This window comes from Bos grunniens, chromosome 18 (assembly GCF_055505025.1).
Source record: "Bos grunniens cultivar Pamir isolate PY7600 chromosome 18, Bosgru_T2T1.0, whole genome shotgun sequence".
Lineage (NCBI taxonomy): Eukaryota > Metazoa > Chordata > Mammalia > Artiodactyla > Bovidae > Bos > Bos grunniens.
The window spans coordinates 60,082,304-60,142,741 of NC_141182.1; the positions used below are offsets into that span (position 1 = coordinate 60,082,304).

The following is a 60,438-nucleotide window of genomic DNA, read 5'->3' on the forward strand; positions in this document are numbered from 1 at the left end:
ATGCTTTTATACCTTCAATAAAATCATTACTCAGCCATTAAAAATGAAATTCCATTAGTTGCAACAAAATGGATAGTCCTGTAAGTAAAAGGTCATTGAAGGGAGTCACTGAAGGGAATCCAAGCAGGTGCCCTTTCCCATGATCTAAGTCCTGAGAACTGTATGCAGCTCTGCTTGTTCCTGTTTTCGAGGAACTGATAAGGAACAGAGTCTCTGAGAAATGGCACACAAAGGAAGAAAATGCAAGACATTGGATCCCTTAAAGTTGAACGTCCCCTGACAATTTCCTCTTTTTTATTTTTTCATAATTGGGGGTGACTGTAGATACTTTTGTGAAAAAGGCCCGGACCAATTGAGTTTGTTTAGTTTGAACAATATTAGTTGAAAGGCATCAGTATAATACAAATATAATCACAAGAATAATTATCAGTGTTATAGCTCCAGATCCATTACTATGTGTAATGCTTTGAAACCATCCTCGAGGGTCTAGCCCAGATAATTGATCAGCTAGCTGGTCAGCTAAGGTTTCCAAATTGTTGGAAGAGAGTAGACTCTTAAAGAAGGTTCCAAAGGTTTCCCTTTGTAATAATTGTACATTTACGGAAGCGTTATCACATATGTTTTACAAGTGAAATTTTATTTGTTCCCAATAGTAGGCACCATAGTTGAGCCGAACAGGGGTAATACAAAATTGAGTAGAATTCCAGTCACATTTTAGCATAACTTGTTTTTGTAAATCTATTAATTGATATCTGACCCATTGGATGGCTGTTTTTATTTCCTGTATTTCATCTTGAACTTCTTCATTTACCTGAGCCTGAGTGGTCCACATAGTATGAGCATCTTTGGTCCAATTTTGAATAAAGTTGTGTGTTTGAACTGAGGTTTGTAAAGCAATGCCTGCAACAGTGGCAGTAGTGCAAATGGCTATTAATCCCAAAATGCCAAGAATTAACCATCCAATGAATCATTTAGATCATTAAAGTAATTGAGTACGTAGCAGCGAGGCAAGTCCTGCCATGGAACCCTCTTCCCAGTGTCGTTAAAGATCTACTGGCAACCATAGATTACGTCGAGATTGAAGAATCAAAAGGGATTCGTTTTTCAAAGAAACAGAGGAAATAAGACAAGTATACAACTTAAAGTCTTATTAAACTGCAAGTTCCCTATAGCTATAAAAAAAGGAAGGGGAACACAAGCTTGTATGAAATATGAATGATTATAATACAAGGAATAGTTATGTTTTATGACTATTATTATAGTGTTTTCTATTATGTTTTATATTATCATTATATGTTTGATGTTTTATAATAGGCTGGACTATGTATGGAAGGGCTTCCTGATCCTACTGACCATGATAAGTCATGTCCTAGTTTTACATTATTTTCCGCCCTCCCTGTTGCTAATTCACACACACTGTTGAATTTCGTAATTCAGGCTGTGTATTTCTAGGAAACACGGATGTGAATGAATCATATCTAATAAGTTGGCCCCTTTATCACACTGATTCCTTCCCAGAGACCATCATGAAACGCATGTAGCAAATGCGTTTGATCAATGTATTACCAAAGTCAAGCTCTTAGAGCTCACCACACTACCGGGGTCCAGCCCCGGCAGGATCCAGAGATACCCTCAGGAGGAACGGCATCAGCGAAAGAGGAAAGGTAAAGGGGAGAAAAAGAGGCTTGATCTTCCTTGGTTTCCACAGAAAGCCAATAATGTCCGTGACACCGGACTTGCTCTGTTCACAGAGACCACAGGCACCCTCTCGGTGGGGTGAAGACACAGGGCGTCCCCTCCCCTGAAGACGCTAGGCGCCTTCCCGATTGAGTCTTAGATGCCCGGCCAGATCAGTGAGCTCAGAGGGCCCCTGTACTGCAAAGAGTCATCCTTAAAAAGAGAGAGAGAGAGAGAGATAAAGAAAAAAAAGAATGACATGGGGATGCTGGGAGCCAGCAAGGGAGATCCCACCCATGAGAAGGTCATGTGGAAGAGACCTGACGAACAAGGTAGATCAGGACTCGAGGGACCCCCTGGACCTGCTCGAGCATCTACCCCAAAACCAGAATCTGTCTGTCTTACTATTTTGTGCCTTTCACCAACTCTTCTGACATCAACAGGGGGCTATCCCCAACCACCTTTCTCTGGAAAAAGTCAACATAGGGCTTTAGTTAATAAGTCTCCTAGGCATGATAGGAGTGTTTCAATTCAAACCCCTCTGATGGCTTTCTAGCTTGCCTGACAGGTTTATCCAGACTCTTGCAGCTACACATGTGATTGTTCACAGCCTCCCAACCGTGAGAGACACGGGAAACCAAAATATTCTAAAAGTCCTAATGGGCATAGAGCTCTTAAAGGGGTGAAAAATTATTAGAATAGTACTGTACTGGGGTAGTGGAGAGTGAAAAAGTTGGCTTAAAGCTCAACATAAAGAAAACAAAGATCATGGCATCCAGTCCCACCACTTCATGGGAAATAGATGGGGAAACAGTGGAAACAGTGTCAGACGTTATTTTTCTGGGCTCCAGAATCACTACAGATGGTGACTGCAGCCATGAAATTAAAAGACGCTTACTCCTTGGAAGGAAAGTTATGACCAACCTAGATAGCATATTCAAAAGCAGAGACATTACTTTGCCAACAAAGATTCATCTAGTCAAGGCTATGGTTTTTCCTGTGGTCATGTATGGATGTGAGAGTTGGACTGTGAAGAAGGCTGAGTGCCGAAGAATTGATGCTTTTGAACTGTGGTGTTGGAGAAGACTCTTGAGAGTCCCTTGGACTGCAAGGAGATCCAACCAGTCCATTCTGAAGGAGATCAGCCCTGGGATTTCTTTGGAAGGAATGATGCTAAGGCTGAAACTCCAGTACTTTGGCCACCTCATGCGAAGAGTTGACTCATTGGCAAAGACTCTGATGCTGGGAGGGATTGGGGGCAGGAGAAGAAGGGGACGACAGAGGATGAGATGGCTGGATGCCATTACTGACTCGATTGACGTGAGTCTCAGTGAACTCCGGGAGTTGGTGATGGACAGGGAGGCCTGGCATGCTGCGATTCATGGGGTCGCAAAGAGTCAGACACGACTGAGTGACTGATCTGATCTGATCTGATCTGTACTGGGGCCAGCCCCGGTAGGATCCAGGGATTCCCTCAGGAGGACGGCGTCAGTGATAAGGACAGTAAAACAGGAGAAAAAGAGGCTTGATCTACCTTGGTTCACACAGAAAGCCAATAAAGTTCCTGACACCGAACTTTCTTTGTTCACGGAGGCCGTAGGTGCCCTCTTGGTGGGGTGAGGATGCAGGACTCCATCTCCCCGGTGAAGATGCAGGGCACCTTCCCATTCTGGTCTTAGAAGCCCAGGCAAAAAAGGGAACTCAGAGAGTCCCTGTGCCCTAAGGATTCATCCTGAAAGAAGAACAGAGAGAGAAAAGGAGAGAAAAGGAAAAAAAGAATGGCATGGGGAGACCAAGCTCTGATGAAGCCAGGTCCCTACCTTTATTTTCAAAAGGAGCTTTAATACCCTAAGTTGTACATAGAGGATAGTAGGGGGTGAAGAGTCATGCAAAGTCACCAGTCCTTGACCCTTATCGAGACCAGGCTTTCTTTCTGCAAACTTATCATATACAAAGGCTTTTGGTGATTTTCATCATCTTCTGGCCAGGAGGCCTGTTAACATTTTATGACCCTTTGTTCTGATAAAGGTTAGTTAGCCAGAAAACTTATTTTCTCTAAAAGTGATTTGTATAAAGTTTGGCGCCACTCTCCAAAAGCACTAGATAAAGTTGCATTCCCATAGGGCAAAGGTGCAGTGGGCTGTAGCAAGGAAAGAATTTATTACCTCAAGGGTCTACAGTTGTTAACACCAAGGCCACTACTTATTTTTTCTATATATCAACTATATTAATTAAGATACTCCCAGGGACATAGTGGGCAAGGTATATGGAAACTTGGCAGGAAGCATTGGCTCAACAATGAATATCCTTTACCAGCTCTATTCTAATATTCTTAACTCCTCAAAAGGCTCTATACTATTTGAATATATTAAGCTCCCTGTGCCTCTCCCGGTTGGCAGGCTGTAAACAATCATAGGCATAGCTGTAGGAGTCCGGTTAAACCTGTCAGGCAAGTTAGAAAGCCATCTGACGGTTTGGATTGAAACACTCCTATTGTGATCAGGAGGCTTATTAACTAGAGCTCTAAGTTGATTTCCTTCAGAGAAAGGTGGTCAGGGATAGCCTCCCATTAATGTCAGAGGAGTTGGTGAAAGTGTAAAATAGTAAAACAGACAGATTCTGGTTTTGGGGTAGATGCTCAAGGAGGTCCAGGGGGTCCTTCAAGTCCTGATTTGCCTTGCCCATCAGGCCTCTCCCACGTGACATTGTCATGGGTAGGCTCTCCCATGCTGGCTCCCGGCAGTACTGGTAAAGGGCTTCATTGCTGTGCCAATGCTTGCTGCCAGCTGCCCATATCCCTTATCCATTGTGCACCTGGGAGTGCAGTAGTTAACATAGATGGAGTGTAAGAAAAACAAGTAGTAGCCTTGGAATTAACCACATCAGACCTTTGAGTGAATTGGTTCTTTCATTGTTGTAACTCACTGCACCTTTGCTCTGTGAGAATGTAACTCTGTTTAGCACTTTCTGAGGCTGACATAGATTAGAAATATAAAGAAAAAACACTTCAAGGGAAAATAAGTTTTCTGGTTGAGCAGCCTTTATCAAAAAAGGGTCATAAAATGTCCACAGGCCTCCAAGGCCAGAAGATAATGTACACAACATTGTTTATGGGAAAGGTATGCAGAAAAAAATCCTGGTTTCGATAAAGACAAAACAGATGTAATGTTTGGGCTGACTCTGCACGACTTTGCATCTTTCATTTCCCTCTAGGTACAAGTCAAGGTATAAAAGTTCCTTTTGAAAATTAAGTTATGGGCCTCACTCACCAAAGCTTGGTCTCCCCGTGTCATTCTTTCTTTCTTTCCTTTTCTTTCTTTCTCTCTCTCTCTTCTGCTTTCAGGATGACTCCTTGGGGCACAGGGGCTCTCTGAGTTCACTTTTTTGCCTGGGCTTCTAAGACCCGATTGGGAAGGCGCCCGGCGTCTTGACCGGAGAGAGGACATCGTGCATCCTCACCCCACCGAGAGGGTGCCTGCGGCCTCCATGAACAGAGCAAGTTCGGTGTGGGGAGCTTTATTGGCTTTCTGTGTAAACCAAGAAGATCAAGCCGCTTTCTCTCCCCTTTTACTTTCCTTATCACCAACGCTGTCATCCTGAGGGATTCCCTGGATCCTGCGGGGGCTGGACCCCAGCACGGGGAGACCAAGCTTTAGTGAGCAAGGCCCGTATCTTTATTTTTAAAAGGAGCTTTTATACCCCCAATTGTACACAGAGGAGAATTGAAGACACAGAATCATGCAGGGTCAGCAGCCCTTGACCGTTATCGAGACCAGGCTTTCTTTCTGCAAACTTATCGTATACAAAGGCTTTAGGTGATTTACATCATCATCTGGCCAGGAGGCCTGTTAACATTTTTCTTCTGATAGAGGTTAGTCAACCAGAAAACTTATTTTCTCTAGAAAAAAGGTGATTTTTCTAAGGTTTGGCACTACTCCCCGAAAGCACTAGATAAAGTTGCATCTCTATAGGGCAAAGGTGCATTGGGGTATAACAAGGAAATAATTTACTAACTCAAGGGTCTACAGTGGTTAACATCAAGGCTACTACTTATTTTTCTATATGCCAACTATATTAATTAACATACTCCCAGGGACACAGTGGGTAAGGGATATGGAAACTTGGCAGCAAGCAGTGGCTTAACAATGAACTCCTTCACCAGTTCTATTCTAATAATTTTTAACTCCCCGAAAAGCTCTATATTGTTACAATGTCTTAAGCTTTCCGTGCCTTTCGTGGTTGGGAGGCTGTAAACAATCACATACGTAGTTGTAAGAGTCCAGATAAACCTGTCAGGCAAGTTAGAAAGCCATCCAAGGGGTTTGGATAGAAACACTCCTATTGTGCCCAGGAGATTAATAACTAGAGCTCTAAGTTGATTTCTTTCAGAGAAAGGTGGTTGGGGATAGCCCCCCGTTAATATCAGAGGAGTTGGTGAGAGTCATAAAATAGCAGGTCCAGGGGGTCCCTCGAGTCTTGATCCGCCTTTGCCTGTCAGGTCTTCTCTGCATGACCTTTGTCATGGGTGGGATCTCCCATGGTGGCTCCCAGCATCTCCCTCTTTTTTATTTCTTAAGACAGCCAGATGCGAATCAGTCGCGAGCTTCTGAGTGCTCTGTCAGAGAGTTCTAACAATACAAGCAAGAATAATTACAAGAAGCAGAATTAGAGTGGCCACAGCAGCATAGCTGAAAATAGTAGACAGAATGGTCTTTCCTGAAATAAAGTTAGAGAATGTACGGAAAAAGTCACTTGGTACTCCTGCGGCAGTAAAATCTAATCGGGACTGTTTCACGGTCTTTATCTGATTATGAAGTTTCCCTAAATCTAAACTAGTGCTGGAGCTATTCCAGACACCTGAAATATGATTTTTAATCTTTTCCCAGTTATAATCTGTCTCGTTTACTTTCAGGGGCATTACACATATCCACTGGTAGTTGGCATGACAGGACAGTACCAACTTCACTTTTAATGCCTGTAATTCAGTCCCAATATGTATTATTGCTTCTACTAGGGCGTCTACCCTCATTTCTAGTTTCCTGTCTATAACTTATTGTGTGCCAATGTTAAAGAAACATTTTTGGACATAGCATCAACATATTGAGCAGTATGTACTTGTTGAGTCAATGATATTGCTGCCACAGTAACAGAGGTAATTGCAGTTATCAAAGCTGATATCCCCAAGATAAGTAAGCCCACAAACCGTGGTGATCGCATTAAATCTTGTGGTTGTTGTAGCACAGCAAGACCTTAGTTATCATACCAATGGGTGGTTACAGTCACAGGCACCATAAGATAGGGTGGACGTTGCACACCATAAAGGAGCAAACATTATATTGAGGGTTGAAACAAGATGAGAGCATACATTGTTCACAAGACACCACATTAGGTCCATCTGAAAAATTCATTTATATATTAAGTCTTTTGGAGTCAGTAGAGAAGAGAAAAACATAAGGAGAGGGTAGAGAAGCTAAAATAGAGTCAGATCAGATCAGTCACTCAGTCGTGTCCGACTCTTTGCAACCCCAACAATCACAGCACGCCAGGCATCCCTGTCCATCGCCAACTCCGGAGTTCACTGAGACTCATGTCCATCGAGTCAGTGATGCCATCCAGCCATCTCATCCTCTGTCGTCCCCTTCTCCCCTTGCCCGCATCCCTGCCAGCATCAGAGTCTTTTCCAATGAGTCAACTCTTCGCATGAAGTGCCCAAAGTACTGGCATTTCAGCTTTAGCATCATTCCTTCCAAAGAAATCCCAGGGCTGATCTCTTTTAGAATGGACTGGTTGGACCTCCTTGCAGTCCAAGGGACTCTCAAGAGTCTTCTCCAACACCACAGTTCAAAAGCATCAATTCTTCGGCGCTCAGCATTCTTCACAGTCCAACTCTCACATCCATACATGACCACTGGAAAAACCATAGCCTTGACTAGACGAACCTTTGTTGGCAAAGTAAGGTCTCTGCTTTTGAATATGCTATCTAGGTTGGTCGTAACTTTCCTTCCAAGAAGTAAGCGTCTTTTAATTTCATGGCTGCAGTCACCATTTGCAGTGATTTTGGAGCCCCCAAAAATAAAGTCTGACACTGTTTCCACTGTTTCCCCATCTATTTCCCAAGAAGTGATGGGACCAGATGCCATGATCTTCGTTTTCTGAATGTTGAGCTTTAAGTCAACTTTTGCACTCTCCACTTTCACTTTCCTCAAGAGGCTTTTTAGTTCCTCTTTACTTTCTGCCATAAGGGTGGTGTCATCTGCATATCTGAGGTTATTGATATTTCTCCCAGCAATCTTGATTACAGCTTGTGCTTTTTCCAGCCCAGCGTTTCTCATGATGTACTCTGCATATAAGTTAAATAAGCAGAGTGACAATATACAGCCTTGACGTACTCCTTTCCCTATTTGGAACCAGTCGGTTGTTCCATGTCCACTTCTAACTGTTGCTTCCTGACCTGCATACAAATTTCTCAAGAGGCAGATCAGGTGGTCTGGTATTCCCATCTCTTTCAGAACTTTCCACAGTTTATTGTGATCCACACAGTCAAAGGCTTTGGCATAGTCAATAAAGCAGAAATAGATGTTTTTCTGGAACTCTCTTGCTTTTCCCATGATCCAGCGGATGTTGGCAATTTGATCTCTGGTTCCTCTGCCTTTTCTAAAATCAGCTTGAACATCAGGAAGTTCACGGTTCACATATTGCTGAAGCCTGGCTTGGAGAATTTTGAGCATTACTTTACTAGCGTGTGAGATGAGTGCAATTGTGTGGTAGTTTGAGCATTCTTTGGCATTGCCTTTCTTTGGGATTGGAATGAAAACTGACCTTTTCCAGTCCTGTGGCCACTGCTGAGTTTTCCAAATGTGATGGCATATTGAGTGCAGCACTTTCACAGCATCATATTTCAGGATTTGGAATAGCTCAACTGGAAATCAATCACCTCCACTAGCTTTGTTCGTAGTGATGCTTTCTAAGGCCCACTTGACTTCACATTCCAGGATGTCTGGCTGTAGGTCAGTGATCACACCATCGTGATTATCTGCGTCGTGAAGATCTTTTTTGTACAGTTCTTCGGTGTATTCTTGCCATCTCTTCTTAATATCTTTTGCTTCTGTTAGGTCCATACTATTTCTGTCCTTTATCGAGCCCATCTTTGCATGAAATATTCATTTGGTATCTCTGATTTTCTTGAAGAGATCTCTAGTCTTTCCCATTCTGTTGCTTTCCTCTTTCTTTGCATTGATCGCTGAAGAAGGCTTTCTTATCTCTTCTTGCTATTCTTTGGAACTCTGCATTCAGATGTTTATATCTTTCCTTTTCTCCTTTGCTTTTGACTTCTCTTCTTTTCACAGCTATTTGTAAGGCATCCTCAGACAGCCATTTTACTTTTTTGCATTACTTTTCCATGGAGATGGTCTTGATCCCTGTCTCCTCTACAGTGTCAGGAACCACATTCCATAGTTCATCAGGCACTCTATCTATCAGATCTAGGCCCTTAAATCTATTTCTCACTTCCACTGTATAATCATAAGGGATTTGATTTAGGTCACACCTGAATGGTCTAGTGGTTTTCCCTACTTTCTTCAATTTAAGTCTGAATTTGGCAATAAGGAGTTCATGGTCTGAGCCACAGTCAGCTCCTGGTCTTGTTTTTGCTGACTCTATAGAGCTTCTCCATCTTTGGCTGCAAAGAATATAATCAATCTGATTTCAGTGTTGACTATCTGAAATCATGTATAGAGTCTTCTCTTGTGTTGTAGGAAGAGGGTGTTTGTTATGACCAGTGCATTTTCTTGGCAAAACTCTATTAGTCTTTGCCCTGCTTCATTCCGTATTCCAAGGCCAATGTTGCCTGTTACTTCAGGTGTTTCTTGACTTTCTACTTTTGCATTCCAGTCCCCTATAATGAAAAGGACATCTTTTTTGGGTGTTAGTTCTAAAAGGTCTTGTAGGTCTTCATAGAACCATTCAACTTCAGTTTCTTCAGCATTACTGGTTGGGGCATAGACTTGGATTACTGTGATATTGAATGGTTTGCCTTGGAAACAAACAGAGATCATTCTGTCGTTTTTGAGATTCCATCCAAGTAGTGCATTTCAGACTCTTTTGTTGACCATGATGGCTACTCCATTTCTTCTGAAGGATCCTGCCCACAGTAGTAGATATAATGGTCATCTGAGTTAAATTCACCCATTCCAGTCCATTTCAGTTCGCTGATTCCTAGAATGTCGACATTCACTCTTGCCATCTCTTGTTTGACCACTTCCAATTTGCCTTGATTCATGGACCTGACATTGCAGGTTCCTATGCAATATTGCTCTTTACAGCATTGGACCTTGCTTCTATCACCAGTCACATCCACAGCTGGGTATTCTTTTTGCTTTGGCTCCATCCCTTCATTCTTTCTGGAGTTATTTCTCCACTGATCTCCAGTAGCATATTGGGCACTTACTGACCTGGCGAGTTTCTCTTTCAGTATCCTATCATTTTGCCTTTTCATACTGTTCATGGGGTTCTCAAGGCAAGAATACTGAACTGGTTTGCCATTCCCTTCTCCAGTGGACCACATTCTGTCAGACCTCTCCACCATGACCCGCCCATTTTGGGTTGCCCCATGGGCATGGCTTAGTTTCATTGAGTTAGACAAGGCTGTGATCCTAGTGTGATTAGATTGACTAGTTTTCTGTGAGTATGGTTTCAGTGTGTCTGCCCTCTGATGCCCTCTTGCAACACCTACCATCCTACTCGGGTTTCTCTTACCTTGTGGTATCTCTTCAGGGCTGCTCCAGCAAAGCGCAGCCAATGCTCATGCATCCTCTACTCTTAAAAAAAAAGTAAGTAGAATTATTATTCTGGCCAGGTTAAAGTAATAGGGGCAGTAGCGGCAAGAGCTCTCCAAATTTCTGGTTGCCAATAAGTTTTGCCCTTAGCCGTATAGGAAAACATAGGAGGAGGAAGTTGATTATGATGCCATCTACTGGTGGCTAATGGCCAAGGAACTGAATATTCTTTCCAATTGTCCAATCTGCTGGTAAACTCATCATTGGATATTGGGTCCTGACCTGGATTTGGGTTGCTCCAGTCCTGAATTGTATAATTTCCGCCTCCCAGGATTCTGTAATCAATTCTCGAATTATAAGTACAAGATTTCCAAATCGGATACCCTAAGGACCATCTATGGTGTTCCATATGACATTTGAGGGAACAACATTATCACAATTTGGATATTCTGGTGGAGCTTTGAGGAACAAGGTTTTATGGGGGTCAAGGACCCTGGGCATACGAGTTTGTAATATCCAACTGACCGATCCCTTTTAAATGCAAATTTTAAGTTTGGGGAATCTGTCAGAATTGCTTTTTTAGAGGCTCCAATACATCCTTCTTTGGTAGGAGTAATAAAGCTTCCTGTATGACCAAAGTGGAAGTTAAAGCTAACAGGAACATCGTCTGTCAATGCCCTAAAGGTATAATTGAAATTAATAGGGTATTGATCCTTTGTATAGGAAGCATATGATCTTCCCAAAAGGCGAGGCTGATTTGTGTAGACCCGTAGAGGGTCACTGTTTCAAGTAACTACTTGGAAGGTCGGAAGATCTGGGAAATATGCCCAACAATTTTCTGGCCTCCATTATATACTTGGATACCCCAATCCAGTACGTTGCTGTCGAGGAGTTGGGCAAATTGGTTCAATTATTCCTGTCTGTTGTTTGCCTAATCCTTTTGATGGATCATAGCCCATATGGAGCATTTGGGAGATCACTTTATCATCGGGGCTGTAAAGTAGCACTCCCATTTGAGACAAAACATCTCTTCCCCACAGGGTAAAAGGAAGTGAGGGAACTATATAAGGTTGAAAAGTTCCATGGGTGTCTTCAATCTGCCAATCTAACATTTTTGCACTCTTACTACTGTGGGGGCTCTCCCTAATCCCACCAACTCGTTTTCAGTAGTATGTGTTGGCCAGGAGCTGGGCCAGTCCTTTCCTGCAATACAAGAAACATCTGCTCCTGTGTCTCACAGTCCCACAATAGACCTGCCACTAACCAAGATAGTTTTCATAGGGCGTTTCTGAGTAATTTCTGTCACCCAGAAAAACATATCACTGGACCCAAATCCTTTCTCTTGCCTCTCACTTTGAGTAGCAGTGTGCCCTATGGCAGTGTGATAAGGCAAAAGTAAAAGTTGAGCTATTCTTTGTCCTTGATGAATCTGTGTAGTTTTAGTTGGGGGTGAAATCATTATCTGAATCTCTCCTGTATAATCTGAATCGATCACTCCAGGGATAATTGTTAAGTCCTTGCATGGCTGAGGAGCTTCTGCCTACTATAATTCCTACCAAGCTTGTCAGTAATGGGCCTTTAACCCTTGTAGGGATTTTTATAGTAGGACTATCTGGTGTTAATATTGTTGAGGTGGTAGAAGTGAGGTCTAGTCCTGCGCTGCCTGGGGTTGCTCTGATGAGCTCTGTGATGGGACGAAGGGTTTGAATGGGTATAGTGTTGTTGCCCCAATCGTTGTCGGGGCCTGAGGCTGGCCCCTCTACCGGTTTCCTGACTGCTGGTCAGGAACTAGCAAGGTTCTGTTTTTATGGAACTTTGATCTGCAGTCCTTGCCCAGTGATATCCCTTCTGACAACAAGGGCAAGGAACCTTAGGGAGATTAGGAGTCACAGCCGTGGAGGCAGGATTTGACAGAGAAGAATCAGCTGTTTTTTGGGGGGCAAGCGTGCATAAAGTGCCCCTCCCGGCCACAAGAAAAGCAGGCTTTGGACAAGCCAGCATTCCAGCCTTGATTACTGGAATAATTCTTTGATGGGTTATTCTGGCCTGTAAAAAAGGATTGAACTGTCTGTTGATAAGAATCTCCTTTTATGGCTACAGCTATGGCAACACCCTGCATCATTGCTAGTCCTACATCTACACATTGCCTGATGTAATCTCCTATTTCCCCAGATTTTTTTATAGGACGTAGGATGGCCTGGCAGGTAGAATTAGCATTTTCAAATGCCAGTTGTTTTACCAATATATTAGCTGCCTCATTACTAGAAATTACTCTGTGAACTCCCTCCATAAGTCGTGACATAAAGTCCTCATATGGCTCTTCTGGTTTTTGTTTAACGTTTGAAAAGGAAGAGGTTGATTCTTTTCCTTGAGGCAATAATCGCCAGGCCCCAATGGCGAAGGCTGTTACCTGTTCTAAAGCCCTTTTGTCTAAACCCATCTGATCTCCAAGTGTTCCAAATTCACCAATTCCTACCAACATTTCCTTTACAATATGTCTTGGGCCATATCTGCCATTAGCATCAGCCTGCTTTTGGGCAAGATCTTCGTATTCAGTTCTCCAGAGTATATATTGCCCTCCAGATAGACAAGCCTTAGCAATTGTTTTCCAGTCATGAGGTGTCATCCATCTGGCCATCAAGGCTTCTAACAATGTTAAAGTATTCGGGGCTGTAGCCCCATATAAGGCACAAGCCTGTTTAAGTTCTTTAATTAGTTTCATTGGAAGGGGTTCCCAGGAGGAGACCTCTCCCCCATCCCATTCCTCAAACATTACGGGAAAACAAGCCTCAAGGTGGGGATCAAATTCATCCTCGGGGCCAGAAAGGACCCTCCTCCAGGGAACTCCTAGTGGAGGCCCCTTACCCCCATAACGGGGGGGAGGCATGGGGGGACGGGAGCCTCCCATGTTTCTCCTCTCCTGTTCCGGAGATCCTTTAACTGTCTAATGTTTAAACCTTATAGATGGTCTGATTGGGGATGTTTCTCTTAAGCTCTTAGGAGCATCCTTAGCTAAAAGGGGCCAATCCTCATCAGAATGGTATTGAGCTGCTGTTTCCTCTAAATCTTCCTCATCTTAAGGGAAAGCTGATCTTTCTTTTCATCCCTATTTTCAGTATGATGATCGGTGTCCATGGCAGCTAACGTGGCCCTTAATTGTTGATAGCTAAGTATACCCTCTTCATCTTTACTTTCCTCTTTAACATGTACCTTTTCAGATTCGTGAGCTGGATCTAAAGCATCTCTAATAATATTCCATAGAGAAAAGGTGTCAGTAGGGACCTTTTCTGGGCCATGCAAAGTGTAATAAGTTTTTAACTGTTTCCCTACTTTTTCCCAGGTGTCTAGGTTAACAGAGCCCTCTTCTGGAAACCAAGGACATTGCTCTTGTACAAATGTAAAAAAAGATTGAACACTAGCTTTCTTAACCTTAATTCCTCTTTTATTTAACAGTTGCAAGATTACTCCAAAAAAAAGTTGTCATTCTTTTGACTCATTGTTACCCACGCCAGAAATTTCTGTCTTTTTCGCTTCTCTCTACATGAAAAGAACCCACTTCCCACTCCATCCACCCTACCTATCTTATGCAGGGATGTTCGCAACACCCTGTGTGGGGTCCTAGCCGTCCGAAAAATGGCACAATGGGGGAGACTTACCCTTCAGGTGCTTGTTCCGGGCACCACTTACCAGGGTCCAGCCCCAGCAGGATCCAGGGATACCTTCAGGAGGAATGGCGTCAGCAAAAGAGGAAAGGTAAAGGGGAGAAAAAGAGGCTTGATCTTCCTTGGTTTACACAGAAAGCCAATAAAGTCCGTGACACCGGACTTGCTCTGTTCACGGAGGCCACAGGCGCCCTCTCGGTGGGGTGAAGATGCAGGGCGTCCCCTCCCCCGAAGACGCTAGGCGCCTTCCTGATCGAATCTTGGAAGCCCGGGCAGTTAAGTGAACTCAGAGGGTCCCTGTGCTCCAAAGAGTCATCCTGAAAGAGAGAGAAAAAGAAAAAAAGAATGACACGGGGAGACAAAGCTTCGGTGAACAAGGCCCGAAACTTTATTTTTAAAAGGAGCTTTCACACCCTTAGTTATACATAAAGGATAATGGAAGATACAGAGTCATGCAGGATCAGCAGTCCTTGACCCTTATTGAGACCAGGCTTTCTTTCTGCAAACTTATCATATACATAAGCTTTAGGTGATTTACATCATCTTCTGAGCAGGAGGCCTGTTAACATTTTTCTTCTGATAAAGGTTAGTCAACCAGAAAACTTATTTTCTCTAAAGGTGATTTTTCTGAAGTTTGGCACCACTCCCTGAAAGCACTAGATAAAGTTGCATTTCTATAGGGCAAAGGTGCAGTGGGCTATAACAAGGAAAGAATTTATTAACTCAAGGGCCCACAGTTAACATCAAGGCTACTACTTATTTTTTCTATATTAAAACTATATTAATTAATATACTCCCAGGGACACAGTGGGTAAGGGATATGGAAACTTGGCAGCAAGCATTGGCTCAACAATGATTTCCTTCATCAGTTCTATTCTAATAATTTTTAACTCCCCGAAATGCTCTATACTGTTAGAATGTCTTAAGCTTTCCACGCCTCTCATGGTTGGGAGGTTGTAAACAATTACATACGTAGTTGTAAGAGTCCGGATAAACCTGCCAGGCAAGTTAGAAAGCCATCCAAGGGCTTGGACAGAAACACTCCTATTGTGCCCAGGAGACTTAGTAACTAGAGCTCTAAGTTGATTTCTTTCAGAGAAAGGTGGTGGGGATAGACCCCGTTAATGTCAGAGGGGTTGGTGAGAGTCATAAAATAGTAAGACAGACAGATTCTGGTTTTGGGGGGTAGATGCTCGAGCAGGTCCACGAGGTCTCTCGAGTCCTGATCCACCTTTCCTGTCAGGTCTTCTCATGACCTTTGTCATGGGTGGGATCTCCCGTGGTGGCTCCCAGCACTACACAACAGGCCAATCAACTGAGAGACTACTTGTTGGGCAAGGAATAGTGACTTTATTCAGAAAGTCAGGAGACCAAAAAGATGGTGGACTACTGTCCCAAAGAATCATCTCTGATGAGTTAGAATTCAGGTTTATTTTACATGAAAAGATCGCTATAGCTTCTTTTCAAATATGGACTTACCGCAGTTGCTCAGTACCTGAAATAAAGTCATCAGAGAATACATATAGTGAAAAAGGTAAAGGATTTGCCACAACCACTGAGTCTGGGAAGTATGGCTCCACTATGTTCCTATCTTGTGACTTTTGGGTAAGATCCTTGCCACACACATTACATTGCTGTGTGTTTTCTCCAGGACAAATACTCTGATATTACTGGCAAGATGTTGAGCTGTGAGGATAGTATTTTTTTTTTTTTTCTTTTCTTACACTTGTGAAATTGGTGAGGAATCTTTCTAGAATGAATTCATGTTCTAAAGACCTAATAAATACATATATATCTGGCTTCTATCCAGTATGAATTTTCTCATGAAGCCTAAGATGTTGCCACATTCATGATATTTGTATGGTTGCTCAGGAGTATCAATTCTCTGACTAACAGTAGGGTATGAATTTTGAAGACTTCTACCATATACCACATTCACATACGTTTCCCTCATGTATGGATTTTCTGATGTTTAGTGAGTGCTGAGACCTGAGTAAAGGATTTTCCACACTTGAAACATTTGTAAGGTTTCACTATTCGTATTCTGCGATGACTTGTAAGGTGTGAATTTCGACTGAAGAACTTGCCACACTCATCACATCTGAAAGGTCTCTCTCCAGTATGAACTCTCCAGTGAAGTCAAAGATGTGGTTTTTGACTGAAGACTTTTCCACACTCATCACATTTGTAAGCTTTCTTACCAGTATGAACTGTCTGATGAGTTAAAAGGGTTAACATTGCATGAAAGGCCTTGCCACACTCATCACATTTGTAAGGTTTCTCTCCAGTATGAATTGTCTGATGACTTAAAAGGATTGACTTTACACTAAAGGCCTTGCCACACTCGTCACATTTGTAAGTCTTCTCTCCAGTATGTAATCGCTTATGACTTATGAACTGTGAAGCTTGACTAAAATGCTTGCAATACTCATTACATTTGTAAGGTCTCTCTCCAAATGAACGCTCTGATGCCCAGCAAGGTGTTAACTTCAGCTGAAGACTTTGTCACATATATCACATTTAAATAATTTCTGTCCTATATGAATTTTCTGATGTCTCCCGAGGTTTGGGCTGTCAGTAAAGGCCTTGCCACACTCATGACATTTGTAATGTTTCTCTCCACTATGAACTGTCCAATGACTTAAAAGGATTGACTTTACATGAAAGGCCTTGCTACATTCATCACATTGTAAGGTTTCTCTCCAGTATGTAATCTCTTATGACTTAAGAACTGTGAAGGTTGACTAAAATGCTTGCAATACTCATTACATTTGTAAGGTTTCTCTCCAGAATGAACACTCTGATGACCAGCAAGCTGTTCACTTTGCCTGAAGACTTAGTCACATATATCACATTTAAATAAATTCTGTCCTGTACGAATTTTCTGATGTCTCCTGAGTTGTGACCTGTCAGTAAAGGCCTTACCACACTCATCACATTTGTAAGGTTTCTCTCCAGAATGAACTGTCTGATGCCTTAAAAGGCTTGACTTCACACGAAAGGCCTTGCCACACTCATCACATTTGTAAGGTTTCTGTCCAGTATGAATTGTCTGATGACTTAAAAGGAATGACTTTACACGAAAGACCTTGCCACACTCATCACATTTGTAAGGTTTCTCTCCAGTATGAACTGTCAGATGCCTTAAAAGGATTGGCTTTACACGAAAGGCCTTGCCACACTCATCACATTTGTAAGGTTTCTCTCCAGTATGAACTGTCTGATGACTTAAAAGCATTGACTTTACACGAAAGGCCTTATCACACTCATCACATTTGTAAGGTTTCTCTCCAGTATGAACTGTCTGATGCCTTAAAAGGGTTGACTTTACACGAAAAGCCTTGCCACACTCATCACATTTGTAAGGTTTCTCTCCAGAATGAACACTCTGATGACCAACAAGCTGTTTACTTCGCCTGAACACTTTGTCACATATATCACATTTAAATAACTTCTGTCCTGTATGAATTTTCTGATGTCTCCTGAGGTGTGACCTGTCAGTAAAGGCCTTGCCACACTCATCACATTTGTAAGGTTTCTCTCCAGTATGAACGGTCTGATGAATTAAAAGGATTGACTTTACACGAAAGGCCTTGCCACACTCATCACATTTGTAAGGTTTCTCTCCAGAATGAACCCTCTGATGACCAGCAAGGTGTTCACTTCGGATGAAGACTTTGTCACATATATCACATTTAAATAATTTCTGTCCTGTATGAATTTTCTGATGTCTCCTGAGCTGTGACCTGTCAGTAAAGGCCTTGCCACACTCACCACATTTGTAAGGTTTCTCTCCAGTATGAACTCTCTGATGACTCAAAAGGATTGACTTTACAAGAAAGGCCTTGCCACACTCATCACATTTGTAAGGTTTCTCTCCAGAATGAACGCTCTGATGACCAGCAAGGTATGCTTTTCGGCTGAAGACTTTGTCACATATATGACATTTAAATAATTTCTGTCCTGTATGAATTTTCTGATGTTTCCTGAAATATGAGCTGTCAGCAAAGGCCTTGCCACACTCATCACATTTGTAAGGTTTCTCTCCAGTATGAACTGTCTGATGACTTAAAAGGAATGACTTTAAACGAAAAGCCTTGCCACACTCATCACATTTGTAAGGTTTCTGTCCAGTATGAATTGTCTGATGAGTTAAAAGTTTTGACTTTGCATGAAAGGCCCTGCCACACTCATCACATTTGTAAGGTTTCTCTCTGGTATGAATTGTCTGATGAGTTAAAAGGGCTGACTTTGCATGAAAGGCCTTGCCACAGTCATCACATTTGTAAGGTTTCTGTCCAGTATGAATTGTCTGATGAGTTAAAAGTTTTGACTTTGCACGAAAGAACTTGCCACACTCATCACATTTATAAGGTCTCTCTCCAGTGTGAATTGTCTGATGCCTTAAAAGGCTTGACTTTACACGAAAGGCCTTGCCACACTCATCACATTTGTAAGGTTTTTGTCCAGTATGAATTGTCTGATGACTCAAAAGCATTGACTTTACACGAAAGGCCTTGCCACACTCATTGCATTTGTAAGGTTTCTCTCCGGTATGAATGGTCTGATGAGTCAAAAGGGCTGATTTTGTATGAAAGGCCTTGCCACACTCATCACATTTGTAAGGTTTCTGTCCAGTATGAATTGTCTGATGAGTTAAAAGTTTTGACTCTGCACGAAAGACCTTGCCACACTCATCACATTTGTAAGGTTTCTGTCCAGTATGAATTGTCTGATGCCTTAAAAGGCTTGACTTTGCATGAAAGGCCTTGCCACAGTCATCACATTTGTAAGGTTTCTCTCCAGTATGAACTGTCTGATGACTTAAAAGGATTGACTTTACAAGAAAGGCCTTGCCACACTCATCACATTTGTAAGGTTTTTCCCTGTGTGCTCTGAGGTCTTGCGTTACTACTGAAGGATTCATAAAGTCATTCCCATATATACTAGAAACACTGGTTTGGGCACAAGGAGGAATTGTTTGAAGTGGTGAAAATGAGAAACTGTTGTTGACAGACCTCTCAACTTCATTATATTCAGAAATTATCCCACCAGTTTGAAATATCTGCAGTTTATCCTGAAAGTTAAATCCAAGCCTACTTCCAAACAGCTTGATTCCTGCATCCTTTCCATCATGTGAATCTATTCCATCAGGCACATTTCCATTAAGGCTTACAGGTGTTCCTTTGTAACTTCTTTTGTCATCTCTCCCCTGACACTCAAAGTCACACGTATTTTCCTGACTTTCCCAAAGATGAAAATGTTTGATATCACAGCTTTCAGGTCTTCCCAGCATCAATGTTTGGAATATTTCTCGTTTATCACTGTTCGCTTTGGGTTGTAAATGCTTGATCACATGTGTAGGAGAGATATCTACAAGATAAAAAGAACCAGAGGTATCCTGCTCAGAATAATTCAAAAACAAATCTTTCATGTTGAATATATATTACACCAAAAGTAATACTTACACCAAGTTGTGAAACACCACAATGATGACCTTAAGTTTTTAGAAACACTAAAGGAATAGAATTCTTAACCTAAGAAAGCATGATAACATAAATTCACCGTTAAGGTAGCCTAGTTTTAAAAATCATATGTGAAACACACTCACGTTGCACAATTTTAGGCCAACTATCAAAAGCACAGTATTTTTCTACCAGGACACCTAGGAACGTATAAAACAACAGTTGTCTCAAATTGAAAAGAAAAATATTACACTATCATTGTATTCTGCATACTTACTGTACATTAATAAATTCTAAACAATATATAATATATTGTAACAGTAAATAATCCAAAACCAAGCTTGCCCAATTAATAATTAACTATTGATAATTGTTTGTTTACAATTGAAAACAAATGAGAAAATGAAGAATATGACTAAAACAATTTTTGGAAACAGCAGTTTTCTAAATCTGCTATAGAACTACATACCCAAAAAGAAAAGGCATTTTCCAATATTAACAAGTAGTATGTGTCAGCTGTATTGCAAAATACATGCTAAAAGACCATCATCTGTACATGACATATACATTAAGACATAAAATATTCACCAGTTTTCTAACAGTCAATAACCAAAGCAATCCCTACCTATGTTGTTGTTCAGTCACTCAGTTGTATTTGACTCTTTGCGACCCCGTGGACTGTAGCCCACCAGACTCCCATGTCCATGGGATTTCCCAGGCAGGAATAATGGAGTGGGTTGCCATTTCCTTCTCCATGGGATCTTCCTGATTCAGGGATCAAACCTGCATCTTCTGCATTGGTAGGTGAATTCTTTACCACTGAGCCACCAAGGAAGGCTTCTCTCTAGCCATGCACTATTCTTAATTACCTGGTTTAATGGCACCAAAATATAATACATAAAAAGTGAATGCTTTGTGTATTTATTGACTAGGGTCAGACACAATATTGCTGAAAAATGTTGCAAGTGAAAAGCATACAAGATATAATGTAGTTGAGGTCTGATAGAAAACAAAATTTTGTAAAGCAATAATCCCTCAATTTAAAAATTAATAAAAGTTTAAAAAGATATAATGTAGATAAAGTCATATCATAAAGAACATGACAGAATATAGATATTACCTTTTTGAAACAAAAGTAAATTTTGAGTATTTACTATAAAACATGCACTACTGTAAGCCAACTGACAGCACTAATTTGCTTTAAAAGGCTTGAGATAAATTAACATGTTTTTCTCTAATCAGAGCAGGAGACACACCAAATGGCGCACAAAGTGGTAAGAGAAGCAGTATATGAATCTGAACCTACAGACTGAGAAAACTTATTTGAAAACTGAGAAAACACTGAATGAATAGATTAGAAAATATATAAAAAAAAAAAAAATACAAGCAACGTAGAAAGAAAATATCAAGGAAGATACAAGACAGAATTAGTCTGTTTAACTATTATTGAACCATCACATCTCGAAATGGGTTGTGAGTCATCATGGATGCACAGAGTGATTTAGGTTATGTCCTGAGAAACTTGTTCAATAAATGACCAGAGATCTTTACAGTGAGAGTATGTAAAAGGTGGAGGCATGTCGTAGGTGAGAACAGTGTTTCCATTCATATCAAGGTACTATGTGAGGAATGGTCAGGACTAAGAAAGGGCCTGTGTGGAGCATAGGGTACATAGGTTTATGTCAGATATCAGCTTGTGACCGCATGTCTTTGTGAAGGTAACTGAGAGCGCAAACTAATATACTGACCTTAAAAGAAAAGAACTGGTTCAGCAAGTTTATGGGCATTATACTATGGGTATGGGACAGAAACAAGAGAGATTTTAAAAAGTGACTGTGATATATGGAGAAAGCAGGATAATATCTGTTATACTATTTATAATGTAATGTATCGAAAGTGAAATTTGTAAGTTACAATGGAATGCTAATATTCAAGAAAAACATACACAATATTCCCGGATATTGTGTAAAAATCTTATCAGCAGATATCAGAAGGAAAATCCAGGAAAAGGCTATCTAAACCTGGGTATCTCTGCCAAATATGATTAACCTCTCTTTTGGACATTTATTTCATTTCTTCTTCCACACACGTTCATCTCAAGATCGAGGAGTATCAAAGAAAAGGAGGGACTGAAACTGACTCTAGAGGACCTTCCCAGTTACAAAAGCCTTCCGGAGGCATCCAACGTCTTTTTGTAGAAAAAGGCTTCATTCTCCTAGACCTTCCCTGAGTTCAAAAGAGCAGATTCAAACAGTTACTAATACATAAAAGGATCATACCATGTTCAAGTGGGATTTATTGCAGGGATGCACGATTTCTCAATAGCCATAAGTTAATCAGTGTGATACACCACATTAACAGTTGAAGACTAAAAACCATATGATCATCAATAGATGCAGAAAAGGTTCTGACAAAATTCAAGTGCCATTTATGAAAAAAACCCTTCAGAAAGTCAGCACAGATGGACCCTACCTCAACAAAATTAAGACTGTATATGTCAAACACACAGCTATCATACTCAATAAGGAAAAACTGAAAGCATTCCCCTAAACAACATGAATAAGACAAGAATGTTTACCATTGCCACTTTTGCTGGACATATTTCTGGAAGTCCTAACCACAATAATCAGAAAAGAAAAAGAAATAAAAAGGAATTCAAGTTAAAAAAATAAGAAAGAAGTAAAACTGTCACTATGATGCTACACACAGAAAATCCCCAAGATGCCACCAGATGACTACTAGACCTCATCAATGAACAGAGTAAACTTGCTAGATACAAAATATATAGAAAACTGCTGCACTTCTATACACTAACAATGATATATCAGAAAGTGAAATTAATGAAATAATCCCATTCACCATCTCAGAGAAAAGAATAAAACTCTAAGGAATAAACCTACCTAAAAAGTCATAAGAACTGTACTCATAAACTATAAGATGCTGATGACTGATACCAAAGATGACACAAACAGATGGAAACATATACAATGTTCTTAGATCGAAAGAAGTAACACAGTCAAAATGACCATCTTATCCAAGACAATCGACGTATTCAATGTAACCCTTATGAAATTAACAATGACATATTTCATAAAACAAAGAAAACCTTAATTTGTACCAAAATACAAAAGACTCTGATATCTAAAACGATCTTGAGAAGGAAGAACAGAGCTGGAGGAATCATGTTCCCTGAGTTCAGACTATACTACAAACTGACAGTCATCAAAGTGAAAGTGAAGTCGCTCAGTTGTGTCTGACTCTTTGCGACCCCATGGACTGTAGCCTACCAGGTTGTTCTGTCCATGGGATTTTCCAGGCAAGAATACTGAAGTGGGTTGCCATTTCCTTCTCCAGGAGATCTTCCTGACCCAGGGATTGAACCTGGGTCTCCTGCATTGTAGGCAGATGCTTTAACGTCTGAGCCAGGAGGGAAGTGGCATGATAATGGCACAAAACAGAAACTTAGATCTGTAGAACAGGATAGAAAACCCAGAAATAAACCAATTGACTTGGAGTCAATTATTCTATAACAAAGGAGGAAAGAACACAGAATGAAGAAGTCTCTTTAATAAGTGATGCTGGGATAAATGGATAGTTACATGAAAAAGAATGAAATTACAACATTCTCTAACACCACATACAAAAATATACTCAAAATGCATTAAACATCTAAATACTAGACCAGATACTGTAAAATTCATAGTGGAAAACAAATGCAAAACACTGACATAAATGTCAGCAAAATTTTTTTGGATCTTAGAGTCATGGTAATAAAAGCAAAATCAAACAAATGAGACCTAATTAAATTCAAAACCTGTCTGCAAAGCAAAGGAAACCAACCAAAGAACAAAAACACAACTTTTGGACTAGGAGACTATAGATGCAAATGATGCTACCTATAAGGGATTTATTTCCAAAATATACAAACACTTCATACAGCTTAATATCAAAACAAACAAACAACCCAATCAAAAACTGGGCAGAAGATCAAAACAGATGTTTCTCCAAAGGAGACAAACAGATGGCCAACAGTCACCTGAAAAGATGTTTGACGTCTCTACTTATGAGAGAACGCAAATCAAAACCGCAAAACTGTATCACCTCACACTGGTCAGAATGACCACCATTAAACAGTATACAAACAATAAAGGCTTGAGAGGGTATGGAGAAAAGAGAACCCTCCTACACTGTTGGAAGGAACATATATTGGTACTGCCACTTTGGAGAACAGCATGGAGGTTCCATAAAGAACTAAAAATAGAGCTATCACATGAACCAGCAATTCCAATCCTGGGCATATATCCAGAAAGGATGAAAACTAATTCAAAATGACACATGCACCCCAATGTTGTTAGCAGCGCTATTTATACCCGGCAAAACATGGCAGCAACCTAAATGTTCACTGACAGACAAAGGGATAAAGAATGTGTGGTACATATATACAAGGGAATATTGTGAAGTAAAAGTAGCTCAGCCGTGTCCAACTCTTTAAGACCCCATGGCCTGCGGCCTGCGAGACTCCCCTGTCCATGAAATTCTTCAGGAAAGAACACTGGAGTGGGTTTCCACCTCCACTGCATAAAACACAATGACGTAATGCCTTTTGCAGCAATATAGACAGACTTATGGATTATTCTAAGTGAAATCAGACAGAGAAAGACAAACATCATAGGATATTATATGTTGAACTGAAACAAATGATACAAATGAACTTATTCACAAAATTAACTCATCAGCATAAAAAACAAACTTATGGTTACCAAAGGGGATAGGGCAGGATGGTGGTGGGGGCAGGAAAGGGAGAGATAAATTGGAGTCTGAATATATACAAACTAATATATATATATAAAATAGATAAACAACAAGAACCTACGATATAGCTCAGGGAACTATATTAAGTATCTTGTAAACTGCTGTATACCTGAAACACAACATTGTAAAGTAACTATACCTAAAAAGTGGAAAACGCAATGGCAACCCACTCCAGTATTCTCGCCTGGAGAAACCCAGGGACAGACGAGCCTGGTGGGCTGCCGTCTATGGGGTCGCACAGAGTCGGACACAGCTGAAGCAACTGGGCATGCATGCATGCATTGGAGAAGGAAATGGAAACCCACTCCAGTGTTCTTGCCTGGAGAATCCCAGGGGCAGAGGAGCCTGGTGGGCTGCCATCTGAGGGGTCGCACAGAGTCGGACACGACTGACGCGACTTAGCAGCAGCAGCAGCATACCTAAAAAGAATGGTTAAAACAAAAACAAAAACACCTCTTGCGGAGATGTTCAAACGATGTTCCAAGGGTATAAAAACTACTAAATGGGGGAAGCAGTCTATGAAACAAGACATGTTGACAAAACTGAATACCCACCAGCAAAAGAATTTACTTGGAACATTATCTTACACTATAGAAAAAAATGAACTCAAAATGGTTCAAAGACCTAAACCTAAGCCCCAAATGTATAAAACTCCTAGAGGTAAACGTGCAGGAAATGTTTCTGGAATTTGGACCCACAAATGATTTACCAGATAGAACACCAAAAGCACAGGCCATAAAATAAAACCATTATTAATAAATTGAACTATATCCAAATTATAAACGACTGTGCATTAATGTGCAGTGAGTTTGAAAAGGCAATCAACAGTAAAAGAGAAAATATGTGGAAATCATACATCTGATAGTAAATGACTACAAAGAATATATCAAGAATTGTAAGAGGGACTGATCACCAGTTCCACCATAGGGACCATCCCCCAATCAACCATCCAACCCATTGCAAATACAAAACAGAAACACTAAAAGTAACACAGAAATGTGAACTCAATGCTAAAATAAAAAAATACTTACAACACACAGAACAACAGTGCAGCCAATAGCCTCATAGATAGAGACTGTGAACTTGGACAAACTTGTCCTGGGATAAATTCCCATACCATTTACAGACGCTAAAATATATGGACTTGATATACATGAACAACACTGTCATGGTGCCCTAAACAGAGTCTCCAAAGGCAGAAAATAACCTGGAAAGATGTATCAGGTTCTTGTGATACTTTCTCTCTCATAATCCTAGAACATGCTGACCACTCTACTGGATAGCTTCAAGTGGTGACTTTGTGCAGAGCAAGAAAATAACATTAGGAATAGTGTCTCCATCACAGTTTTCTGTTACCTAGTAAATCCACCCCACAGAGATTCAGCAGAGGCTGCCAATTAAACATAGGTGGATTATCACAGCAAGGAAACGAGATAAAATTTCAGACCCTCAGGAATATATTTCAAAGAAATTTAAGGGGTAAAATGATACAAAGTAAGGAGAATGTAACATCAGGAATGGTTGACATTCCCAGACTGGGTAGAGCAGCACAAGAGTAAAAATAATACAGTGTGAAGGTTAGACATCACAGCATCTTGAGATGGGACCATGTGCTCGACCTACAGATGGCAAGCTAAGAGCCTGTGGGATTCACATATGCTCCCCTTATAGGATCTGGGATCAAAAAGACGATCTCTCTACCCACTCTCCTTACATTTTCCTAAGTAACAACCACAGAGGATCCAATCCACCAGCTTGTCTCAATCCTATACAGAAACAAAATGCCCTTTTGAGATACTCATTTTTTCTTTACACGTTGTACTTTTGACTATTTTTACATCACTCCCCACTGTCCAGAGCTTTTTCCCATGCTCCAATGTGGAGATAATATTCAGATCTGAAAGAGAAATTCTGGGACTCCCTGGTGATCCAGTGGTTAAGACTCTGCATTTCCAATGCAGGGGGTGCAGGTTTGATCCTTAGCCAGTGACATGAAACAGACAGCATTTGAAGAGGGTCAGTTTAACCTTATGAAGCTGTGTCAATGCCCCAGTCACAGAACTCTCAGATGAAAGACATCAGGGCCTCCCAAGGGGCACACAGGGAAAATGCAGATACCCAAGGGCAGCTCTGGAAGGAAGTCATCCTCACCCACAGACAGCAGGTTCCTGTAGGTCTCCAGCATCACGTCCCTGTACAAGGCCCTCTGAGCAGGGTCCAGGAATTCCCACTCCTCCTGAGTGAATTCGATGGCCACATCCTCAGAGGTCAGTCGTTTCTGAAATCAAACCACACGTCACCAAAACGGCCATGAAAAGTTCTCATTTTCATGCAAAAGAGAAAGCATAGTAAGGGGTAAGGATTGACTTGGTTGAAGTATGTGTTCTAACAGATCCATGCAGGGGTATCTGGAGAAATTATGCATCTCTAATTTTAATTTCTTATGCTTTTTCATAAGACCTTATGAGATCCTCCAATTAATATGGATTTTTCATCACTGCTCAAAATCCATGAAATATGTATAAATAAAACTCAACACTGTATTGGCTATACAGAAGTGTCAGATACTATGCTCTACCCAGTGAGTGCAATTCATTATCTAGATGAGGTATAGCATGAGTGGTGTCTTCAGAGATGATGAAGTCCACGGCACTTTTAATGGAAAGGTCAAAAGTTTCAGTTATGACACTGATAACAGCAGCAAGGACCAAAAGTGTCTGAAGGCTTCCGGATGCTCTAAATTACTGTAGTATTACTCTAAACATTAAACAAGTACTTTACAGGCAAGAACCTGTCATCCATATAATAGCTCATTAAAGAACGATCTGTTCCCACCTTACAGAAGAAAAACTGTGTCACAGACACTCTGAGAAACTCAACTCAGATCAAGAAGGTAAGAATCGTTACACGAAGCACCTGAACTCAGAGGCTTGGGCTCAGCAACTGAAGCTTAAGCATCTAACAGTTAAGTAATACAGAGAACATGAAAAGTCCTTTGACAGAGGGCTCCTAAAGAAAACTTGAAAGCAGTCTAAGGTGAGCCTCCTCCCTGCCCCTCTTGTCTGCACGGGGAGCAGCTCTCTGGCCTTGGGCCTTCATCCCGTGAAAATGGACCTCTGCGCCAAATTCGTCTCCACCCACTTCTTGATCAGGAGAACCTCCCTGCTGTTGATTGATCACCGTCGAGACTGGTGGTGAAGGACGGGAGACACTGACTGATTAGAGCCACAGCAGCTTGGGAGCCCCAGGTCCCCGGACCATCTCACTTATTCCTAGCCACAGCTTCCAAACCAGTGCCATTTCAAGGGACTCTGACACAGAAGCCAAGTTCCCTGGAGCTGGAGCTGCCATAGCAGGGGTGGCTGCCTCCGGGCCTGGAAGTGGGACTTGTTCGGGACCTTCATCACTGTTATGCCAGGAACCCTTCTCTGAAACAGTAGCTCTTCTACGCCATGGGCTTGGCCCTCTCAAAGGCCATGGGGCTCTTTTGCTTGATGGTGGTCTAGCTCATCTTCATCACGATGTGAAGGAGCTGTTTCCACCTCCCATAGTTCTTTCTCCTGTGTCTGCCCTGTATGTTCCCTTTCCTGTAACTCCCCAGGCAGCCTGGGGAAAGTGGTGGGCTCAGGGTTTGACAGAAGGAAAACAAATAAATATTGTATTACTATGAAAAAAACACAAAGTTCAAGGCGAACAATGTGGAATAGCATGAAAGGTCATTATAGATGTGGATACAGAAACACAACTGATAATAATTTACTACTTAAAACACTAATAGGATTGTTTAGAAAATTTCAAGGCCACAGATTATACTGATAACATAATTTCAACTCAAAAAAAAAAGGTATGTAGTTTTTAAATAATGATGTCTTCTATCTAAACCACAGACTTGCACATGAATGCATACATATCTATAAAAAATTAACTGAAATGAGAGGATGCGTCTCCTGACAGATGTTTTTCGACAATTTTATATCATCCATTTATTCACATGTATTTCAGCATCTTTCAGACAATAAAAATGTATCCTTTGTATTGAGCTGAGTTTGTCAACAGCATTCTATACTAGGCTACCAAAAGAAAACAGGTAAAAATTAAAAAAAAAAAAATACTTGATCTAAATTCATAATAAAATTAAAATATACAAAAATACTAATACAATTTTATCCACTTAAATTTACATAGCAAGGCATTAACAGAAGCCAAAGACTTTCTTTGTTTTTTTTCCCCATAATAAAACAGTGATTTGAAACTAGTAGAGTCATTAGATTATGACAAAAAAAAATTATAGCAATAGTAACGTAAAAAAAACTTCTTGGAGAATTAAAAATCATGGCAAAAAAGAATATGAAAAAAAAATATAGTTATTAAGCACGACTATCTCAAGAAGCATCATGATGGGAAGGAAGCATTCAATACATTCCTTCTGAAATTACAGGGGCATGAAAGGAGCTGTCCAGGGTGTCTGTCTTTCACCACCATACGATGCGCATGCCCAGGGGCCACTAGAAGAAGTAACAGGAGGAAAAACACAGGGCAAGAGACACAGAGTTTGTCAGAGAGTTGAAACAGGTAGTACTCACAAACCTAAGGACATGGAAAGGTGAACAGTCAAAGGATGGAAAAAGTCCATCCTAAAGAGAGCAGGGGAGACTGTTACATCAGACAAAATAAACTGAAGGAAAAAAAAGTGCAATGAGATAAATATTGTATAATGATAAAATGGTCAATTTACCAAAAAGCTGTACCAAGTAAAATATATATATACATCTTATATTAGATATATCAGAAAAATGAAGCAAACATTAAGGGAAAGGAAGACAAATAGTGGCACAGGACTAGTATGAGATTTCAACGTCCAGGTTGAACAGGCATGTACAGATCACATGGCCCAACAAAAGCATAAAACACATGCATCTCAAGGACACATAAAACATTCTCTATGAGACACCACAGGTTAGGCCCAAATCAACAATTTTAAGAGACTGATACCATGAAAGTATTGAGAGGGTAACAGGCAGGAAGGCCAGGGGTCTCCAAAGGGAGGAAGTAGCCTGCAAGTGTCAGACATTTTTATCTCTCTTAAGCAGCAGGACGAAACAAACTAGCGATATTTTTTCCTTCTCTATACAAATTTAAGAAGAGGTTTCTCTTAAAATACTGTGTTGCCATAATGACACTTGGTTTCACCTGAAGTTAACTATTCTCAAACCTTGAGTTAACCAATGCCTTTCTCTTATGGAAGTGTTTATCTTAAGCTATGCTAATGTACTATATGCATTTACCGCAAACTGTCTTCAAGTCGGTTCCGCCTCTTGGCTCAGAACCTACTTGACAAACCAGGATGTTATATTCCGATATTGCTCCCCTAATCTATGTAAACGAAACTATTTGTATGGTGATCTGCTCTTCTTCAAGATTCAAGTTAATCATTTTATGGCCCAGGATGAACCATTTGGAGCCAAGATTATCCCGAAATGCATCTTATGGGTGAGGGGCCTGGTGCCATTCTGAGTTTTAAGACATTCCTTTCTTTCATTAACAGACTGCTAGTGACTATAGAACATCCAGCTGAAGACTAGCAGGCGGGTACTCTTTCTGCCCCCTTCTGATGCCTATGTCAGAAGCTTTCTCTATCTCCTTTATACTTTAATAAAACTTTATTACACAAAAGCTCTGAGCCATGAAGCCTCGTCTCTGGCCCCCGACTGAATTCTTCTCCTCCAGGGGCCAAGAATCCCGGCGTCTTTGCATGATTCAACAACAACCTTTCAGGATCTTCCCTAACAATGAAATAAACACAAGAAAAAAAGAAAATTCCCCAAATGTGGACATTAAACAACTCACTCTTACACCACAAATGGGTCTAAGAAAAAAATCACATGGAAATTCTTAAATACGTGGATGAAAACGAAAAGACAACATTAGAAAATTTATAACACACAGAGAAGACTGTCCTAAAAGGAAAGTCTGAACTGTTAAATGCTTACAGTAAAAAAGAGAAAAGATCTTAAATCTGCAATCTATTTTTAGACCTTTAGGAAGCAGAAAACAGAAAACAAACTAAACTCAAGTTTAGCAGAAGGAAACAGGTAAATAAGAAAGATTAAACCAGAGATACAGCAGAAAGAAGAAAACTATAAAAATCAACAATCCAAGAGTTGATGTTTTGAAAAAACTGTATAGGAAGACCCCCACCTAGACTAAGGAAAAGAGAAAAAAAGATTCAAATAACTAAAAACAGATATGAAACAGGAGTGATTACAACTGAGGTCAAAGAAAGTTTCTAGAGATAAGGAAGTACTATGACCAATAATGCTGATAAATGACAGAATATAGGAGATACTGGCAAATTCTCAGAAACACACAAACTCTTTTACTTATTAGGAAATAAAAAAATTGAGAAGTGTTGAAAGTAAAAGTGTTAGCCACTCAGTCGTGTCTGACTCTTTGTGACCTCATGGACTGTAGCCCACAAGGCTCCTCTGTCCATGGAATTTCTCCAGACAAGTATACTGGACTAGACAGCCATTCCTTTCTCCAGGGGGTCTTCCAACCCAGGGATAGAACCTGGGTCTCCCTCACTGCAGGCAGATTCTTTATGATTTGAGTCACCAGGGAAGCCCATTATACCTAGAGAGATTTAATAAATAGTCAGAAACCTCTAAGAAAAATACAGGACCAAATTCTACCAAACATTTACAAAAGAATTACCACTATTCCTGCTAATTCTATGGAGCAAGCGTGATTCTAATAGTTTGCTGATTTCCCAAAGACACAAGAAAGGAAAAGTAGAAACCAATACCCCTGACGAATACTGATGCAAAATTAAAATACTTGCAAACCCACTTCAACACATATTAAAAAGATCTGGAGAAACAGACATAGAGAACAGACAGAGGCGGAGGGGAGGAAGGAGAGGGTGAGATGTATGGAGAGAGTATCACGGAAACTTACATTACCATATGTAAAGTAGAGAGCCAATGTGAATTTGCTGAATGACTCAGGGAACTCAAACAGGGGCTCTCTAACAACCTACAGGGGTGGGATAGGGAGGAAGATGGGAGGGAAGGGACATAGGTATACCTATGGGTGATTCATGTTGGTATTTGGCAGAAAACAACAACTTCTGTAAAGCAATTATCCTTCAATTAAAATAAATAAAAAGATCTGATACCATGACCAAGTGGAGTTTATTCATATAAGGCAAGGAGAAGTCAACATACAAAAATCAATTAATATGACACACTACTTTAACAGATTTAAGGGAAAAAAAATACAGGATCAACTCGATGCAGAAAAAAACATTCAACAAAAATTTGACAATCTTTCAAGATGGAACACTCAACAAGCGACAAACAATAAACTATACCAACATCAACATAATAAATGCCATTATGAAAAGAGCACAGCAATGGGGAAAGAATAAAAGACCTTTTCCTCTGAGGTCAAGAAGAAGGTAAGGATGCACACCCTGCACTACAGTTCAACAAAGCACTGAAACCCTTAGAGCAATTACATGAGAAAAAGAAATCAAAGGTCAGCAAATTGAAAAAGAAGTAAATTTATCTTCTTCCCCACGTGACAAAGATTCATAGGTAAAAGTCATAAAGATTACAAAAGAAACCTGCTATATCAAAACAGATTCTTTAATAACCACACAAAGGATCAATCAACCAATTAACTCATTATCAAAACTGCCATGGCAATCTTTGTAGAAGCAGAATAAAACATGGTGAAAGTGATAGAACTATTCAAAGAGCAAACAGCAAAACTCCTGAGGAAGGAAGATGGAGGTCTCTCTATTCCAAAACCTATTACAAAGTAATCAAGATGATGTGGTACTGGATAAAAACAGACAAATAAACCAACTGAACAGAACACAGTACTCAGAAATAATTCTTTCTGTATATGTAAGGTATATCCACAAGGATGTATCCACAAGATACACAAAACGGCAAGGACAATCTCAATAATCATGATGGTGAGAAAATAGATATCCACCAGCAAAAGAATGAAGGTGGAATCTTGCTTGCATTAAAAGTTAAAACATTTCTGTGTCAAAGGATTCAATCCACAGAGTGAAAGGACAACCTCTGAAGAATGGAGGTAATGAAAATTTCCACTTGCCAGAGACTTAGATTCATTTCATAGATTAAATCTGATGATAAACTAAAAAACCCTGTATCACTGATGTCTATTTCTGAACTTTCCATTCTATTAACAGTAAGGATTTAAGGAGACTGACCCACATCTTTAGCTTGAACTGCCTTAACAAAGAACAAACTGCCCCTAATTGATCTGATTCCCAGATTTCACCAGCTATTGTGCATATTAATACCTCACTTCCAAGTGCAGTTTCCTTACCCTGGTCGACAGAGAGCAGACAGAGCGTCCAAGTGGGCCCTAAGCAATCCCTGCTGCCCAACAGCACTGAGACCCCATCTCCAACCCGTGGGTGAGAAGCCCTGCCCAGGACGGTGCCCAGGGGAGCCTCCTCACAAGGGCCAGGTCACCGGATCATGGGGATACGGCATCTAAGTGGAGACGACAGGCCCTGAGGGAAGGCCCCGGATGAGTGTGTGTATACAGGAGTCAGACAGGATACTCCAGAGTCAGACACGATTAGCAAGTCCAGAGCAGGGCATTTCAGGAAGGACAGACTGAATATGACCTTACCTGAGAAAGAGCCATGCCTGACTCCTTTTCTTTCCTCTTCCTCAACTTCAGGGCTTCCTCAGGCAACACAAGTCTTCAGAGGTCTATCATGAAAGTTGAAAACATGCCGCTTAATGCTTAGAGTCAGCACATCCCCTTTCTGAGCCCCAACGACACACACAGGGCAGAACTCACTGTGTGGAACAGACAGTCCTCTGTGGCCACTGTCTCAGGAGGGACTCAGGACCGTCAACTCCCGCAGAGAGACCAACATGGGACTTTCCCACACTTTCCCTCGGATCGCAATCCCCTCCTGGTGAGGCCTCATGTACACAGCAAGCAGGGGCCACCTCCACTGACCCCACGCCCCCTTCAGGTCACACAGCAGGCCCTGGTCCAGACCCACTCGGAGCAGAGTGCCCCCTCCTCAGCTCAGATCTCAGCCCTCAGGACTGGGAGGACTCAGAGTCCTGACGCTCAGTGAGGGAACCAGACTGGAATCAACTGGGGCACCTGAAACATTCTCGAGCCGTGGACCACCACAAGTTACCTGAAGGGGAATCTGTGGTCAGAGGGTACAAAACATGGGTACGCAAAATGCCTCATCAACGAAACGTGAAGCCTGGACTGAGCACCATTCAGAGGAGAAAAGCACCTCCCAACTCTCTTTTTCATCCCAGCCTAACTAAGGTGTAACTAACAAAAATGGTATAAACGTACTGTGTACAAAGTGATCCTGTGATAGATTCATACATTGAATAATTATTACAGTGGAGTAAGTTACACTTCCATCTATGAGTACACTGTATTTCTCCTCTCTGGGCGAATTTCAAGTATATAGAAACACTACCGGCAGCATGCAGTACCTCAGATTCCCAGAACTGAAAATCTCTACTCTTTGCCTAACAGTGTCCCATTTCCCCCTCCACCCAGCTCCTGGTAACAGCCTTATTACTCGATGGCTCTATGAGTTTGACAAGTCTAGTTTCCACATACAGTGTCTGTCCTCCTTTGTCAGCCTTCTTTAACTTGGCATAATGTTCTCTAGGTTCATTCAGTTCAGTTCAGATCCTTGATTTTTATATACAGAGAAAAAATAGTTCATGAATATACAGTATATAATAAATATTTCTATACCACACTTTTGTACCTATTCTTTTGTCAAGAGACATCTGGGCTGTGTCTGTGCCTTGGCTACTGCAAATCCAGTCACACTCATGGGACTGCGGACATATCCCTGAAAAACTGACTGCTTTCCCTTTGGATATCTGTCAGAAATGGGTTTGACAGACTGTAGGCCTGTTCTATATCAATTTGTTAAGGAACTTCCATTTTAGTTTCCAACATAGCAGTACCATTTACATTACCACCAACAGTGCAGTTAAGATTCCGTGTTTTCTGTACTGTGCCTGTGTATGCGCTTATTTTGGGAGGGACAGGAGTGGTTAACAGAGAACCCAGCACTGGCCTGGCAGCAAGAGAGTTGCAGCTGCATCTTCTAGAGGACCAGCCTCCGGGCTGCAGATCACTGAGGTATCGCTGCCCTGTGATTCTCGGAGCCATCTTCCCCTACGTCACAGGACTTTATGACTCTTCGCAGGTTGGGCCCAGAGATCCCGACTGAGTAGGACTACCTTATAACAAGCATTCTGTGATCTTAACCTTAGTACTCCTATTTTCCCAGAGGGACTCAAACAAACTTACAAACTTTTATGGTGTCCAACAGAGTATCCACAGAGCCCATGATGAGCCTCTAACCCTCTTATGCAAACACAAAGCATTTCAAGCCCTGATAACTCACGCATGAGGCAAAGTACAAAAGAGGACAGCCAAGGATCCACAGACACAAGACACGGTATTTTCATTTACAGTGAGTGATCCAGGTCAAACACTGAAATCTCCAAAGACTATGAAAAAGAGGGATAATTCCAATGATGCTCATGGCCCACTGAGACCTCAGCATCTTCCAAGGAAACACTCCAGATTCTCTTGGTATCTTCCCAAATGCTCGTGAACCTTTCTTCACCAGCAACCCCAAGTACACAACGATACCAAAGTTGATGCAAAAAACGACCTGATACTTTCCCTGTTACTCTATGCTCCCTCCCTGTTAAAGAGCCAACAAAAGCCAGGGCTTGGAGTGGATGCTGGGGGCACCTGCTAGAACCAGCCCCTCAAGCCCAAGGCTCCCATCCTCCTGCACCCACAGGTTCCTGCGGGCTCAGCCCAGGCCACAGTTCTAACAGTGGAAATGGCTTCTCTTGGGTGAATTCCACGTCCTTCATTGCTGCTCACGTGTGGTCATGACTTGTCAAATCAAACCTGTGCAGGCAAGTGTCAGCCTCAGCACTGCTGTCCCGGGAACACGAGCTAAGGCATTGGAACCTCAAACCATTCCATGCGGGCTCTCCAACAAACCCGCTCCCAGGTTCTTCAGCCTGAACTGAGACATTCTTTTCCAACAGATCCACACCCGCCTTGTCCCTGCAACTACACTTGGGATGGGCGCACGCTCCATTCACTGGGCTCACCTTGATGCCCCCAAGTACTGCCACAAGCCTCCTGCAGACCCCACCAGGCTCCCTCCGCTTTCCCCATTTGTCTACCTCTCCTCCCTGCATGTCTGGACTAAGCAAGACTAAAGTGCACAGGGGTTCCTTGGCAAAGGGGATCACAAGAGGAGTGCCCACCAGCTACCACACAAAGGACACTGCACGTGCAGTATGGAAACCAAGAGACTGGCCCTCCTGGGAAAGTCTGCCACCACCTGGGGACACTATGGAGTCCAGGTACAAAGGCATTTGAGATGAGGAAGTCTCAAAGCAAGGGTCTTCAGGTCTCACTCTCTCCTGTTTTCCCCACCCACACCTACTTAGAAAATATTCTAGCCCTTGGGAGGGGGGAGGGCGGGCAGCGTTTCCTTCCTGCCCTGTTAGGTTTTGCATTTCTGCTCATCCTCAGCGCACTGAAATCACAATCACTGACACTCAGCACATGAACTCCTAGAAGGCAAAGCTGCTGTCCATGATGGTGACTGGTCACTGGATGGACAGAGCTTAGATCTGGGGGCTGCAGAGGACGAAACACAGCAGACTAAACATGGGGACATCTTAGCCTGCTGCTTGAGGACACCAGTTCTATAGGGCTTTTCAGGTTTTCCTATATTTCTTGGCTCTTCTTTTGAGTAATTACATAGTCTACATGGGGTAAAGATCAATTACAGCTGAAATGTCCAGAACATGGGAAATATCTTCATCACCTGCCCTGTTCTCCTGGTTTTCCTTAGGGATTATTCAGCCCAACTCATAGTCCTGTCATCTAAAGACATTTCCAGTATCAGGTACTGCAGCCATGTTTGGAAGAAGAGGAACACTGCTGCTGCTTCTAAGTCGCTTCAGTCTTGTCCGACTCTGTGTGATCCCTTAGACGGAAGCCCACAGACAGAAGCCCACCAGGCTACCGTCCTCAGGATTCTCCAGGCAAGAACACTGGAGTGGGTTGCCATTTCCCTCTCCAGTGCATGAAAGAGAAAAGTGAAAGTGAAGTCGCTCAGTCGTGTCCGACTCTTAGCGACCCCATGGACTGCAGCCTACCAGGCTCCTCCGTCCATGGGATTTTCCAGGCAAGAGTACTGGAGTGGGGTGCCATTGCCTTCTCTGAGAGGAACACTATGAGCCCTAAAAAGAGGGGAACCAGGAAGGACTCAAAATAACCCATGAAGAAGGGCATTAATTTCTGCTGATGGCAACTGATACAGAGGCAATAAACCTGGGTAACATGAGAGAGACTGTTAGGAGGGGATGGGGAGACCTCTCTGAGCCTAGACTTGAAGGGTGACAAAGGGCCTGAGCCAGGGTGACCTGAAGGTGAGAAAAGGAACTACAAAGTCAGACAGAAATGGTTTTGGTATTTGGAAACAGAGAAAAGGTAAATGAGACCAGGACAGGCTGAACCACGAGCAAACAGTCAGCTCCCAGGATGAGGCTGGAGACTCTTACAGGGCCCTGAGCTTGACAGAGGGCTGTGGAGCCACAGCGAGGAGTCAAGCTTTTGTCCCAAGAACAAATGAAAGCCAGTGGAGGTCTGAACGTCAGGACGTAAAAAAAAATCTCCCTTCAGATTTAGCCTTATTCATAGAAGTCATCTAATTCTGAGCCTGTGATCCTGCCTCCATCCTACAGTTTTCCTTTTCATTTTTCATTGAGGGAGGACTGGGATCTATTTAAAATTCTAATTACCGCCAGACACTCCCTCCAAACCAGAACTGCCACACACAGACACACAGCCAATTTGGCTAATCATTTCAGGGGTCAGTGTTGCCCACGCTCAGAGTTTCCGGTCTAGTCTCTCATCTCCATGTTACAAGTGGGCTCCCTCGGGCCCAGATTGAAGCCGTTTATGAGAAGGTCTGAGCCGAGTGAAGAGAACCAGGTATAACTGATTAATGAAATGGGAGGCTGAAGGGCAAGGGGGCCAAGTTTGTCCTTAATGCCCATCCCATTTAACACCAGGAACATCTGTCATGTATCTGAGCAAAAGAAACTTTTCTTTCAAGATTGGGTCAAACTGATACCAAGCAGGTAATTCTTTATTAGAAGATTGCAGTAAAATATTTTTAAAATACAGAATTGCAAATATATATCCACTGGTACAAAAAACATTAGAAATAGGATCTGAGCAACCTTTTTCATCATGAATAGAGACGCTCTGTTGGAAGGTTCCAGGTCAATCCAGCCCATCCTTCCTCATTCGCAAAGAAAAGTCAAAAAGGGACCTGAGGGAAACATCTTCATATCACCTCACAGCCCACTTGTTTCACTGATCATAGAAAATGGAGAAAACAGACCATTACACTAACCAGTTAAAATAGGTGTTGTTTTTTTTTTCTTTTTTTGAAAGGAAAGAATGAAGCATTTTATTTTGTTGGTTTTATCATGTTAAATGTTCTTTTATTTTCCCATTTCTCAAAGAAATGCCTTTAATTTCACAAGATCTAATGTCATACCTCCGTTATTCTCTGGTAAAGAGCTGAGACCAGAAATATCCATTTGTGTGTGCACACATAAACACATACACACAATTCAAGTCTTTGGTAAAACCACAGTTGAAAATATGTCTGTTTAATTACACAATGTCCCATACATAAAACCCTCCAAGATGTATTTCTCTTTGAATTCAGAGAAAGGGAGGCGAGGTGATCGTTGCTTATTAACTTTAATTTTTTCAGTTTCCTCATTTTTAAGTATTATAATTGGAGGATAATTACTTTATAATATTATGATGGTTTTTGCCATACATCAACATGAATTGGACATGTGTCCCCCCCCATCCTGAACCACCTTGCACCTCCCTCCTCACCTGATCTCTCTGGGTTGTTCCAGAGCACTGGCTTTGGGTGCCCTGCTTCGTGCATCGAACTTGCACTGATCATTCTATTTTACACATGGTAATATACATGTTTCTATGCTATTCTCTCAAATCATGCCACCCTCGCCTTCTCACACTGAGTCCAAAAGTCTTTCCTTTACATCTGTGTCTCTCTTTGTTGCCCTGCATGTAGGATCATGGGTACCATCTTTCTAAATTCCATATATAAGCAGGAATATACAGTATTCGTCTTTCTCTTCCTGACTTATTTCACTCTGTATAATAGGCTCTAGGTTCATGTACCTCATAAGAACTCATAAACGAGGTGACATTTTTGCTAAGTATGGCACAAAATAGTCTAAGATGATTTACTACTTACCAAAGAAAGTTTCAAATGTACAAGACGAAGGGAAGAAAGCACCCAGGCAAGGAATGAATCGGAAAAAAATTTTAAAGAAAAAATTGTGAATTAGTTTTAATCTAAAAATCTGGTGTAAAAGTTTAAAAAAATACTGAGAATAATCATAATCAGAAAAGGATGATAAGAGTAGAATACTGGAAACTAAAAAAGCTTATTTCTGAAGTTAAAAATTATTACAGAAACTGAATGAATTAAGACCTATTCCAAGCCACAAAAAGCACCATACATATAGAAAGGAGAAAATGTGAATCCATTTAAAAAAAAAAAGTGTTCCTTTAAAAATGCTACCCAATAATGATACAGTGGACAAGAATCTGCCTGACAATGCAGGGGACATGGGTTCTATCCCTGGTTGAGGAAGATCCCACAAGTACAAGCAACTAAGCCTGTGCACAACTACTGAGCCTGTGCTTTAGAACCTGGGAGCCACAACTCTTGAGCCCACGGCACAGAACTGAAGAAAACACAGCCAAAAAAATTAAAAAAAAAAAAAAAAAAAGCTATCACAGAGTGACAGAGTCAGTCATTTCTTGCTCCAGGTGTCTTCTTCCCTGACCTCTATCTTATGATAGGACAAGGGAAGGAGTTCACTCACAACTCAGTGAATCAAGCCACTGCTCCAGGCTCAACAGGGTTTGCAAATGAAAAGTCATCTTCTGCCACAAGTAATAAAAAAAGACACAAGCCTTATAGACAAGAGTTTTGAAATTCTCAGCCTCCTCTCTATAACTAAAAAAATCATCTGTATCCAAACAACTGGCCACACCTGGATCGAGCTTACCCCTCTGTTCACCTATCTCCCTATTTCATCTGAGTCTCCATGTCTCTTTCTCTCCCCCTCTGCTCTCCTGCTGTTCCTGTCCTATTTCCTCCCTCACACGTGTCCTGTCTCAGGCAGCTGCAATTCGTTCCCCCTCGACATGCTCTCTCTCTCCAACCTTCCTGAGTCCTTCAAAAATCCATACCTGTGTATGCCTCTTTCTTCCCCCATTTCGGCTCCCTCTCTGCGCTCCAGATTACTCCCCTTCTCTCGCTGTGACTCTCCCTTCCTCCCCACTCTCTGGCAGGCCACGTGGTTACGCTTCCTTCCAGCCCTTTCTTCCTCTGCTCATCTCTTGCTCTGCCAGCACCATTATAAAACCGGCCACCTCACATTGAGACTTGAACCCTTGTGGCGGGACCCCAACCAGCTGAAAACACAACCCCGGACTCTAACTCAAGAGGCCTGGACTCAAACCCGGCCAAAACTCAGTTAGGGACTCTCCACCTCTGACTTCCCTCATCGCCCTTCGCCTCCCCGCTCCCATCAACTGATACAGGGCAGTTGTCCCTATGCTGTTTTCCAATCCCTGGAGATCTGGCTTTTTAATTTATTAATACTTCTCTATTTTACTCACTTGGCTATTTTCAAGGCTTAACCTCTTTGACTTGATTATCCCTTTGCAAGTCCCTCAGCCATTCTCAGTGTTCCCACTGGTTCTCCCTGATGCTTTTCTCCTCAGTTTCAGTTATTTCTCTCAGTCCTTCTGACTCTGCTTCTCCTGATCCTCCTGCCTCCTGAATTTACTGAGTGGGCGACAGAACGCGACGCCCCCGGACCGGAAGACCACCTTTTCCGACCGAGTTGAATTGGGCATGGAACAGCACTGGCGGTCACAAGGCTGGACCAGGTCACCTACCCTACGCGGGGTGAGGGGACGGGCTGACAGGAAAGGGGGGAGGCCTGAAGGGAAGAAGGACCGGCCTGAGGAGACGCGAGGACAGAGGGGCTGGGAGAGAAGGGGTTCAGAGCGGGGCGGGCTCTCCGTAATCCCGGGACCAGGGAGGGGGCGCGGCCTCTCCGGGAGCGGGGGCGACGGGCTCTGCCTCCAGCGGTCGAGAAGGCGACGCGGCGGGGCGCGACTCCAACTCCCGAGAGAGGGCTTTACTTGGCGACGCCAGAGGTAAAAAAGGGTTTTAAGCAGGAAAATGTCGCCAGAGGCGGTGTCTACGCGGACAGAGCGCCGAAACCGACTCAGAAACACTTCAAACCCAAACGAAAAGATAACTGGGCCGCAACGGCAGCGTCTATTCGGGGCCGAGCACCGGGTGCCAGGGTTTTCAGGTCGCTGGCAATTCGCACACCATGAGGACGAGTGAGCGGAGACGGAGGTGGGGATTGGAGGGGTGGCGAGCTCTGCAAACTTACTCTAGAAGGAAGCTTAGACGCCGCTCGGGGATCTCGGCTCCGCGCTCTTCAACTTCCGGGTCTGTGTGAAAGGGCTTTTGGTATTAGAGCCGCGGCTTCCGACCAGGGGCGGGGCGAGCACCGGCTGTGAGCAGAGTTCGTGGGAGGGGCGGGCCCCGGAGGGGGGTGGGGCCTGTTACCTTGAGAGCACTAAGTTACCTTCTGTAACACTGCTAGGTAAAAGCTTCAACTTATGTCGGAACCCAAGACACTTCCTCTTAAGACTAAAAGGGTTTATTCTCAATAAAAAGCTGTTTTTCACAGCATGGTGTGCTCAGATCCTGCTAGTGAGGCTGAAGCAATTCAGGGATCTCGAAACTTCGGCAGTTTTAATAAACAGGAATGGGATTAGTCTCTATATTACAAATACAAAACTCTCCCTGGGTAGAAATGGGCTATTCCCTACTGACGCCCTACAAACCAGCAAACTCAGCATAGTGCTGAGTTCAACCAACTGAGGGTCAGCACTTGGGTGTCTGAGATGGAGGACTTAAGGGATGTGATCATTTGGGTCACTAACCACAGCCCTAAAATGAGCAAGACACTTTAAATGATTATAAACTGCGTTACTGTTTATTTTATCCAACGGGTTTTAATTATTTCCCTTTCTAAACCCAACTCTTTAAACAGTGACATAAAGGGGGTTGTATAAGCAACTCTTACAATGACAAATATCACTGTGTACGTTTAAGCTACAGAGAAAAATTAAGTGATACATATACTGTGAAACGATTATCACAATAAGTTTACCAAGCATCCATAATTTTGTATAGATAACCTAAAAAGAGATAGCAAAATAGGAGGGAAAAAAAACATTTTTTTTTTCTTTTGATGAGAACTGCATTAAAATATTCTATTCTGTACTTTGGAGGAAGTGCTTAGTCACGCAGCTTTGTCGGATTCTTTGCGACCCCATGGACCATAGCCTGCCAGGCTCCTCTGTCCGTGGGACTCTCCAGGCAAGAATACTTGAGTGGGTTGCCATGCCTTCCTCCAGGGGATCTTCCCAACCCAGGGATCGAACCCATGTCTTGTGCATTGCAGGCGAATTCTTTACTGTCTGAGCCACCAGGGAAGCTTAACTGTTAAGTATCTTTCCCAAAAACTTGTTTAGGAAATTACACTAAATAATACCCATAATGTAATTTCAAGTTGGTTATATATTCAGCGTGAACATAATTAGAATCTTTCACTTGCTATTTGCAAGTTCTAAAATATTTTAGGTCTTTATTTTCTAAAGCTATTACAAATCTCTACAGCATATTAAAAAGGAGAGACATTACTTTGCCCACAAAGGTCTGTATAGTAAAGGTATGGGCCAGTAGTCATGTATGGATATGAGAGCTGGACCATAAAGAAGGCTGAGTGGTAAAGATTTGATGCATTTGAACCGTGGTGTTGGAGAAGACTCTTGAGAGTCCGTGGGACTGCAAGGAGATCAAACCAATCAATGCTAAAGGAGATCAATCCTGAATATTCACTGGAAGGGTTGATGTTGAAGCTGAAGCTCCAATACACTGAGAAATCAGACAAGGTCTCTGTGAGGAAGAAACACTTAGGATTGGTAAGGCGGGAAATGGAAGAGTGTTGCAAGCAGAGAGGACAGCCTCAGTGGCAGCTCTGAGGCAGGAAGATATTTACTGCACAGGAAATCAGCCAGTGTGACTGGCACACAGCAAAAGTACATGGGGTAATGCCAGGCAGAGGCTAATTTATGGATTAAAATCTTTGGATTTAGGACTTGATTCCAAAAGCTACAGAGAGTCACTGAAGAAACAGCAAGAGGACAGTTAGACGCTTAGATCTGTTTTTCAGGGCTCAATCTGCTGTGGGCAGAAGTTGTTGTTTACCTGCTTACTCATGCCAGACTCTTTGTAACCCCTCTGATGGCAGCCCCGCGAGCTCCTCTATCCATGGAATTCTCCAGGCAAGAATATTGGAGTGGGTTCCCATTCTCTTCTTTCATTTTACTTCTTCATTCAGTAACTATGTCAACATTCTATTTCTTTTTCAAAGCTTATTTATTTTGCTTATGTTGGGTCTTCGTTGCTGTGAGTGGGCTTTCTCTAGTTACAGCTGCAGTGCAGGGGCTTCTCATTGCAGTGGCTTCTCTTGTTTCGGAGCACACACTCTAGAGTGTGCAGGCTCCTGGGCTCTAGAGCACAGGCTCAGTAGTTGTGGCCCATGGGCTTAGTTGCTCTGAGGCATCTTCCCGGGCCTGGGATGGAACCCGTGCACCCTACATTGGCAGGCACATTGTTAGTCACTGTACTACCAGGAATGCCTCAACATTATCTTACTCTAGTTCAAAAAAAATAAAAAGTAATACAAGCAGAAAATAACATACAGAAGATTTCTTCCAATCTTTATAAAATACCTGTATTTTAAAATATGTAAAAAAAAAAAAAAATATGTGGCCCTCCCTACGGGTAAGTGGTAAAGAATCCACTGGGCAATGCAAGAGATCTGGGTTGTTGCCTGGTCTGAGTTCCCACATGCTGGGGGGCAACTAAGCCCGTGAGTCTCAATTCCTGAGCCAGAGATCTAGAGCCCAGGAAGTGAAACTACTGAAGCCAGAGGGCTCTAGACCCTAGGCTGCAAGACAAGAGAGGCCACCACAATGAGAAGTGTGTGCACTGTACCAGAGAGTGGCCACCACTCGCCAGAACTAGGGAAAAGACACTGAAGCAATAAAGATACAGTATACGAAATAAATATATTTGAAAAATCAAAATGTGATTTTAGGTATGTACTTATGAACAAAATCCAAAATTTATCATTTTATTCCATTAGGAAAATACTGAATCAAGATTAGTAAAGTTGGAGAATTCCATCATGGTCCAGTGGTTAAGATCCCTCACTTCCACTGCAGGGTTTCAGGTTCAATCCCTACTCAGCAAACTAAGACACTGGAGAATGCATCATGTGGTCAAAAAAGAAAGAAAAATATCTTAGTAAGCCTGATTTCAGTTTAAATTAGATGATGTAACAAAACACTCTCTAGCCCTGACAACGCTTTCTGAACGTTCCACTCCATTCCAAATACTTAGGTTTTCAAGGAGGTGCTCATTTCGTTTTAAATGTACTATAAAAAGTGAGAACTGATTTGCACTCATTGGCCTCTTTTGCAGATTTTACCATGTACTGTACATATTAATACCTGAGGTCCACATACAGCTTCTTTACCCTGGTTGACAGAGTGCAGACAGCACATCCAGATGGGCCCTAAACAGTCCCTGCTGCCCAACAGCACTGAGACCCCGTCTTGAACCCGTGTGTGAGAAGCCCTGTCCAGGGTGGTGCTCAGGGGAGCCTCCTCACAAGCTCCGCGTCACCGGGTCATGGGGAGACGGGATCTAAGTGGAGACGACAGGCCCTGAAGGAAGGCCCTGGGTGAGTGTGCGTGTACAGGAGTCAGACAGGACACTCGAGAGTCAGACACGATTAGCGATCCTGAGAAGAGCATTTAAGGAAGGCAATGTGAGAATCCACTGAGACTATGACCCTACCTGAGAAAGAGCCATGCCTGATTCCTATTCTTCCTCTTCTGCGCCTCTTCATCATGAGTCTTCACAGTTCTATCATGAAAGTGGAAAACATGCTGCTTAAGGCTTAGAGTCAACACCTCCCTTTCCTGAGCCCCAACCACACACACAGGGAAGCCCTCACCCTGTGGAACAGACAGTCCTCTGTGGCCACTGTCTCAGGAGGGATTCAGGACAGTCAAGTGCCACAGAGAGACCAACAGGGATCTTTCCCACACTTTCCTTGGCCACACTCCCCTCCTGCTGAGGCCTCATGCACACAGCAGCAGGGGGCACCTCTGCTGACCCCACGATCCCATTCAGGTCACACAGCGGGCCCTGGTCCAGCACCACTCTGAGCAGGGCGCTCTCCCCTCCCCCAGGGCCCGATCTCAGTCTCAGAAGTGGAGGCTAAGAGCCCTAGTGCACAATGCAGGATCCAGATCGGAATCATCTGTGGCTCTGTGCATATTCCTGGGGCGAGGCCCCACACGAGATCCTCAGGAGCATGTCTGATGGGGGAGAACCAACTAACCAAAGGAGTATGTGTATACACACCATACACCCTGTGAGCATGTGACACATGTGTACACTGTGAAACATTTTTCACAATCCATGAACCAACACATACATCACCTCCAAATTCCCATGTTCTGTGTGTGGTGACAACACTGATGAGGTACTCTCCTGACAAATTCCCAGCAGGCAGTAACAGAACAGGATTAACTACGGTCAGCATGCTGTGCATACCTCCCCAGGACACACTCATTTCACAACTCAAAGTCCGTACCTATTGTCCAACATCTCCCCATCTTCCCCACCTCCCAGCCCCAGATGACGACCATCCTACCCTCTGGTCCTAGTGAGTTTCATTTTTTTTACATTCCATATAATGGAAGGACATATAATACCAGTCTTTCCCTGGCTGTCTTAATTCACTTACTATAATATTCTCTACATTTATGCAAGTTGTCCCAAGTGAGACAAATCTCCAGAATTGTTTAAAAGAAAGTTGCTATTGAACGAACAAGTCTTTATCCCAAGCTACAAAAATAATTAAATGTAAAGAAAGCAGAAAGTCAAAAGTAAAACCATCACAAAGAACATGTTTAGAGTTCCTTGAAAAGGCATCATGTAGTAAGAGTCAGTCAGTTCTTGCCCCATTTCTTCTCTAACATAACCTCTACTCCTCACCAGGAATAGGGAAGGGGGTGACCCACACCTGAGAGAATCAAGTTACTGCCGCAGCCCACACCTCAACAGGCTCTACACATGCATGCTCGTTAATACAAATACTTACAAAATACACATGCGTCACAGACAGAAATTTTGCAATTCTCATTCTTATCTATACAATTTAAAGAAGCAAGATTTGCATTAGATTTTAAAGCCAAAAATCAATGTATAATGACTTAATAATTCTTACCCAACTGATTCAGCACTCTTCTGGATCTAGCCCTCACCATCACCTGCACACTAGCTGTTTCCACTCCATTTGGCTGATCTGTTTCCCTACTTCTTTCTATGTCTCCCTTTCTCTGCTCTCCTGCTGTACCCGTCCTCCTCTCTGCTTCTTCCCTGCCTCCCATCCCGCCTCTCTCTGTCGTCTGTTCGCCTTCAAGTTGCTTTCTCTCCAACCTCCCTGGTGATCCTCAATCTCCCTGTATTTCTGCTTTTCTTCTTCCATCTCTGCCCTCCCTCCCTCCCAACTCTCTGGCACTCCCAAGTGGCTATGCTTCCTTACAGCTCGCTGTTTTTCTCAGCTCCTTCAATCACTGCTGCTGCTGCCACTAAGTTGCTTCAGTCGTGTCCGACTCTGTGCGACCCCATAGACGGCAGCCCACTAGGCTCCTCTGTCCCTGGGATTGTCCAGGCAACAATACTGGAGTGGGTTACCATTGTCATCTCCAAACCAAGTGTATGAGCCTCCAAAAAAATAATGATGACTGGACTTGAAGCAGTTGATCAAGTGTATAACTCAATATGTGATCAGTGATTGTAATAATGTTACTCTAGATATGGGAGTAACTTCCACTTCCAGATGTTCAAGCTGGATTTAGAAAAGGCAGAGGAACCAGAGATCAAATGGCCAACATCTGCTGGATCATCAAAAAAGCAAGCATTCCAGAAAACATCTACTGCTGCTTTATTGACTATGCCAAAGCCTTTGACTGTGTGGATCACAACAGACTGGAAAATTCTTAAAGAGATGGGAATACCAGACTACCTGACCTGCCACCTGAGAAATCTGTATGCAGGTCAAGAAACAACTTAAAACCAGACATGGAACAACAGACTGGTTCCAAATAGGGAAAGGAGTACGTGAAGGCTGTGTATTGTCACCCTGCTTGTTTAACTTACATGCAGAGTACCTCATGCCAAATGCCAGGTTGGATGAAGCACCAGCTGGAATTAAGATTTCTGGGAGAAATATCAATAACTTCAGATATGCAGATGACACCAGCCTTATGGTAGAAAGTGAAGAAGAACTAAAGAGCCTCTTGATGAAAGTGAAAAAGGAGAGTGAAAAGGCTGGCTTAAAGCTCAACGTTCAGAAAATGAAGATCATGTCATCCGGTCCCATCACTTCATGGCAAATAGTTGGGGAAACAATGGAAACAGTGAGAGACGTTTTTTTGAGGGTGGGGGCCTCCAAAATCACTGCAGATGGTAATTGCAGCCATTAAATTAAAAGACACTTGCTCCTTGGAAGAAATGCTGTGACCAACCTATACAGCATATTAGAAAGCAGAGACTTTATCAAAAAAGGTCCATGTAGTCAAAGCTATGGTTTTTCCAGTAGTCACGTATGGATGTGAGAGTTGGACTATAAAGAAAGCTGAGTGCCGAAGAATTGATGCTTTTGAACTGTCATGTTGGACAAGACTCTTGAGAGTCCCTTGGGCTGCAAGGGGATCAAATTAGTCAATCCTAAAAGAAATCAGTCCTGAATATTCTTTGGAAGGACTGATGCTAAAGCTGAAACTCCAATACTTTGGCCACTTGATGTCAAGAATTAACTCATTGGGAAAGACCCTGATGCTGGGAACAACTGAAGGCAGGAGGAGAAGGGGACGACAGAGGATGAGATGGTTGGATTGCGTCACCGACACGATAGACATGAGTTTGAGTAAGCTCTGGGAGTTGGTGATGGACAGGGAGCCGTAGCGTCCTGCAGTCCATGGGGTCGCAGAGTCGGACACGACTGAGTGACTGAATTGAACTGAGATATGGGAAGATGCAACAAGAAGGAATACTTTCCTGGACCATAACTAGAAGACAGGTCTGCAGAGATCTTTGACTATGGAGACCTAATCCACTAATAGCACACTGAGTGACCTGTCAGCAAAAGCCTTCTTCAGAACTGAGAACAAGCCTTCCCAGCAATGCGAGACAAAATGTTCATGAAATGCCCCCCAAAACATGATTGGATGTACGACCACAAGAGGGCCATGTCAACTACAAATTGTCACTTATCAAGGACATTGCCAACGAGTGAACGGCAAAGGCATTTACCCTCTGCCTCCGTGGAGATTGAACCCCATTCTGCTAAAACTATTGACTTTCAACAGCCTCAGAGGGACTTCAGAGTGGAGCGAGGCACTCTGCTCCAAGGACTCTGGTAGGACTAGTCTGTACAGAGTTGGATGTTTTTAGGAACAGATTTTATGATCTCAATCCTTGCATCTCCTCTTGTTCAGAGAAGCACTAAATCCCTTCATGGTGACATCAGATCCTCATGACTAACAAAAAACCTTTTGTGAAATCAGTGCTTCATGGTATTGAACTTCCCCTTCACCAAAACCTTATATATTGAACTTCCCCCACTGCTGCTTTGGAGCAGTCTCTCAGACTGCTCAGACTACTCTATTGATATGACCATTTAGCAAATATGACCATACTTTGCAGGGCATTTCATGACCATATGGTCCCACGTTGCTGGGAAGGCTCATTCCCCGTTCTGAGGAAGGTTTTTGCTGATACGCTGCTCAATGTGCTATTACTGGACTAGGTCTTAATAGTCAAAGATCTCTGGACACCTGTCAGAGCTATCTGAGATGCTGTCTTCCTGGCTGCTGTCCTCATTTTCCCCAAATAAAACTTAACTTGCAACTCTCAAGTTGTACATCACTTTTAGTTGACACGCCCTCTTACAACAACACGAGATGACTCTAACACAAGGACATCACCAGATGGTCAATACTGAAATCAGATTGATTATGTTCTTTGCAGCTGAAGATGGGGAACCTCTATACAGTCAGCAAAAACAACACTAGGAGCTGACTGTGGCTCAGATCATGAACTCCTTACTGCCAAATTCAGATTTAAATGGAAGAAAGTAGGGAAAACCATGAGACACCATTCAGGTATGACCTAAATCAAATCTCTTATGACACAGTGGAAGTCACAAATAGATTCAAGGGAGTAGATATGATAGACAGAATGCCTGAGAACTATGGATGGAGGTTCATGACATTGTACAGGAGGCAGTGATCAACACCATCACAAGAAAATAGAAATGCAAAAAGGCAAAACACTTGTCTGAGGAAGCCTTACAAATAGCTGAGAAAAGAGGAGAAGTGAAAGGCAAAAGAAAAAACGAAAGATAAACCCATTTGAATGAAATGTTCCAAAGAATAGCCAGGAGAAATAAGAAAGCCTTCTTAAGTGGACAATGCAAAGAAATAGAGGAAAATAATAGAATGGGAAAGACTAGAGACCTCTTCAAGAAAATTAGAGATACCAAGGGAGCATTTCATGCAAAGATGGGCACAATAAAGGACAGAAATGGTATGGACCTAACAGAGGCAGAAGAGATTAAGAAAAGGTGGCAAGAATACACAGAAGAACTATACAAAAAGGATCTTAATGACCCAGGTAACCATGATGGTGTGATCACGCACCTAGAGCCAGACATCCTGGAACGTGAAGTCAAGTGGGCTTTAGGAAGCATTACTATGAACAAAGCTAGTGGAGGTGATAGAATTCCAGCTGAGCTATTTCAAATCCTAAAAGATGATGCTGTGAAAGTGCTGCACTCAATATGCCAGCAAATCTGGAAAACTTAGTAGTGGCCACAAGACTGGAAAAGGTGAGTTTTCATTCCAATCCCAAAGAAAGGCAATGCCAAAGAATGTTCAAACCACCGCACAATTGTACTCATCTCACCCGCTAGCAAAGTTATGCTCAACCTTCTTGATTAGAAGTCAGCTTTCATCATCAGCCCCTCCTCCTCATTGGGTGGGGGAATTTTCTTGTCCTTAGAAGGTCAAGCTTGGACTCGAACGGCTCAATGGAAATGCACAAAACTTGGTAAATCATCTCAGGTTTCAGCATAATGTCACATTTTCCTTATATTTTTGTGTTTAGTGCACACAAAGAAGCATGTCCTAGGGGGTCATTAACTTACTGAGCCCACCGGGCAGGATGTGTGGCTCATGCCACCATTGTTTTATTCTTTGGGGGCAGGTCCTGCGCCTTTGCCACATGGTTTTGTGGCTGAGAAAACCTGCTTTCTTGACTGATCCTTTAACGTACAGAGTCTCCCATACTTTTTTCTTTACGTACAATCCCCTAGTGGGAATAACTATTTAATGACCTACTCTGTCCCTTTTCTCTATCCTTATCAACTTGATTTACTTTAGTCTGCTTGCCAGTCCTGGGCGACCCAGGTTCTTGTGTTGGGCCCCCATCTGTGGAGGTCTGACAGCAGTCTTTATTTTTAGCACGAATCATGCAAGTCTGAGGGGCTCGCTGGATGGTCTTCCCCAGGTTAGGCTCCATTATGAACTTGTGAATCCGTTGTGGCTTCTCTCCTGGTGTGGGTGCTGTTACAGTATGCTGTGGCACGGTGTGCAAGAGGGCCTCAGGAGACAGGACAGTTCCACATGCACACATCTCCCCCAGGTGTGGTGTGATCCAGAGTGAATGCCCACTCCTTTTCTGGATACACCACCTGGTATTTTGACAAGTTGATCTGTAGTGAACCTCTCATGACTTGAGAATCACCTGCCTTTGTGGCCTGCCTTTGCAGCTTGGTCAGCTAACTTGTTGCTTTGGATTATATGAATTTCACCCTTCTGGTGGCCTGGACAGTGCACTCCGGCCACCAGTGAGGGCTTGTGGACGGCTTCTCATAGTGACAGGATCTCAAAGCATGTTTTCTGCCTTTATTGTCCGAAGCGAGGAGCCCCCTTCTCTCCAGATGGTGCCGGGAGCAGGCACCACAGAGAACGCAGAGGAGGAGCCTCTGTATGTATCACTCACGTGCCTTCAGTGAGCCGTAGGGCTCTTGTCAGAACAGTGACTTCTGTCTCCTGAGCTGAGCTCCCTAGGGGCAGGGCTTTTGCTTCTACCACCTTTTCAAGGGTCAGCACCACAGGACTTCCCTGGAAGTCCAGTGGTTAAGACTGCACTTCCTCTGCAGGGAGTCCGGGTTTGATCCCTGGTTGGGGAACGAAGATCTTGTAGGCTGTGTGGCAAAAACACAAAGGGTTTTCACTACATACTGAATACGTCCGCTGCCTTGGTCCATGAAGCTGCTTCCATCCATGAACAGGTCCACATCCGGCTCAGCCAAGAGTTGTGTGTTGAGCCCGGTCTATTTGAGGCAGTTGTCCTCAGGGGGTTGTGCAGCAGCTGTCGGGAGCAGTGACACTGGATTTAGGGCCAAATTGACCTCAGGTTTTAGAGTGGAATTGCCTAAGAGAATGGCTTGGTACTTCCCCATTCTCCCAGAAGTCAGCCAATAGCCCCCTTTTTGTTCCAGTGAAGAAAGGACATGAAATGAAGTGAAAGTCGCTCAGTCATGTCTGACTCTTTGCAACCGCATGGATTATACAGTCCATGGAATTCTCCAGACCAGAATACTGCAGTGAGTAGCCTATCCCTTCTCCAGGGGATCTTCCCAACCCACGAATAGAACCGAGGTCTCTTGCATTGCAGGCAAATTCTTTACCAACTGAGCTACCAGGGAAACCCAAAGAAAGGACATGGTGAGAGATGTACACAGTGGTGTGTCACCCCAGGGTGAACTGCTCGGTTTCCTGAAGTCTGGCAGGAGCTGCTACAGGTCGAAGGCTAGGGGGCCACCCTGAACAGTCTGTTTTAGTTGAGAAGTAAGTAGTGGGCCGAGGGATGTTTCCCGGAGCTTGAATTAATATCTGAGACTCATGCCTTGTCTCTCATGGACCTACAGAGTGAAAGGTTTAAGTCTGCTACTTCCAAACCTGGAGCCGAGACTAACCTTGTTTTTCTCATTTCACAGGCTGTTTGGTGCTCTTTTGTCAAAATAAAGAGCTCAAGATATATCCTTTTAAAGCCTGAGTTCAAGATCCTAATTCGATAGAATCCTGCCTTTCCCAGAAGCCCCTCAGCTATGTGTATCTTGGGTGTTCCCAAGCTGGTAGTTGCCTATTTTTTGTCAGGCAGAGGATGAAACCCAGGTACATGACTTGTTGCTTGTTGCCTTCTTTCAGGAGCCGACCATCCACAATCAGCTGAGTTCAGGGTTCCTATGGTATTTTGTAGACATTTCGCTTGTAGACAAGTAGACATGTTGATGAAGTCATCGACAAACATTGGAGTAAGAACCCTAGCCTACATTTCCCCAAACAAGGTAGGGGAAATCTTCAGTCCTTGAGGCAACACTGTCCAGCAGTATTGTTGGACTCCCTGTGCTTCTGGGTCCTGCCGCCAGAAAGCAGACAGCTGCAGTTGTTCTTCTGCAGAAGGAATGCAGGGGAAAGTGTCCTTCAAGCCCAGAACTGAGAACCCGCAGTATTGTCCCACAGTAGTTGTGAGCAGAACATATATGGATTACTGTTACAGGCTGCAAATCTTGGGCTGTCTCACTAATGGCCTCACGTCTTGGACAGTGTTTCGTACACTGCAGAGTTCAGCTCTTTGGGAGGATAGGGATTTTATATAGTAATCTACAAGGTTAATTCGTCCCAGTTAAGCCAACTTTTCAAGAATTGTCTGAATGATCTTTGGGTCTCTTGCCTCAGAAGGTACTGTTTTAAATTAGGTGTCCCAGTGTCCTTTATTTTTTTCTGGCTGTCCTGCATAGTTTGCAGGATCCTAAGTTCCCTCACCAGGAATTGAACCCGGACCACTGCAGCGAAGTGCCAACTTGTAACCACTGAAGCACCAGGGAATCCCTCCAGTGTCCCTAATAACAGGATTTGTATTGGCCACGTGTTTGTTGGCCTTCCCTGGAGTGCTGTCAGTGCACACTTCCTGCCTTACCTTTTTGCATACTTGGGGAGGCGGAATCAGTCGCCTTCTCCAGAGTGTCCACAAGTGTCATCTGCCTGCTTACCGGGTGCCCTGACAGGATGCTGATGTCAAGCTGTTGTGGTGAAAAAATTATTTGCACATTTAATTTACAAAAGAAGGATTGGACACATTGGCATATATAAGAAACTGTGTTTCAGATCGAGGTCCCCTAATCAGCACTGCAGAGGTTGTAAGAAAGAACAGCTTTGCACTTCTCCAGAAACTCTTGTGACCGGGATGGACTGAGTCATTCTCTGCACCATCTTGGTATCTACCAAGTATGCGGCACTGTAGCTATTAGAAGGTCAGTCAGCTTGTCCCCGCTGTCACAGGTACCCGGGGCTCCTGGGGCATCATCAGAGTGTTCATCTCTTTCTACTGCAACGACAGGCTCCTGTCTGTTACTGTTTTCCTTCTCACTCCTTAGCCAAGGACAGTCTGTTTTCCAGTGCCCTCCTTACACTAAGCGTGTTGTTCCCTCCCCCGCGGTGGCTCACCTCTCCTCAGTTTACTCATGCTCTGGGAGTCCACTGCTGCCACCAGGTAATGTGGCTTTCAGTCCTGCATCTTCTTGCTTCGTTTGCTGTTCCCTGCTGTTGAACACTTTTAAAGCAACATCTGCCAGTTGAGAAGGGGTCATTCCAAATGGACCATCTAACTTTTGTGAGTTTCTGATGTCTGGGGAGCTTTGTCCAATAATGGTTATGTTTACCATTCTCATTATTTTCAGAGGCCTCAGGGTTTGCATCAGAGTAGTGCCTATAAAGTATGATAAACTCTTTCTAGAAACTCTGATGGATACTCATTGGGCTTTTGGTGTATCCCTTGAATTTCTCTAAGCTCCTTTGCCTGGGTACTCCTTTTCAAAGACCTGCTAAGATACACTTACTGTAACGCTCTGAGTTGAGTTCAGTCACTCAGTCATGTCCAACTGTCTGCAACTCCATGGACTTCAGTGAACCAGGCTTCCCAGTCCATTACCAACTCCCAGAGCTTACTCAAACTCATGTCCATTGAGTCAGTGATGCCATCTAACCATCTCATCCTCTGTCATCCCCTTTTCCTGCCGCCTTCACTCTTTCCCAGCATCAGGGTCTTTTCCAATGAATCAGTTCTTTGCATCTGGTGGTCAAAGTACTGGAGTTTCAGCTTCAGCCTCAGTCCTTCCAATGAATATTCAGCACTTATTTCCTTTAAGATTGACTGGCTGGATCTCCTTGCAGCCCAAGGTACTCTGAAGAGTCATCTCCAACATCACAGTTCAAAAGCATCAATTCTTCGGCACTCAGCTTTCTTTATAGTCCAACTCTCACATCCATACATGACTACTGCAACAACTATATCTTTGACTAGATGGACCTTTGTCGGCAAAGTAATGTCTCTGCTTTTTAATATGTTGTGTAGGTTGCTCATAGCTTTTCTTCCAGGAAGCAAGTGTCTTTTAATTTCATGGCTGCAGTCACCATCTGCAGTGATTTTGGAGCCCCCAAAATAGTGTCTGTTTCCACTGTTTCCCCAACTATTTGCCATGAAGTGATGGGACAGAATGCTGTGATCTTAGTTTTCTGAATGTTGAGCTTTAAGCCAGCTTTTTCACTCTCCTGTTTAACTTTCATCTAGAGGCTCTTTAGTTCTTCACTTTATGCCATAAGGGTGGTGTCATCTGCATATCTGAAGTTATTGATATTTCTCCTAGCATTGATTCCAGTTTGTGTTTCATCCAGCCCAGCATTTTGAAAGATATACTCTGCATATTAGTTAGTTAAGCAGGGTGACAATATATACTCTTGACGTACTCCTTTCCCTATTTGGAACCAGTCTGTTGTTCCATGTCCACTTCTAACTGTTGCTTCCTGACCTACAGATTTCTCAGGACGCATGGCAGGTGGTCTGGTATTCCCATCTCTTGAAGAATTTTCCATAGTTTGTGTGAGATATACACAGTCAAAGACTATTCAATGAAGGAAAAGTAGATGGGAAAAAGATTCTATTTGAGGAAGGGGCAGGGTTTCTGGGAATTGGGCCTCTGCCTACTTTATGATCTTTTATGGTTATCCTGTGAACTATCATTGTGCCTGTGGGGGTGTCGTTAAGATGATGTGTTAGAGTGAGAGTGTAATGAGGCTTAAGGTCAACTGGAAGTAGACTCTTCCGCCATCTTGGGCCTCGTTGGGGTTCTAACTACTTTTTGTCATATCCTTTTTTTCTCAATGACTGTGTCATCCCGTCTCCTCACTTCTTTGAATGGTTGTGCCCTGCCACCTTCCTTCTGTCTCATTGTGATCCTTTAGAATATTGAGAATGTTGTCTTCTAAGGAGTGATGTGGCTTGGTGCCAGAGGAAGAAAAATTGATTTTTACGTTTGAGCAGGTTCTTCCATCGAGGTCTGGTTAACACAGGGCTCAAGGGAGAGGAGGGAGGGGGCCAAAATGGGCAGAGGGAAAGTTTGCGTTTAATTTTCCTGTCTTGCCTTAAATTGTTGAGTTTTTATTTCATCAGTGCTCTCTCACGAGGCAGACATCTTACTGCATTCCACCTACTCTGAATGTGTGGGCAAGAGGGGTCAGGAGCCTGAGTGACTAAGAGAAATAGAAACATGAGGAGAAAAGAAGAGTGGGTGAGATCAGAGGACAGTGTGGAGGATGGGTGTTTTGCAAAGAGATGGTAAGAATGAAAGAATAAACACTGAAAGAAGCAGGTGGTAAAAAACAAAGTGAAAGAAATTTGGGATCTCTTGGGACATGAAGAAGTAAAGACAGAATAGGAGAGGAGCCCCTGATCAGTATGAAAAGAGAAGGTTAGTCAGTCGTGTCTGACTTTTTGTGATTCCCATGGACTGTAGTACACTAGGCTCTTCTGTCCATGGAATTCTCCAGGCGAGAATACTGGAGTGAGTTGCCATTTCCTGCTCCAAGGCTGATCAGTATAATGAGGGTATAAAAGGGTGGAAGACATGGCCTAGGGAGAGACTTGATGCTGGGAGAGGAGAAGGGCTAGAGCGGGAACAAAGTAAGCAGAGGAAGAGAGGGTGGAAAGGTAGTTTGGCCACCAGAGGTGGGGCAGAGTGGGGATGAAGGGCGTGTCACGGATTCAATGGTAGTAACCTGCAGGACTGAAAGTGAGGGACACAAGGAAACAGTTCAGAAAGGTTGAGGGGGAACAATGTGCAAAGAGATAGGACAGCAGAGAGGGACAGATAGACAAACAAAATGAAAGGGAAACACAAAGTGAGAGGGTGGAGATCTGGATGCAGATGAGTGCTGAGCTGTTTGCTTATGCATGATTAAATTGTGATGTATTTGATTGGTGGCTTTGGACTCCAAAAAATACCTTTTAAAATTATTCTGATAAGGATGCGAATTGAAAATTTCCTGTCTGTATGTGTGCATTTTGTAATTATTTGTATCATAATAGAGCTTCCACTTGCCATCCTGTTCAGCCCAGGGGACAGTGACTTGACTCAGACAGCTGTGGGTCACCCCTTCCGTTGCCTGGTGTGGAGTAGAGAACGGGGAGACTGTTGGAGCCAGAAATGACACCTGTCACCATGCCTCTCTCTCACTTTTAAGTAGGATGCAATGAATAGAGAACATTTCAAGACGAGTTCTTTTATTACTCACCTTGATCCAAGAATCAGAATATCTGTATTAAATTAGAGAAATATTTTAGCATGTTTAGATTCACACAGAGCAGAAAGGAAACAAATTGGTTAATTAGAAAACACTAAGTGCTCTAATAATGTTTGCCTGTCACTGAACACACGTAGCAGAGTGGCCCTGTGTTTCATGGAACATTACACTATCAGGATAAAGAACAAAGTTCGATCCAGCCTTAACCCTGGACCCCAGAGAACTCTATCTACAGAGCCTAGTTAGTTAGTTAGTTCAGTCGCTCAGTCGTGTCCGACTATTTGCGACTCCATGAATCGCAGCACGCCAGGCCTCCCTGTCCATCACCAACTCCCGGAGTTCACTCAGACTCACGTCCATCGAGTCAGTGATGCCATCCAGCCATCTCATCCTCTGTCATCCCCTTCTCCTCCTGCCCCCAATCCCTCCCAGCATCAGAGTCTTTTCCAATAAGTCAACTCTTCGCATGAGTTGGCCAAAGTACTGGAGTTTCAGCTTTAGCATCATTCGTTCCAAAGGAATCCCAGGGCTGATCTCCTTCAGAATGGACTGGTTGGATCTCCTTGCACTCCAAGGAACTCTCAACAGTCTTCTCCAACAGCACAGTTCAAAAGCATCAATTCTTCAGCACTGAGCTTTCTTCACAGTCCTACAGAGCCTAATGAAGGTACAAGCCCCAGGCCGTCCCTGCCCGGCTCTCTACACCTTGCACTGACTTCCCACTTGAGCCCTTGACGTTTGCTTTGCAGGTCCTCCAGGATGTGTGAGTAAAACACACTTCCATTTTGCTTTCCCTTGCAGTCTTCTATTGAGTTGTGACATAGCGTCTAGCACTGAGGACCTTGACTTAACAAACGTTAGTGTAACAAAGTCACAACAGTGGTATTAGACATACCTAATAAACATACGAAGAAGAACTAAAGAGCTTTTTGCTAAAAGTGAAAGAGTGACAAAGCTGGCTTAAAACTCAACATTCAGAAAACTAAGATCATGGCATCTGGTCCCACCACTTCATGGCAAATAGATGGGGAAACAATGGAAATGGTGACAAACTTTACTTTTTTGGGCTCCAAAATCACTGCAAATGATGGCTGCAGCCATGAAATTAAAAGACGCTTGCTCCTTGGAAGCAAAGTTATGACCAACCTAGACAGCATATTAAAAAGCAGAGACATTACTTTGCCAACAAAGGCCCGTCTAGTCAAAGCTTTGGCTTTTCAAAAGTCATACGGATGTGAGAGTTGAACTATAAAGAAAGCTGAGGGACAAAGAATTGAACTGTGGCATTGGAGGAGACTCTTGAGAGTCCTTTGGACTGCAAAAAGATCCAACCAGTCCATCCTAAAGGAAATCAGTCCTGAATATTCATTGGGAGGACTGATGCTAAAGCTGAAACTCCCAATACTTCGGCCACCTGATGCAAAGCATTGCCTCATTGGAAAATACCCTGAGGCTGGAAATGACTGAAGGCGGGAGGAGAAGGGGACAACAGAGGATGAGATGGTTGGATGGCATCACCAACTCGATGGACATGAGTTTGAATAAGCTCTGGGAGTTTGTGATGGACAGGGAAGCCTGGAGTACTGCAGTCCATGGGGTGGCAAAGAGTTGGACATGACTGAGCGACTGAACTGACTAAATGAACAAACATACAAAGAAGATTTAGCAGCAACTTGACATGATTTCTTTTAGACCAAAGAAAAGGAGGGAACACTTCCCAACTCAATGTATGAGGCCAGTATTACCATGAGACAATAGGAGACAAAGGTATCAGAAGAAAAGAAAAGATAAAGATAACTACCAACTAAATCCCACATGAAGAAGCAAACATTGTTAACAAAATATTAGCAATAGAAATCAGCAAGGAAAAAAAAAATCAGCAAGAGACAAAAATAATTGTATTCAGTGATCCAATGGGGGTATACAATGAGGGATAGAAGGCTATCTCAAATTTCAATCAATGTCATCCAGACTGTTGACAGACAAAAGAAGGAAAAGCAAACTGTCTTATTAAATTGATTCAAAAACTGCATTTAACAAAAGTAGACAACCACTTATAATATAAACTTCAGAAAACAAAGAAGAGTGGGAACCTCCCTCAACTCAAGAAAGAACACCTGCAAAAACTTACAGCAAACACCATACTCAATGGTGAAAGACTGGATGCTTTTCCCCAGAGATTAGGAAGCAGACCAATATGTCCATTCTCAGCACTGCTATTGACATTGTTTTAGACATTCTAGCCAGTAAATTAAGTGAGTAAAATAAATAAAAGCACTAAGGACTTCGCTGGTGGTCCATCCAGTGGATAATGCAGAGGGTCTGGTTTTGATCACTGGTCGGGGAACTAGATTCCACATGCCACAACTAAGACTTCACATGCTGCAAGGAAAAGATGCTACAAGGAAGACTGAAGATCTCAGGTGCCACACCCAAAGCCCGACATAGCCGAATTAATAAATACAAATCAATGTTTTAACAAAAAGTGATAAAAACTATATGGAGAGAAAAGGATGTTAAAATTGTATACCCATCAGGAGAAGACAGTCTGGCTGTGGTAGGCTGAATAATGCACTCCCCCCTGCCCCAATACTGCCCACATCCTCTTATCTAGAACATGTTGAGCGCTACTTTAAATGTCTTAGGGGCGTCTGCAAATGAGATCTAGTTAAAATCTGGACACAGGAGATTAGATTGGATGAACTGGTAAATGAAATATAATTCCAAAGGTCCTTCTAAGAAAAATACAGATGGAGATAGAATCATCTTGAAGCTGGTGATGTCATGAAAGGTAAAGAGATTTTAAGATACCTTGGGACTGCCCTGGTGGTCCAGTGGCTAAGACTCAACATTCCCAATGTAGGGGACCCTGGTTCAATCCCTGGTCAGGGAACTAGATATCATATGACACAACTAAGAGCTTGAATGCTACAATTAAAGATCCCACGTGCTTAAAACAAGAACTGGTCAAAAAAATAAATATTAAAAAAAAATTTTAATGCTACCTTGCTGCCTTCAAAGGTAGAGTAAGGAAACAATGAGTCAAAGGAAGAAAATAACATCTAGAAACAGGAAAGGCAAGGAAAAGTATTCTGACCTGGAGAATCCAGATGCAGCACAAGGCTGTGGGTTCATTTTACAATTCTGGCGTCCAGAACTGCAAGAGAACAAATTTGTTGTTTTAATCCACTCAGTTGGTGGTGATTTGTTACATCAATAGGAAATTTAATGAAATGGAATATGTGAAAGGCAAAAGGATTTACAGGAATTTCTAGTAAACATATTAAGTGTCAGGATACAAGAAAAACATACAAAACACTACTGCAATTTTACACATTAGTGATATATATGTAATTTTTGAGTACCTCTTTCCTTTTTTAAAAAAAATATTTATTTTGGGTATTAGCTGCAGCAGACTCTCTAGTTGCAGCACTCGGGCTTGGTTACTCTGCATGTGAGATCATAGTTTCCTGACCAGAGATAGAACTTGTGTCCCCTGCATTGCAAGGTGGATTCTTAACCACTGGACCAAAGGAAGTCCTCTCTTTCCATTGTTAATTGACATAACCTCTCATATAGTTGTGATTATGGTAACTTTCTAATAGTTTCTCTTTTCAGTTCAGTCGCTCAGTCATGTCCGACTCTTTGAGACACCATGAACTGCTTCACACGCCTTCGTGTCTATCACCAACTCCCAGAGTCCACCTAAACCCAAGTCCATTGAGTCGGTGATGCCATCCAAACATCTCATCCTCTGTTGTCCCCTTGTCCTCCTGCCCTCAATCTTGCCCAGCATCAGGGTCTTTTGCAATGAGTCAGTTCTTCCCATCAGGTGGCCAAAGTATCGCAGTTTCAGATTCAGCATCAGGCAGTCCAATGAACACTCAGGACGAATCTCCTTTAGGATGGACTGGTTGGATCTCCTTGCTGTCCAAGGGACTC

General features: G+C 42.7%; 1 protein-coding gene, 2 long non-coding RNA genes and 1 pseudogene across 11 annotated transcripts; 1 reads left to right on the forward strand and 3 right to left on the reverse strand.

Moving 5' to 3' along the window:
- Positions 1 to 616: 616 nt before the first annotated feature.
- LOC147354480 (uncharacterized) lies at positions 617 to 3,921 on the reverse strand. Its single transcript, XR_015146456.1, has 2 exons — positions 3,212 to 3,921; positions 617 to 1,890 (listed from the first exon to the last, which is right to left on the reverse strand). It is a non-coding gene; the product is annotated as an uncharacterized LOC147354480 (long non-coding RNA).
- A 1,413-nt stretch (positions 3,922 to 5,334) lies between these two features.
- Positions 5,335 to 12,284, reverse strand: LOC147354481 (uncharacterized). Its single transcript, XR_015146453.1, has 2 exons — positions 10,432 to 12,284; positions 5,335 to 6,305 (listed from the first exon to the last, which is right to left on the reverse strand). It is a non-coding gene; the product is annotated as an uncharacterized LOC147354481 (long non-coding RNA).
- Positions 12,285 to 13,871: 1,587 nt separating this feature from the next.
- LOC147354482 (zinc finger protein 610-like) lies at positions 13,872 to 44,602 on the reverse strand. Of its 9 annotated transcripts, none has more exons than XR_015146449.1 (6): positions 41,025 to 41,149; positions 33,070 to 33,152; positions 26,542 to 26,668; positions 24,696 to 24,809; positions 16,103 to 19,486; positions 13,872 to 14,430 (listed from the first exon to the last, which is right to left on the reverse strand). XR_015146449.1 is itself a non-coding variant. In XM_086354192.1 (6 exons), the coding sequence occupies exons 2-6, from the start codon at positions 33,082 to 33,084 to the stop codon at positions 14,426 to 14,428; spliced, it is 1,860 nt and encodes a 619-aa protein (XP_086210318.1). In that variant the 5' UTR covers positions 33,085 to 33,152; positions 41,025 to 41,149; the 3' UTR covers positions 13,872 to 14,425. The 9 variants fall into 9 exon arrangements, 7 of the variants coding, with proteins under 7 accessions (XP_086210318.1, XP_086210319.1, XP_086210315.1 ...); XM_086354192.1 differs by having other exon boundaries at positions 17,888 to 19,486; XR_015146450.1 differs by lacking the exon at positions 24,696 to 24,809.
- On the forward strand, positions 27,499 to 27,896 carry LOC147354483 (ATP synthase F(0) complex subunit C2, mitochondrial pseudogene; annotated as a pseudogene).
- Positions 44,603 to 60,438: the final 15,836 nt, after the last annotated feature.

What these genes read in the sequence shown, in the direction of transcription:
- LOC147354482 (XM_086354189.1), bottom strand. An exon ending in CAGGAACCTGCTGTCTGTGG is followed by an intron (nt 24,810 to 26,541) that starts GTGAGGATGACT and finishes CATTCTTTTTAG; the next exon opens with GTATGCTGCTGCTGCTGCTA. An exon ending in CTCCAGGCAAGAACACTGGA is followed by an intron (nt 19,487 to 24,695) that starts GTGGGTTTCCAT and finishes TTTATCTTGTAG; the next exon opens with ATATCTCTCCTACACATGTG.